The sequence below is a fragment of the Ambystoma mexicanum genome, chromosome 2q (assembly GCF_040938575.1).
Source record: "Ambystoma mexicanum isolate Mex_15411 chromosome 2q, UKY_AmexF1_1, whole genome shotgun sequence".
NCBI classification, from domain to species: Eukaryota; Metazoa; Chordata; class Amphibia; order Caudata; family Ambystomatidae; genus Ambystoma; species Ambystoma mexicanum.
Window position 1 is genome coordinate 907,386,656 of NC_090924.1, and position 72,089 is coordinate 907,458,744.

The following is a 72,089-nucleotide window of genomic DNA, read 5'->3' on the forward strand; positions in this document are numbered from 1 at the left end:
TTTATTATTGTCCTTATTTATCTTACTGCTATCCTATGAACTCCACTGCTCCCTGAACTTTTCCCCTTTCCCCCTCTCCTGCAATTGCGCAATCTCAATGTCACCTAGCCTAGTAAGATTGTTCTCTCTGTCTTCCCTCTGTTCCCTCTCCCTTGCCTCATCGCGCCTTGACACACTTGTGTATAGGCGCGTAATAAATGGCATATCATATATCATATCATATCGGACTTCAGGGGAATGGGGACTAACATTTTCCACTGCTTGACTTCCCGGACCGCCGGGACTTGTAATATCCCGGTGGCACTGGGAAGTCAGGCAGCTGGGGCGGTGTGACAGGGTTGGCAGCAACGCGCCAGTGGCACAGGCAGGTTACCGGCAACCTCGTAACGAGGCCCATAGTGTGCTTTCTCATAGCATTACCCAAAATGGCAAGTAGGGGACATTTTGGTTCCTTAATAACCTTAATATATGATGCCACGTTTCAGCAGTAGTGAACCCATTATGGATGTTCTCCCTAATTCCAGCCATATCACTTGGATGGGAACACATTGTGCCATCCCCAAAAGTCTTCTCCATATTTTATCCTCTAACCAGTTCAAACATTCGAACCTTAGATGACAGAACACCTCTAAACTGTAGGTGATTGTAGGTACAATACACTGACCATAAATGGAAATAATTCCTTTTAAGCTATACCCTCCTGTTTACTGCGAGAATTTCTTTGTTAGCGAAGTAAGAGCCAAGGGCTTGTTCCATTTCTCCTGTAAGGCGGCTTCCCCACTGAGTTTCTCACGTAAGCAGATGCCTATATATTCATATTCCGTCACCCTTTCTACCAGAGAGTTCCCAGTATGAATACTCCCTCTCATTTATGATTAGATCAGTAAACTCGGCATACAGAGTTAGTATTTCTGCTGCACAAGCTAAGCCTACTCTAGTGTGGTCCACAAGGACCACATCATCCGCATACATAATGCATGTAACCCGATGTCCCCCAACTGTAGATGTAAAGTTCCCCAATCCTGTCAAAAGGTGTGGCAAATCCACCACATACAAGTTAAAGAGCATGGGCGCCAGCACACAACCTTGCTTTAGGCCTACGTTTGTCTTAAATTCATTAGTGCAGGCACCCATGCATCCAACCTTACTTGGACTCACGTATCAGTATGCAGATCTCGTATGATGCAGAGTAGGTCCCGCGGCATCCCCCAGCTCTCAAATTTCCTCCACAGTTTTTCCCTGTTCACTGTATCGAAGGCTGACTTGCAATCAACAAACATAAGAATCAGAGGCGGATTGCCACTTTTAATGGTCCTAGTTATCAATATGTTCAGCAGTAACAGTCCATGAGAGGTACAGGACACGGGTCTAAATCCTATCTGGAATGGGCCAAGTATCTTATTTTCTTCTGCCCATTGGTTTATCCACTCCAGCACTATGGTCCCAAATAATTTCCCTGTTGAGTCCAAGTGTAATCTGTAATTAGATTGATCCTCTCGTTGATATTTCTTAAACACAGGGATAAGTATGGCTTTACACCAACTATCAGTGATAGTGATAGATTGACAAATCTTCAAGAATAGAATCATTAGGATCCCCTGCTGTTTTTCAGGGTCACTTTTAAGTACGAAGTTTAGTAGCCCGCCCGGGCTAGGTGCCTGTGATCCCTTTAATACCTCTATCTTCATAATCACTGATAATTTATCAAATCACTGTTAATTTATCAAAGGCCATATTATATGATGGTACACCTTTGGGGAGTACGTCCTTCTTACCAAAACCATCTGGTTGTACAATGTTTGGGGAGCTCATATATTGTCTTACAGCCTCTATATTTTTGGCTGACCAGACTATACAGTTTTTCCTTGCATTTAACGCCACATCACCGATTTTCCTATGCATGTCGATTGATTTCTTAACATTTATTTTGAACCAAATCATAGCATGATCGCTGTGTTCCATAAGATCAATGTCGAACTCTTCAATACAATCAAATTGATCGTTGCTAATGAAAAAATAATGTAATATAGCGCTCCACAGGGACCCTTCCAAGTACATTTTCCATTTGAGTTCCCCTTTAGGGTACAGTTTCCATTGGCCATTGTCAATCCCCACTCCTTCGCACAATTTAGTCATTGTCTACCTTGTTAACTGGGCAGCTTGGTAAGACCATTACCCACAAATAGATTTCCAGTATGGACTGGATGCTGTATTTCAATCCAGTGGGTATTAATGCCCCCTCCAATAAGGAAAATTGATTCACGAGCCTCTGAACACCATTCAGCCATAGCAACACAGATGGTAATACGAATTTCAGCACCAAGGGCACGCCCCTGCCAGCCCCTACGGAGTACATACACATTGAATATAAGTAATTTAATTCCCAAAAGCTGTACTTCAACTGCTGCAACATTGGAGTTGCTTTCTTTCACATCCATTCTTCTACCAGATAATTATTTGCTTAAATCAATGATCAGCCTACCCTTAGGCCTCTTTACAGCCAACTCATGGTACAGTGTATAGCCATCCTTCAGAATTTCTTGACATAGCCAAGTCTCTTGCAGGAGAAACATCTCACAGCCAAACAGAATGTTATGGGCATGCATTCCATTGACAAAATGGCTTGTTACAAGTCCAGCGGTAACCCACTGCTTAGGCTGGTGGTTGCTACCAGACTCCTAACACTTTCCGGCACCTGACACCCTGGTGCCACTGGGCCATTACAAGTCCTGCCGGAATGGGAAGTCAGGCGCAGGAAAATGTTGTTCCCCATTCCTGTGGAGTCCCATAGGACTCCATGGGAGTGGGGAGATGGAATCACCACCACTGTTGCTTCTGTGACAAGTCTGCCTACCGGGACCGTTACAGAGACTTGTAGTGTGATGGTCCGGAAAGGGTTCTGGTACATTCCTACCGGGATCCTTATTTCCGTAATTTTGTTAGTCGCCATTCCCATAGAATCCCATAATACTCTATGGAAATGGGGACACGGGAGCACCGGCATCGTTGCTAACGGTGCTGGTGCTCCCGTGAAAACTCTGCGGGAAATTGCCCGCAGAGTTGTAGTGTGCTGGTCTGGAAACAACGTTCCGGTATGCTTACCGGCACCGTTGTTTCTGGACCGGCACACTTAGAATGAGGCCCTTTGTTAGGGTTTTGTGGTTGCATTAGGGTGCTGCTCTTTTTTGAGAGACTTTTCCATTTTCGGCTTGCATATTTTCTTGCTTTTTTGTTACCTTAACATTGTTAACCTCTATCCCCACCTTCTGTTGGGACAGGCCATCTGCTGGACTATCCAAGACCGATTTTAGTTTCAGTGCTGCCTCTTTTTCTTCCGTCCTTTTCACTTTCTCATTAAGTTAATACTGGCATTATTGTCAGTTAGGGTTTCCACTTCCAGAATCACTAGCTCTTGTTGCTTGTCTGGTTTATCCAGCTCTTTTAATGCTTCCCTAGGCATCTCCTAACTGGCCCTTCTGCCACCCTCAATGGTGTTATTTAGGGTGGAGTGCCAGTTCTCAATGTGCGCTAGAACCACTCCCTGAATATTGGTATCCTCATGCATCTTGCCGCATAGTTTTAACAAGACGGTTTATGGCAAATTAAACCTCTAGTGCCAGATTTTGACTATAAGTAGTCTTGCTACTTTCCATTACGGAAACCTCTTCATTGTCCTCATAAAATATCACAGGTGATGCTGAGAGTCGAGCGGTTGAAATCGCAGGAGCCAGCTGAACTGTCTCCTCTATTGTACGTTCTGGCTCTACAGTACTCTCCTCCATCTCCAGAGTGTGGCCATTGATACTCTTTTGGAGTGAGTCACAGAGCTCAAGCAACAAGTTGTTATTGTTGATCTCTGTAAGTCCTGATTGATTCTGGCTGTTTCCTTCGCTGATGGTTAGTGGCACAGATTCAATATGTGGTGCATGACTCTATTTTAAAAAAAACTGGTGATCTTTCCTCTGTGGTCATTTCCCACCTGCGCATCTATTTTGTCAGCAGTTGGCTGTAACCCAACTTTGTCTGCTTTGGGCGGGAAGGGGGGTGTTTTTAGCCTTTCCTTTGGGCTTTGATCAAAGGTTCTAGTTTTCCCCTGTGTAACCTTGGGGTGTGCTGGCATGTTTAAATTGAACCTCACACGGTTGCTCAATAACACACAGTAATATATGGCACTCCGCAATATAAACAGAAGGAAAATGTTGTTCTGCCATTAGCGGGCAGTTATTTTTCTCACTGAGCAGTATCACAGCGGGACACTTGTAAAAGAGTGCATGCCTCCCAGAGTTTTTATAGTCCAGTCAGGTGTGGTAGGCATGCCTCAACCTTCGTGAGGCAAAATGAGTGTGGTGTTAAGCACCCGTTCCAGGTGCTGGAACGGGTGTTAACGGCCTGGCGGTCCAAGTTAAAAGTTAGAGCGAAGTGAGGGCTTTTGACGAGGGACCCGAGACGTTAACACTTGTTCCAGCATATGGAACGGGTGCTTTATGCCTTTAGCACCCCGGGTTACCAAAGCGGTAACACAGGGTGCTAAAAATAAAATAAAAAAGATTCAATTAATTGAACGGGACACAAAGGCGTCCCGTTCAATGAATGAAATCCTTTTCCAAGATGGCCACCATGGAAAGGGACGACGGGGCTCTTTGGAGCCCCTATTCCCTTTCCATGACGGCCACAGGAACGGGGAAGCAGCTGTGGCGGCGGCCTGTGCCGCTACAACATACAGGCAAGTGGGGGGTGGGAAAAGGGCAAAAAATGAAAAAATAAGTGAACCAAGAGTGGGGGAAGAACACACCAAGGGGGGCAGGTGTCGGTCAGGCAGCATGGAATGCAGGCTTGCATTGGCGGTTCAAGCCCACGTTCCTAGCCACCTGCTGGCTCCCCTGTCAAGGTTCTAATGGTCATTCAATAGCGTGGGGTGAAATATAACCCCTGGATGCCAGAAATACAGAGGCCAGAGTCAGTTATATGCGCTCACCGAAATACAAGGCCAGCACAGAAATGAGGTCCGACATAAGGCCTATTAAACCCAAATCATAAAGGACAGAAAGTGGGCCTGAATCCGAAAATGCCAAGATGTGCACAATGCATTTCAGGAAGGAAAAGGAAAACTTGTGGCTGACAATCTATGGAGAGCTGCACTGACATATCAGGACATCGCAGTGCACAGTATCTCCAATGGGATACCAGAATGGTGCTTCAGGCAGCTAAAGTGAAACGGAGCATTTAATAAAAGAATGTCATTTTCGTTTTTCCTCATCGAGATTCACAAACTGCTCAGCGAAATGCTCACCAGACTTTCAAAGTGTGAACATGGTTTCTGCCTATAATAAGCTTATCCATATGGACAATTTCAAAGCAAAACTCATGTATGTTGAAACTGTGAAAGCCTTCTAAGACGCTGTGTAAAGTTACAATTATGTGCCAGTTTAAAGGCTGTTTGCTGCAGGGTGCATTGACGGTCATTTCTCCAAATTTGAAACTAACCTCCAGGACCTCCCTTTGTTGCCCTGGAGATTCAGGCCTGGTTGTCTTCATCGATCATTGCCCGTCCTTAAAAATACAAAAAGAAATACTTTTTAGATCAGAAATGCAGGGAAGACCAGATAAAGCCAGGTCTGTTCTGCAGCAGGAGTGACCTCTAGGTCACAAGTCCCATAAAAAGTCCATTAGTGTGGCTATTAGGCAGCTCTGCTTAGGTCTCAAACTTGAAGAGAAACGTAACTGGGAGAGAAAGGTTGGGGGCCAGAGAGACAGAGGATATGAAACTGCAGTGTGATTAAATGGGAGGAATACATTTTATCATATAAATGCGGCAGCATACAAATCACAATGGTCATTCCAGGCTTTTTTTTAAAGGTGAAAGTCCCCCCTTCTAACCATGCTAAAATGATTTTGATGGGATAAACACAACTACAGTTATTAATGAAAATGTGATTTGGGCCTTCCCTTGATTCAAAGAGATGCGAAAGTTGGTAAAAGCATGCTGGTAATAATTAATATGAGTAAATGAAGCAAAACTGTATCTCTGCACATGGAAGGACTTGCAGACTCCAGACTCATCCGATTCGCTTTACAATGTAGTTGATATAAATATATTCATACATCTAAAGATTTGGAAATGAAAGGTACTTGCCATGTTGTGAGATTTCTATGTCCTAAACCATGTCGAGCCCACCTGTCAAAGTGAGATGATGAAGCTCTCTCCACCCACAGCTATCCCAAAGCACTCCCCCATCCCCTTGTCATATCAGCACACAGGTGGGAGGTAGCCAATCCCTTTCGTAAGAATCATGCCAAGTTAGTGATGTCGTTTGCCCTATAAATAAGCCAGTTTGCATCAGAACTGGAGATCTTTCACTAATTCCGAGATCCAACCTGCTGCTGAAATCTGGCGAGAAACATCCCAGCAGAGAGGCCTAACTGCTGAATTGGAGACTGGAGCCAGGAGACATATAAGCTGACTGGGATCCCTTGGAGAAAGAGAGGAGACCCTTGACTGACCCCCTTGCTGTTCCAGAGGTGCCCTGAAGCTCCCTGATGCCCAGTTCCAGGCATCTCCTGTAAGTAGAACTACCCCAAAGCCATAGATTGTGTAGGCCCTATATTCTTCCAGCATTGTTTTAGTTATTTCCCCATTGAAAATATCCTGTTTGTCTGTGTAGATCCCTAGCATATTTATCAAAGTAAATCAATTAATTCCCCTATTGAATTCAAGAGATCTGTATTGTTGGCATTCAAAACCAACAATCTTTCCCCAGTGTGTTTTGAACCGGTAAAGACATAAAGATCTGCCAAAAGAATTAATCCCTAACCCTGTTTACATGTGTGGGCACAGGGTGCAAAACGAAATTTCCCATTGATCCCATTCATTTTAAATCGGAAGTGTGAAGCCTGGTAGTGCCTTTGCATATGCAAGGTGCAAAACGAAATTGCCCCTTTGTATCCATTGTGCTCTGACCAAAACCCCATAATCCCCACCTGTTCTTTGTAGGAAAGGCAAAACAAAATTTCCCATTTGCATTTTCTTTCTTCTTTTGTATTTGCATTTTATTATACTTTATATAGCTCCTTTAACCAAAGCACTTTACAGAGAACAATTAACTGTACATTAAAATCAGCAATAGAAATCGGTGTTCAGAGCCAACCAGTATCAATCAAATAGAAGACTGAAGTAAATGAGTTTGTAAAGAAGAGCGGAACAGGGAGTAAGCAGTAATAGATCGGAGAGATAGAGGAAGAAGGTTCCAGTGGAGGGGAGCAAGAAGTTGGAAGGATCGAAAACGTGATTGTGCACAGGGGGCACGAGGAACATTAAGTCAAAAAAGATCAGCAGAACGGGGAGAAGGAGAATAGAATGAGAGGATAGATTCAAGATAGTTGGGGGCAAGACCGTAGAAAGATTTGAAGACTAAACAAAGGAAATTGTACTTGAGCTGGGAATAAAAACAAAGCCATCCAAGTGAGGCAAGAGATGAAGAAATTGAGTCCTGATAAGAGAGAAGACAAAGTGAACGATTAGAAGAATGGTAGATTGATTTAAGAGGAGCAAGGCGTGAGAAGGGAAGACCAAAGAATAGAACAGAGCAGTAGAAGAGTTGAGAAAAGATGAACTAATCTCACATTGCATCTGTGATTCGAACCCAAAAACCGATTTTCCCATTGTGCTCTGATAAAAACCCCAAAGCTCTATGTGTTATTGTTAGGTGTAGCAAAACGAATTTCCCATTTCTTTCTATTCTTTCACATTGGAGCTGTGGTAAATATCTCAAAATCGATGTTCCCATTGTGTTCTGATAAAAAAAAGCCTTGTGTGCTATTGTTAGGTATGGCAAAACTAATTTTCCCCATTGCTTGTACGTCTCCCATATTGTTTCTGTGATCAAATATCTCCAAAACCGATTTTCCCATTGTGTTCCACTCCCTGCCGCTGGACTTCCATTCAGAGGAGTCAATTCTAATTGATGTTTGGAGGGTGAGGGTTGTTGGGAGAAAAACATAACCCTGTTTAAAATTACTGTGGGTGTTGACTTGTTTTTTTCTTGTGTTGGTGGATAATTTTAAAGGAATTAGTTGTGACAGCATGTCTCTATGTTGGTGCCTTTACGGAAGTCATTTTGTTCTTGTGTTGCCACAACATTGGTGGCTGATGTTAATCTATTTGTGACATTTGACTAAATTAATTAATTAATTAATTAATTAATATATTCTGTATACACACCGGCCTGGTTCCTCTTCCATTGTGGCACCGGCTACTTGTTGGGGTTGGGTGCAAGACGGGTTGTAGGCATCACCAAATAGAACCTGAATCAAAATAGAAGTGCTTTATTGTGCGCCACATTCATTGTGGGGAAAGGAACTCCATGAGTTGGGTGGGGCCACGTAATAAACCGTGACAAAACTGGAGGCTCGTCCCGTGATTGGTACAGAGTTTTCACTTGTGACAGTGTAGTAGCAGCAGAATATTCATTGAAGGTGTATGGCACTTCAGTGAATGGAAAGTTGTGTTACATTGTGAAGGTGCCATTCAGACCTGTAACCTGGGTTTCAGGGTGATGTCTATAGATATGTATTGATTTGAATTAAGCAGGAACAGGTTTTGAGATGTTGCCCTTGCATAGAGATCATAGTAAGCACAGTACACATTTCATAATGAGCACCGTAGAAATCAATATGGCCAGGAAGCACCTTCTATCCAAATTGTTTACTAATGGTGAACGGGTAGAACAGGAGCATGAAATGTGGCAATCTAGAATGATGCAGGAGGTTCAATGTAGATATGTGGCAGAATAATGAGCTGTTACATCGGGCCCTGACAGACTTTTATATGACACAGACCACCAGAGATGAGCAAATTAAAATAGCTCAGCTCACAGCATACATTTACTTCCAAATGATGATCATGGAAGAAAGATACCAGGAGAGTGTAGACTCTGTGCAAAACCAATCTGAGCTTTTGGATCAAGCACAGAGAGAATTGGAACAATTAGAGGAAAAAGTGCAACAGAGCCAAAATTCAGAGTTGAAATTAGAAAACATTATTCAGCAGCTAAAAGAGGAGTAGTGACACAGCAGTGAACGAATTTAGAGCGAGAGTCTCAGTTTTCTGACTGAAAGAGGAATGTCAAGAAGGTGTTGAAAATCTGAGAACAAGTCAACAAAAATTAAGTGATCAAGTGGTGCACAACAGAACCTGTTTAGGGGACATTTATGCATTTCAAACGCAGATTAAGCAACTGAAAGATGAGAATGGCCAGTTGATCATTAGGGATGTCAATTCCCAGGCAGAATTTGATCAGATGTGTCAGAATCTAAGCACTCTGAAACAGCAGAGAGAGCATTTCAGCGAAGAGAATTTGTCAGGAGAAAAGTGCCCTGTGTCAGGAAGTGTGCCCATTAAGGTAGGACATGGAGAAAAGCGAGTTATGTTCTCAGGAACTGACTGACAAGAAGATAGAAAAGGAAAAATTCATGGGACATGTGAGGCAAGCAGAGTTTGACCTGGAGCAGGCAACACAGGCCACAAATACACAAAGTGAGGAGATTAGTCTCCTGCAAAAGAAGAGGTCTGAGTATGCCCAGATAATACAAGCCTCACAGAAGGAAAATGAGTCCCTTTGCGAGGAGAACAACAGACTCAGTGACCAAGTAGTGGCACAAAACAAAGTAATAGAAGCTACTCAAGCCCTGCTAGCAGAGCTGAAAACTCAGGCCTCTATGTATCACCAAGAGATAGGGGCTGAGAACAAATCTGAGAGATTGGAGAAGGAAATGGCTAGATACAAACAGGCTTTGAGGCCCCCCCCGAACAGTTAGAGTATGGAAAGGCTCTCTCTGATCACGGAGTGATGTCCTGTTTACCAGGGACCTCAAGCCAACTCACCACATTATATGCACAGGGCGCTGCTAACTTCATGCCTGCCAGTTTGCAAGAACAGGGAAACATGAGGCAGCTGGACACAACCAGGTCTAGACCAACTGAGCTGAAAGGCCAGTCCTTATCAGACATTTACAGGTATGCATCTCTACCCAGATTGAGAACTACCCTAGCATGTGCATCTGACCAGGAGGGCTCATATGATGAGAAGAGCAGGGAATTAGACTGGCAGAAACACAAGTTACAAAGGGACCAACTGGTCTGCTTTGTAGACAGAGAAGAATCAGAGTCCAGGCCTCAAACAAGTATTTTAAAAACCTTCACAAATTCAGGGAGGTGGGGGGATTTTCTCCACCATATCCAAAAGTAAGGGTGAGGAAGATGAGTAGTCACCCGTGCAAAATGGGGAGCCCAAGAGAAGCAATCCAGGGAGCCCAGAACACCACAGGGGAGAAAAGACCAGACCCTGTCATTCTGGGAGGGATTCCCAGTCTCATAGAGGTAGGGAGCGCCTAGAGGACAGGGAGTGGACCACCAATAGCAGCTCTCAGTCAGAGGGTGAGTGGACTCGGGTGCAGGAGAAAAAGAAGGCTGCCAAACAGGAGAGAGGTCTTGTAGAAGACTCAATTTCGGCAAATAAAAGCCATCAGAAGCTTTATGACACCATATCACAAAAATGCCAAATACTCTGTATGGGAGCATCTAGAACTGTATGACCAGATGATGACATCATTTGGCATCTAAAATGATCAAACTTCCATGGAGTTGGTCAAATGGACAATCTCCCCAGAATACTCCAGCTTCTTTGCAGGGCCGGAGGATCAAGATCACCAAAGATGGTCCACCTATAAAACAGCCATCTTACAGCATTTCTCTGTTCACAGGAACCCTCAGGAGGCCCACAAGGTGGCCTTCAACCTGCAGTGGGGAGAAGACCAAGCAACTGGAGAGTTTGTGCATGAGCTGAGCCCAAACCTCTAGATGGGTGCGCACAAATAGCTGGGAGTTCATTAATATTTATTTGCACGCACTCCCAAAATATATTATGACTCAACTGGTTAGGGACTTCCATGAACGTAGGACCTTGGATTGGGTGGTGGAACGGGCCAACCGGATTTATGAAGTCCACAAGCCATCTGAGAACAAAAATAACACCAAAACCCCCAAACAGTCAAACACCCCTGCTGCTGCAAAGGTGGCGGAAGTGAAAAATACCCCCATTTTGCACTTGGAAATGGGGAGGCCTAAAAATACTCCTCCTGCTAATCCAAATAAGCAGAATGAGAGGCAGAGAAGACCCTCTGATCCATCCCAATAGGGTGGCAACCAGGCAGGGTTCTCAACAAATGCTCCATCTGACCTTGCCACTTATATCAACCTGAGATACAAGGGTAACAGACCCATCTTGGGGTATGTATGGACTCTCCGGTACAAGGGGGGTGGGTTCAATCAGGTAAGTACTGCCCCAGGAAACTTCCCTCAGAACTTCCCTCAGGAGGGAAGAAATACTCCACCCTCTAACTTAAGCTTCTTTCCCAGATACCCTCCAAACCCCAACTTCCTGAACAGTCCGCCTCTCTCTCCCTGCTTTCAGGACAATAGATTCCCAAATCTGGGAGAAGGGAGACCAAGGATGGAGGGTTTTGAGGGAAGCTCTCAATACCCAAGCTACTCTGGGGGAAGGGACAGCTACCCTTTCCGAGAGCAGCAAAGTTATGAATCTAGACCCCCATGCCAACCAGAAAGGATGTCTCAACTGGAGTGCCAGGTCCAAAATTTGACACAATACCCGGGTCACATTTTGAGGGCTCAGCAGAGTCCTCAAATGGAAATTACTGCCCAGCACAGCTCAACTCCCAGGTCTGGTGCCCTGGAGAAATGATGGGAAGAAAACCCGACAGCCAACAGGTTCCAGAGGACGGGGGACCAGGGAAAGGGGGGTGCAAAGCCCTAGAGGAAACATCCTTTGTCACCAGAGAAAAACCCCTGGAGACCTCTGCACTTGAACACAAATCTCCCTAACCCCAAAAAGCTGGAACGTAGGGAACAGAGGGTAAGTAGGAGAATTTGTGGAGGAGGTCTGCATCATCCCGTTTGAAGGCGAAGAATTCCGGGTGAATCCAGGGAAGAAAATCTTCTCTTTTAGGGATGGAGGGATCCCTCCCAAGGAAAAATGGGTCCCAAAAGACCCTAACTTAGACTGGGTAAGTATGGAGATTGACCCAGAGCAACCAATTCTTAAAACCAAACAATGTCACCCTGCTGACTCTGAAAGCAATGAGGGATCCTCCCCCCAAACAGGTTTGGGTAACTGTCTCCAGGAAAAGAGGGGCAGCAAAGATTTTACAGATTCCCGGACTCCAACACAGAAAACTGTCCATGATCACACAGTGTCAGAGATCAATATATGCACATTTTCTCTGCCCCCTTGAAGAGAGCGATGGGAGATTTTATACTTCCGTCAAGGTATAGGGTCATTGCGCATTCTCAGTGCTGGTGGATACTGGATCCCAAGCCACCCTCCTGTCCAAAAAGGCCTTTCACCAAATGAATTCAAGAAGGGGGAGAGTCATCAAATTCCCCTCACATCTCTTCCTGGACAACTCCAAAACTTCAATGTAAATGATATTTTTGTCGAAGGGACTGCAGATCTGGAGATCAAAATTTGACGACATAGGGTGAAACACCCGGTGACAGTCATCACTCCAGAGGGCACACCTTGTCTACTGGGGAATGACCTCCTTCTGAGGTTATCACCCCTGATTGACTGCGTGAACAAGGTCCTCTAACTAACCGGCCAATCAAATTGAAACAAAGTACCAATTACATGAGTTTAAATGGCACATGCCACATGATTGAACAACGGTCTGACCAAATAGAGTTTCACTTTAGGAACAATCAAGTCCCAGACATCACCGTCATCTCTGTAGGAGAACACACTGGTGATGGGAACCCTTCTCAATTTCTGAAAATTAACCTTCCTCCCAGTTTTAAGTGGCATTCCACACTGGAAGTGAATACCCTGTAATGTTATACCGATCCACAATCTGAAGAAAACCCAAATCCCATGACAAAAGATGATGAAAAGCCAGCTTAAAGTTTGACCGACATCCAGAAAAAGGGTGAACAGCTGTTTCTCCCCACTCTGGTAAATGAGTGGGGGAGCCTGTTCTCACCAGAGTATGCCTGAATAATAGAAAAAGCTTCATCAGCGAAGCGTTATTCAGAAAACTATCAAAAGATCAGACCATTCCCACATTTAAGTTAATTGATAAGTGGGAAATGGGCCTGGAAACTCCAAATTCCAAACATCTCCTGCCTAGCAGGTGCATGCTAAAAATGTCCATTGACGACAAAAGCATAGAACATAATTGTTGGGTTGTGAGAGATGTCCCCTCTGCCTTTTACTTAGGCAGTGACATTCTCAATCGATTCACTATTAACTTGGACCTAATTAATTACAAAGCCTGGTCTCGACTGGATGGCAACCCCATGGACTTTGACAACACTGATACGCCATTTCGGTCAGCTCAATTGCTGCTGTATGTAGTTGAAGTTCAAACGGGAGAAGAGGCCACCATCCCAGGACAGGTACGACATCACAGTTCCCCTAAAAATTAAGCGAGGACAGAATCTCAAAAACAAGGACACTTCCATAGATTTGAATGATCACCTCCAACAGCAAGGTTTGTATTTACATCCGACACCACTAGTTGACCTAGAACATGACACCATTCGAATATTGGTGGATAACAGCGACCCTAGAAGTATCACTTTGGGCGTAGACACCTTTATTGGAATGGCGGTAGATATGATATGACATTTATAACGCACCTATACACATGTGTTTCAAGGCACGACAAGGCGATGGAGGGGGAACAAAGGGAAGACAGAGACAACAATCCTACTAGGCTGGGCGAGGGGAAACGGGAGGCGGAGGGGGCAGTGCAGTACATAGGAAAACAGTGATAAATAAAAACCAATAAATACAATAAATAAGAGGTGCAACCAAGTGGTGGCAAGTGCAGACATCAGATGTCAGGTGCTAGTAGGGGGCTGTAGGGATACAGAGAACAGCCCCCAAATGCAGGTGGGTTGCCACTGGGCAGTGCAGGTGTGCAACTGGGGGGGAGGGGACCTGGGCCCGAGAATCGAGGGTAGCCAGGTGACCAGTGCAATTTCAGTTCCAGCCAGGAGTTCAGCAGGTGAGAGGAAGAGAGAAAGCAGAAGCAGAAGAGGAAGGTCTTGAGGTGCTTCCGGAACCAGAGATGTTACTCCTCAAGTTTCAGTGAAGTAGCAAGGCTGTTCCATTATTGCCCTTCCTTAGAAATACAAAAAGAAATACTTTTTAGATCAGAAGCGCAGGGAAGACCAGATAAAGTCAGGTCTGTTCTGCAACAGGAGTGACCTCCAGGTCACAAGTCCATTAGTGTGGCTATTAGGCAGCTCTGCTTAGGTCACATGCCTGAAGAGAAACAAAACTGGGAGAGCAAGGTTGGGGGCCAGAGAGACAGAGGATATGAAACTGCAGTGTGATTAAATGGGAGAAATACCTTTTATCGCATAAACGCGACAGCATACAAGTCACAACGGTCATTCCAGGCTTTTACTAAAGGTGACAGGCAACCCCTTCTAACCATGCTAAAACGATTTTGGTGGGATAAACACAACTAAAGTTATTAATGAAAATGTGATTTGGGCCTTCCCTTGATTCCAAGAGATGTGAAAGTTGGTAAAAGCATACCGGTAATAATTAATATGGCGACTGTAAATTGGCATATTTTTCACTGATATGGCTCCTGCGTAAATGAAGAAAAACTGTATCTCTGCACAGGAAGGACGTGCAGACTCCGGACTAGCCTCATCTGATTCCCTTTAAAATCTAGTTCTTATAAATATATTCATACATGTAAAGATTTGGAAATAAAGGGTACTTGCCATGTTGTGAGATTTCTATGTCCTAAAGCATGCCGAGCCCACCTGTCAAAGTGAGATGTTGAAGCGCTCTACTCCCACAGCTATCCCAAAGTACTCCCCCATCCCCTTGTCCTATCAGCACACAGGTGGGAGGTACGTAGTGAAGACTAGCCAATCCTTTTCACGAGAATCATGACAAGTTAGTGATGTCATTTGCCCTATATATAAGCCTGTTTGCATCAGAACTGGAGATCTTCCATTAATTCCGAGATCCAACCTGCTGCGGAAATCTGGCGAGAAACATCCCAGCAGAGAGTCCTAACTCATACATTGGAGACAGGAGGCAGGAGACATAGAAGCTGACTGGAACCCCTTGAAGGAAAGAGAGGAGACCCTTGACTGACCCCCCTGCTGTCCCAGCGGTGCGCTGATGCTCCCTGATGCACCGTTCCTGGCCTCGTCTGTAATTAGAACTACCCCAAAGCCAGCCATAGATTGTGTAGGCCATACATTCTTCCAGCACTGTTTTAGTTATTTCCCCATTGAAAATATCCTCTTTGTCTGTGTAGATCCCTAGCATATTTATCAAAGTAAATCAATTAATTCCACTAGTGAATTCACGGGATCTGTATTGGTGTCATTCGAAACCAATAATCTTTTCCCAGTGTGTTTTGAGCCGGTATAGACATAAAGATCTGCCGAAAGAATTAATCCCAAACCCTGTTTCCACGTGTGGGCCCTGGGTGCAAAACGAAATTCCCCATTGATCCCATTCATTTTAAATCAGAAGTGTGAAGCCTGGTAGTGTCTTTGAATATGCAAGGTGCAAAACGAAATTGCCCCTTTGATTGTTTTATGATCAAAATCCTATAAGCTCCACCTGTTCTTTGTAGGTGTGACAAAACACATTTTTTCCATTTGCATTTTCTTTCTCACATTGCATCTGTGATTCCAACCCCAAAAAACATTTTCCCATTCTGTTCTGATCAAAACCCCAAAGCCCTGTATGTTATGGTTAGGTGTAGCAAAACAAATTTCCCATTTCTTTCTATTCTTTCACATTGCAGTTGTGCTAAATATCCCAAAAAATCGATTTTCCCATTGTGTTCTGATAAAAACCCCAAAGCCCTGTGTGTTATTTTTTGTTGTGGCAAACACATTTTCCCATTGCGTTTCTGTCTCCCATATTGTTTCTGTGATTAAATATCTAAAAAAACGATTTTCCAATTGTGTTCCCACTCACTGCCATTGGCCTTCCATTGAGAGGGGTCAAGTCTAATTGATGTTTGGAGGGTGAGGGTTGCTGGGAGAAAAGCATAACCCTGTTTGAAATCACTGTGGGTGTTGACTTGTTTTTTTCTTGTATTGGTGGGTGATTTAAAAGGAATTAATTGTGACAGCATATCTCTGTGTTGGGGCCTTTACAGAAGTCATTTTGGGCTTGTGTTGCCACAACATTGGTGGCTGATGTTAATCTATTTGTGATATTTGGCTAAATAAATTAATTAGTAAATATATTCTGTATACACACCGGCCTGGTTCCTCTTCCATTTTGGCACCGGATACTGGTTGGGGTTGGGTGCGAAACAGGTTGGAGGTATCACCAAATAGAACCTGAATCAAAACCAAAGGGCTTTATTGTGCGCCACATTCATTGTGTAGAAAGGAACTCCATGAGTTGGGTGTGACCGCGTAATAAACCGTGACAAAACCATAGCCTGTGGAGCAGACCGGCAGCGTGAACAGCCAAACAGAAGGACACTTGTAAAAGACACTTGCACAAAAGCACGCCCAAACTATTCACCTTTACTCTTTACTCAACCAAGACACTTCACCATTCACTCCACACATTACACACTTGTGACAGCTTTTATCTAGCTTCTCGCCTCAGGCACTCTAAAGTGTACATAAACTGTTAATATGGCAACACACAAAATCAGAGCAGCCCAACTTCACTACCTAGGAAACCTACAGCACTTTGGCCACCATTCTAGAAAAGGCCCACCACCTCTTTCAGCACAGCTCCTGTAATTTCCCTTTCTGAACACATGAGATCCAGTCGGATACAGACAAGAAATCCATGATTTCATCACAGACCCTGAAAGTTTGCTGCTGCTCAATGGCAATTGTATGTTTACAGAACTTGTCAAAAAAATCCCCATGCACAGAGGGCACAGAACTAGTTGGTGAGCAGAAAGCCAGGCAGTAATCTGCACTTCAGGTATCAACAAGAGAAAACCACCCCATCATACCTAATTGGTCTTCATGGAGGCCCATGCCATAGAATTCCACACCCTAGCAATAAAAACATACTGCTTTGCTCCAAAAGCCCGGTGCTCAAAGAACCCCTTCCTCGGGCAATTGCAATGGTGTATCTGCTCACACTATAAACAATCTAACAGACCCCTTTTGTTGAAGGTATCTGTTTGTATCATCTTCCACCCATGAGGCCATGTTCTCCTGTACCAGCAAACATGACGTTTTAGGACCACACCAATGGGGCAGAAACCCCACACACAACTCTAAACCCATCCCCCAACCTGCATTGTCTTACAACACAAGAACTTCCACGCATGATTTTAGGTAGAGTGGATAGAAACCACCTATGAAACAAAGAGCATAAGGAAACAAGGAGCTAAATAATGACAAGTAATACTACCCAAAAAATGGACTCCAGAGTAGAGTGGTAAGTATGGCTATGGCATTGATAGATGATACCTGGTGGCTGGAATGCCACTGTTGGAATCCCATGGGAGAAGTTTGGGAGAAAACAGTGGCAAGGATGTATCCGCCCTAATTGATCTGAAGGGAGACAGTGAACTAGGATTGTTGACACAAACTCCAAAAACCTTCTCCTTTCCCAGCAGCCTCACCTCTGACGATTGGTAGTAACAAATACTTCACATCAGTAGTTTTTTTTTAAAGTAAAGACACTACACCTAATAGTATTTATAAAAGAAAATGTAATGACAAATGTAATGACAGTGGCAACCTCTAGGGATGTACTTGTGGTGGTGCCAAACATATGGCATCGGGAGCAAGGGGTAACATAGGGACGTTTATGGATGCCAAGAAGATGGATGTAGAAGAAGTCTTAAAGATATTTTCAATTAAGGGCAAACATCACGAGTCAGCCTCTTTCTATAACTGATGAAAAAGGAATGGGGTTAGGAACACATCAAACTTTATGTGAAGTAGAAACCCAAAAATGCTCAAGTGCCACAATGGATGTCCTCTACATTCTCATGTAATATTCATCTGCTCAGACGACAAGCTCTAGAGTATCCATTATTCTCCTAATGAGATTAACATGGAATTTTAAAGTATCAAGACATTACTAAGGATCAAAGCACAACTAAAACACCCAAAAAGCAGAGGCATGAGGTTGGAACATATTTTAAGTGAATGGGAATGCCAAGGTGGCAGAAGAGGTGCAAGTTGAACAACACCATATAATGACGTCTGTCTGTGATCTTGAGTACAGAATTAGAAGATCTGATGTTAAAATCTTCTGCATAGCAGAATTAGAAAAGTCAAGATTAGAGTTCAATAACTGAACTATGACTAACATGACAAAGCGAGCCTGCTGATTACTGATCAACAAATTCCAAGACTGATCACCCCTTCATTGCCAATCTACTGCTTTTGGAAAGATTATGTCTCAGCGCTCAATAAACCCAGACAATTGGAGACATTTTAAGTCATAGTGAGATCAGATATGTGAAACCAAGTTTCATTTGTGTACATGATTCCATAAAATCCAGTAACTCGGGGCAAATGTCTGACAAAAAGATTCTGACAAACTGAAAGTTGTCTGGAAAAACAGCCTGTTTGTGTCACTTAATTAAGGTGGCAAAGGGATTTTGGGGAAACCTAAGAGTCAGCTACCACCAAAACAAGCATTGACAAAGCCAACAGTTTTGGCTTGTGTAGAAGTATTAGGCATAAGTCAGGCACAGCTATTAAATGCCCACTTACTTGCACCATTTTGCACCTGCTACTATCAATGGCCAGTTAGTTAATACCACTATGTCAGTGCCTGACAAGCGCCTTTCCCATGCCTGCATAAATGTCCAAACTGTTGGTATTGCCAATGCTTGTGCTTCTTTGCCTTTTTTTTTTAAGAAAGATCATATATATTTTTTTTCTTTATTTGTAAATGGTTTATTCAAATCTTTACAAAAACATCAAAAAACAATCATTTAAACAATCATTTAAAACGATCATTTAAAAAAAAGAATACAGTGAAAGAAAATGTATTCACATTATACATAGACAGCTCTACCGACAGAAAAAGACAAGATATAAAATGTAATATTCGTTGTGCTCAAACATTACATAAACAATTTCATAAACAATTTCATATTCCTGGCATAACAAATTTAGCTATATAGTGTTATGAATTTATAGATTTAAGCTTTTAATAAAACCAGATAGGGCTAAGCCCTCATGAGTGGTTTGGATATTTAAACATCTTTTCCATGCCCACTCATAATAAAGTTGAGTTTTAGGGGTTCCAGATATTTTACCCTAAGTGGGTGAAGAATCACACATTCCATAAACAAATGTTTTAAATACTCCTCCTTGGCCAGGCAGAACCTGCATCCAGCCATATCCACGAGGATCACCCTTCTTCTGACCAAGATGTCTCTAGTGGGAACGACATTACATCTACCTCTAAGGACAATCCCTTGATATAATCTATCTGGAAATTGTAGAATAACCTTCGAGGCAGATCCACGGGCTCTATATTCGTGGTTTAAGTGCACCAGTGAAGGATAAGAATGGAATGTATCTATAGTTTCACACCAATTAAAATTAAATAATGCACGTTTTACATGCATAGGATTGCAGATCAAAGACTCAGTTGTCATTCCAATCTTTTCTAAAAAGGCCTCTGATTGATCCCTTAAAGACGTCAATGTACTCGAGTGATCTAGGTTTCTATCTAGTAGGTGATACAATGTGTTTGGCACTCCAGTTTTAATTTTAGCGTACAGAGATATGCAAGCCCACTGTACTCGAGCCCACATTGATACAACACCCAATTCAAATCTAATTGCAGAGATTGGGATTGCATTTGGCATACATAGCCATCTTCTCCAAATAAGTCCCTCAATGTGATTAAGTGACTCGCTCACTCTCTCTGGTGCCAGTTCCAGGCAATAGATCAGTTTGGGTATCATTTTCCTCTCATAGAATATCAGGGCAGGCTTTAGAGAAAATTTACCAAACTTTTGGTCAATCCTGACTACCTGTGCTTCTACCAATTTTGCCTTATCTAATATAGAATCAATTTAAGGCTTAGAGCCCGGGTAGGCTGAGATGTTAAAACCCAAACATCGCACAGACTCAACCGATTTCAATGGAGTCTCCCCCAACTTACTAATAAAGCCTGATGTATTGCCCCTGCTTTTCTAAAGGACAGAATTCGAGTTTTGGAGGGATTAATTAATAAACCATATGCTTCAAAATGTATTAAAGACTGTTGCAACCCCACCTTGATGTTATCAAATATCAACAGATCATCAGCATATGCTAACCAGATAATTTTGTCCTTGCCGATTTTAGGGGCCAGCAGTCCTTCCGTGGCAAGTGAGATGGCTACATCGGAAAAGTATTGGTTGAACAGCCAGGATGCCAGAGTGCAACCCTGTCTGACCCCTGATATGATCTAATACTCCTTCATAAATCTCCTTCTTGATTCAAACGGACCCGGACCCCACAGTTCTCACAGACCCCACTAATTAATCTCAAGAGCCCTACAGGTAGGCCCCAACCAACCAGGTTTAACCACAACCTGCCCCGGTCAAACGCGGCAGTCAGGTCAATTGAAGCCATATACGCTATTGACCATGCCGCCTCTTGTACACTCTTCAGGGCCAGGCCGTTGACATTGGTCGAATGAGAGAGCCCACTCCTCCAAGTGTGACAACAGGAAAGATGAGAAGATCTTACAATTCGCATCAATTAAAGAAATCGGACGATAATTTGCTGGATCAGTCCTGCTGCCACACTTGAAGAGTGGTACAATATGTGCTGTGTTCCAGGATACAGGGGCCATCCCTGAGGACAATATGTCGCTGAACTCCAGGCGCAACAACTGGGCCCACAAATTAGGATCGTCCTTAAATGTATTATTTGTTAGGCCATTTGGGCTTGGAGCCCTAGAGCGCTTACATCTGGTGATTAGTTTTAAGATGGTTTCTAGCTCAACTTTTGGGTTCCACCGAACCTCTCTGGTCAAATCCAAAACCAATGGTGGGTCCATCGATGATTTCCCAAATCTGCTCTCCAAAAATTCAACCCAATCTTTTTCTGAAATTGAGTTTGACTGGCAAGTTGAGTAGTTTGGGTCCTGCCCATTGACCAAATACCAAAATGCACTTGCATTTGCAGTGATGAGAGTTCCAAGCATCTTTTCTGAGTCATTCTGATGCATTACAGATTTAATAAACTTACAATAATTCTTGTATGATTGCTTAACCTTCCCTATGAACTTTCTGCACACTGTCTCATCTTGATTAGTACTCTGAATCTGCGTTATTGTTCTTCTTAAACTCATTTTTGCAGATGCTACATCGGAATTATAACAATGGGCATGCCTAACTTGGCAAAAACCATTTGTTCTCATTCCCGAAGCCATTTTATCAGTCATTTGATCCACAAATGACTGGAACTCAACTGCATTCAAATTTAGGAGTTTCCAATCATAGGTTGAACGACTCAATGCATGATGTATTTCAGAGTTCAGGGCACGAATATTAGGGTCAGTCCACTTAACAGCATTCCGCCCTACCTTGGCTACTAAATTTAATTTTTGCCCACGTTTTCTCGCATTAAGAACCCAATTAAATTGTGCCGTCAGAACGCAGTGGTCACTCCAATCATTTTTGAGTATTTCAAATGACAGGCATAAGTTCATCAGGGAGGAATCTACAAAAATGTAGTCAGTCAGAGAAGAAGTGTCCCCTCTGTGCAAAGTATGCCATTTACTAGAATTCCCTGATTCAGTGCTATTCCCAACCAGTTGAAAGAGACCCCTCTCTCCCAAATTCATTAGCCATTTCTGACCAGCCACTTCCTTTGCTGAAATACCCCCACAGTCAATTCCAATTTCCCCAATCTGTCAGAATATGCACAATTTGCATTTAGATCTCCCATGACTATGACCCTGCCATCTGGGTGGTTTTCCATCCACTCGTCCAGCCGACACAGGCAATCTATGAATGGGCCAACCAGTTCAATACCTTTGTGCCAATAGATATTAAGTAATAGTAAATTAAGCCAAACGTCTATTGACCTACAGTCAACCCCCAATACACCAAAGGGCAAATTCCCAATTGCCTCCCCACTAAGAACGAGGGAAATGTCTACAGCAGTCAAAAGGCCCCCCGATGGTCTCCCTCCCATCCCATCTTTAGCCGATTATAAAAACGCTATAGCTGTCCAGAGTGGGTGCTGAGGTTAACCATGTCTCTTGCAGACAAATACAGTTCGCCTTTCTCAGGGTTTTCATACATATAGGATTTGTAAATAGGTGGATATTACCTCGAGTATTCCAAAATTTCAAACATAGCGTTATAATCTTCCAATTATCTCCCACAGGCGGAGTCTGTTCATGGGACCAATTTTTGCCATAGAGAGGAGATAATGGATGCCCAATCCATATCATTCGAAACCCCCCCGCCCCCTGTTTCAACCTATCGGTAATGGTGGCAGCCTTGGGAACACTAGCAGTAGATTGGCTCCTCCCATTCTTAACAATTCCCTTCTTTAATTCCTGAGTCAGAGAAATTTCAAAACCCATCTCTGCTAGTTCTTCTTTTTGAGTAAAAATTAGTTCTCTTACTAGCGGAGAGGACAGAAACATGATACTTGTACTCAAATCTTCTCTAACTGGGAAGGAAACTCTCCCAATATCTGCTGATGACACCAAAGCCAGGCTTGGGATAGATGCAAAAATGGTTAAAATATTTGGCCGATTCATGCAAATCTGATAGTCCGAACCTAGAGTGCAGTGGATCTTAACTTGATGAATTGCATGGCCCCACCCTTCACCCTCTGATTTGTGCCTATTTTCCCTTTGAGTACATCGGAGTAAGAATGTTTTATTGGAGGGACGCCCACTGGACCACAGCACAGCTCTGCATTCCCTACAGGAGCACCAGTGGGCCCTCGAACAGTAGTACTTGAGGGGTGGTGAAAGCGCTGCAACAAATTCTTCATTCTGGCTGACACTCTAGGGTAGTTAGATTCCGGGGGGAGGTCAGCCACCTCTTTGAGGAATATTGATTTCCCCATTCCAGTTCCTGCCACCACCCTATCTATAGGGAAAGTAGGATTAGGACATGGGAGGGGCAAATGTGTACTAGGAGTATCCCCTGTGTCCAACGTGGGTCTGGCAAGGTCATTTGTAACACTCCGACTCACCACCGGCACCTCCTTTGGGACTACAGGAGCTTTACTGTCGAGCTTGCATATACCATTTTCCCATCCACTTTATTCCCCAACATAAACGAGGTAGTTACCCCCTCTGATGGACCCCAGATAGACGGAAATTGACAAAATATTTAATTGAATCTACCAGGACCTCCTCCCTGCTCACCCCAAGACCCAGTTAAATATGGGAATGGGGTTATGGGAGAATCATTCAGTCTCATGCCCTGATTCATATTGTTATCCCCCCCCTACCCTTGTAATGTCTGTACACTTTACCAGTGACTCTATGATAGGATTCCGGAGGGCCGAGACCCCGACCACCCTATCTGGTATAGTTGAAATATTCTCAGATGTGTTCTGAGCTACCAACACTGGTTCCGGTAATGGAATTACCTGTTCCGGAACGGGGGATAGTCTAGCCTGAATCAGAGTCCGGTGCTCCTTTCTTAAAGGTAACAATCTGTTTTTTTTGGCCCCCGCCCTCCGCTTCAAAGCTTTACCTTTCACCACAGTAATAGTTTTTCTTTCAGAAACTTAGGGGTTCTCTTGCCCTTTGGATAGGGACCCTTCACCCTCCATGGGTATATTAGCCACTACCTCTACTGGGAATTTATCATTAGTAATATCAATTAAATCCACCATAGTCCCAGTAGTTCCCTGTCCTGGCACATTAGTTAAAGGGTCCATTCCACTAGATGATGACTTCGCTCCCATGTGGGTTGGCTGATCATTTGAACCCAGATCATCAGAGATTTCAATGACAGACCCCAAGGCATTATCAGAATTTGCCCTAGGCTGTGGTACAAATCTAATTTGATCCTCATCTCTCATGGGCACGTTAGCAAACTGAATCTCAAACTCTAATTCCTCAAGTTTTGAAGTAACATTAGTCAATATAGTGTTGGTGGATTTCAATTCGGCCCATATGTTGTCATATAGGGCAACAAAAGAACTTAACACCATATTCAAAGCCGATACAGTAGGATGAGATAGGCGAATACAATAAAATAAGGCAATTGGCACAATATTTCAACCTTTACCGATGGTAGAGGTGATACTGAAAACAATTCCAGAGCTTGGGAGCAAGAAGAGAAAAACGAACAGAAAGCTGGACATGCACCGGGAGAGCGAGAGACAACTAATAAAAGGAATGTAGACCAGCGAGGCCAAAGGGGAGTTTACCAAGTTAAGAAGAGGGAAGTGGTGGCTAAGCCATATGTACTTTAAAAAAACAATGCAGAGGTTATGAAACTGAATAGGGGCAGGAAATCGAAGCTATCCAAGCAAAGGGAGATGAAAAGCAAAAATAACAAATGAGTTTAAATGGATTCCTTCCACAGATTCTTCATTTTACATCAATGTTCAGCATCAACTGACTTTCAGAAACGTTTTCCCAGCCACCAGGAAGTACTTTGCTGTTCCACTCTGTGCAGATTAACAGTACTTCGCACATGGCACCATGGGCCATATATATGCAGCTTGTAAAACCCCATGAACTCTGTTCCACTTTTCTGCAGGCTCAGCACACTGTTTTTGGGATAGCATCTTGTTGTCATTTTCTAACTGCATCATGCCTGATACACCGAAGACCACAAGCTTTAAGCCCTCTGTGGGAACAAGATGTCCTTGTCTGATCACCATCCAGTGTTCCTTTGGTGCCTGGGGCTTCTCATAGAAGATGATTGTGGCGCTATTTATTTATTTTAATTTAATTGTAATTGTTTTTAGAATGTGCCTAATACCATACCTGAGTTTGGTTTCTAAGCGAGGGTCCGGGATTCAAAGCTCTGTTGCTCTGCGTGATCTTGCTGCGAAGACTAGCTTGTTGCCCCTGTGCTATCCTCCCTTCTGGTCATTGACACTGGAAACAGGATGCAAAATTATCACTGGGGCAGCCAACCCTCCAATTGAGTCCTCATCCCCTGCGACTCCTACTCAGTGGCCCCATGAATCAAAGAAGTCAGTGAAATTTGAGGAACATCACTGTCCCGAGCAGTCAATGTCAGAAGAGATCCCAATATCCTAGAGAATCCCGTTGCTGCTCTTCTTCTGCCTTCAGGAAAAAAAATTGGTTTTTCCCACCTGTTGTAATGTTCAGTGTCTATTGTCACACTGTGGTCTCTGTACTCCAGAAATGCATTTCGCTCTGGATAGCACATGTTTTTGTGTAAATGTATTGTCACAATGAAAGAAAACATGTTTTATATGAGCTAAATCCTTTGGATTTGATTGGATGGTACACATCAGTACTGCCATAGTTTGGAATTGAATATATGTTCGGTTTGGGCTGCACTGTATATTGTTGAAGAAATTGATGTGTTCAATAAATAACTTAGGGTCAAAGACCTTATTGAGACCCACCAGCAAAAGTTGTCTTTATGTTGTGAGTATGTAGTAATATATCGAAGGATTGTATGTGTGATCTCGCACCCTGATTATTTGTGATTGAATATTGCTCTTCTTCTGCCTCCAGGAAAAAAGAATTGTTCTTTCCATCAGAAAAATGTCATCACAGGGGAACCTCTCAAACCACAAGAACAAGTATCGTTCCATACTATTTCATGCACCCCTTAGCAGTGGGAAGGAGTTCAAACGGCAGATGCTAGAAATAGTTGCCCCAGCAATCCCTACCTCAGAGTTGGGGCCTACCATGCCTTTAATGGTGCATGCCAGCGGGCTTTGTGCCTGCTTAGTCAGTTGGTGGCTTTGTCAATTCCTGTTCAGTTTAACACTTGCATATGTCACATAGAACAAGAGCAGAGCTTCCCATGCCAGACACTAAGAACTGTATAAAACAGCAGGATGGACAGAATGCAACACCAAGCATTCTTGCATCACATACGTTCTCTCTGCGTCGGGGAGCCTTTTAGTCATCACGGCTACAGTAAAACACGATCTCATGGCGCAGAAGAGGGTCATTCAGCTGTCCTTGCATATCAAACTCATCAGCAACAGAAACACGCAGTTACACATTCCAGCCAGAGCTGCCCCTCTCTGAGCCCCATCTGCTTTGTTTAAACGGCACAGCGATTTCAAAGTCACCAATTTTGCTTTGTCGCTTTATGCCAGCAACATCCAGCCAAATTATCCCCTTGCTTGACGAGTGGAATTACATGACAAGGCTTAAAGTAATGCATATAATGTTTGTAGACCACAGGCAGGCTGGCATCTATCCTAAAGTAAACAAAAAGAAATAAAAGTGACCCACAGGGTACGCAAGGCATCTGCTTATCATCGCCACCCCAGTGTAGTCACCCTTGTATGGAGTTCAGCAGCAGGCAGTGTTCCTGTGTGATGAGGTGATTCCTGGACTTGGGGGAGACACAGAACTCTCTCAGATGAGGCAAACATATCGCTTCCACTGATTGGGTTTCAGCTCCACGATTACAAGACTGCGTGTTCTGGAGATCAGCCATAACCAGCAATAAAAGGGATGGTGTGTGTCAGTAAGGCCAGCCTGGGTACGATGCCAGCAACCCAGGCATAATGCTATGCTGCTCAACCTGCACCCATACTAGGCAGCCCATGCTTCCCCTGATGCCCAAAATCTGTGCAGTTCACTTGAACTGTGAGCTGGGCAGAAACCAAGTACTTAGCTCAGAAAATTCTAGTACGTTTCTGTCACCACTAAAATCAGAGGGATGTTGTATAAATTCCAGTAATTTACCATTGCTGCGCATAGACTTATTAAAACTGCCTGTAGAGCCCTGCTTGGCTGCAAACCAGGATTCGGTTAAAGAAAATGGCTACCTTTTGGAACAAGCACATACTCTTTATTTATTTGCATTTAAATCACATCATACTGACATACTGCATATGCAATCAGGTACTACTTACATCACAAAACAATCGACAAGTACATACATGGACATTTTCAGAGACCTTTTGCAACAACACGTATCTATAACAGTAGGCTGTTTATTTTTAATACAAAATACATTAAAATATATTGCATAACTTAAAGGCACTAGTATACATTTGTTTAAATAAAAAACATGTAAAATAACTTTTTTGAAACATTAACATATAGTGGCTGCCATTTTGGAAGTAAATGGCTGCCAAATTCAGCACACAAATCAAATGCAAGGAAAGAGTGCAAAAGGGGTGTGTTTTTGGGTGGGGATGGGTGGAAATGGGTAGAAAATCTTATAGATTTGACTTAGAAATGGGTGTTAAATGGGCGGACACATAACCAAACAACACCAAAAGCCTATGTACCCATCCTCGTATGTCATCTCCATTGAAAAGCATTACAGACCCTCATTCACAGCTCCTATTTGAAGCTTTTATTTTAAGGCACTTATTTTAAAGGCAATAGTTTTGACTTGAAGGTTAGCGCTTTCAGTGTCATCTAATAGTCAAAACTAAAAATGGATTTAGCCCAAAATGAGGTCATAGGTGCAGGCATGGCCAATATCACCATGTCACTAGACCAGGGACAAAATAGAAATATAGAGGCATTATGACTGAACTAGCAAGAGATAGGACATAAGATAAGTGGTACAGGCACAGAGCCATAAGATAAGTGGTGCAGTTCATGGGACCCATCAAGCACAGAGAGAATCAGAGGGGGAGTGGAGAAGAAGGCAAATGGGTATAATATGTGTGGGTAGTTTCCTCACAGTAAATAAGGTCTACTAAGAAAAGACAATGGTTTGTCAAAGTTAAAAAGAATTCTGAAATACTATTATTATCTGGCCATTACCAAGTGGTATTGGCCATCATCCCAAGTTAATTAGGACCAAGGGAAAGCAAGTGGCCCAAGTCGTAGGGATTTTTGTTTTTGCACCTTCCACCTAACCCGGGTAGATTATACTGTTTAAAACAAGGAAAGACAAAGGAGAACCATTGGAATTTTGGGACAGAAGATTTATATTATAGCAATAAGCATCCATTCTGGGGAACTTCACTGGGTGGGAGTGGCTGGGCGCGTAAGTAACAGACCACAATGAGGGCCTCAATGCTGGGCCCGGTGCCATTTCCACCCTGTGAAGCCTCTGGAACGGGTGCTTATTGCTATTTGCACCCCGAGCCTAACCCTCTGTGTGTGAACAGCAATACATTTGTGTGTATCAACAGGGTGAGGTGAGCGCAGGACCCATTGATTCACGCAAAGCCAGCCTCACCTAACATGGCAACCATGGAAATGTAGGGCGGGGCTTTGTGCAGAGCCCCTCTTCCATATCTACAGTGGCCATGGGTGGACTGTGAGGTGCAGTGCGCCACAGTATGGGGGGATACATCACAACATCAGGTGAGTGGGAATGGGATGGGTGCTGGCCGATAGGGAGAGCAGGAGGGAAGATGGCCTGCGGATGTCTCCACATTTCGATTGCTACGAACCCAGGCCTGGGTCAAACTGCTGCTTGGTAAACTTAATTATGGCCCTCTGTCCCTGCATTGTCTGAAATGGAACTGCTAGCATGTCAGTGTTCTAACATGTAAAAGCTAACACTCTTAAGGAACACCAAGCATGAATGTTGGTGAGGAAGTAACACTTGTAAACAAAGAGGGCAAGTTGGAATGTATTTCATGCATAGGTAACAGTCTAACAAGTCAATTTAAAGAGAGGGTTATCATGCTGAAACAGTCAGAGGTTGTTTCTGCTACAAGAAACTCACCTCATGTAAACAGAAGCTAAAACCATGTATTACAAGAGAACTTCAATAGAGGATGGCATCTTCTTCACACAACAAAATACCTTTAGAGGCACTGATATTTTAATTGCAAAAAACTAAACACAAGACAATTATGTTTTTCTGAAATCACTTTACAAAATTAATTAACTGCTCCAATAAATCCATAATAGTCATGGATTTCATCATATGCCCTTCATGCCCATGTTCCTCAACTGATAAAACAGATAGGACTGGTTCACTCATTTCAAGCTTCCTTCCATTTCTCTTTTCCTCTCTTTGTCCTATCCTTTCTTTCTTATCGTCCTTTCCCTATTTTCATTTTCCTCTAGCAGACTAAGGTTTGGTTATCCTGGGGCAGGGATGCCATAAGTTCTAAACTCAGACAAGGCTGGTGCTTTGAGACAACTACGGTGGAGATTTGGTGCGTTATTAAAGCCTAATAATTGTGAATGTACTTTTGCAGGACCCAATGCAACATTGATGTGCTAATATGGGGTAGCAAATAGCACATGCATCACTGGCTGACTCACACATACATTCTGAAATTGTAAATTAAGTACCAGAAATGTGGGTAATAATGATGTTAATAGGTAACACCTGTTGCCAAGCCTCAGAAACTGGAATTTATTTCATGAGGCTCCATATAAAAACCAATGGCACTATGGCAAAATCATATTCTTTCAATGCATGTTTGCCCCCAGGAAATGTTTCCGCTGTGCTAGTCCTTTGCCCTGGAAAAAAAGTATGGGTTTTGAACTAGGGCAATTTTTGCCTTAGTTGTTAATTGCATTTCCACCGATGGAAAATGTCTGTGATATTGCCCCAAATATCATTATTATTAGCAATAATTATGTAATGAGTATCTCTCAATTACAGCGGAACACAAATCTCCCTAAATTATCAAACGAGGCAAAGCAGGGATTGGATATTTGTATTAAATTAGAAAAGCCTGAAACTATCAACATCAAAGCAAAGAAGGGCACACACCTGGCAATGGTGGTATCTGGGAAGAGGTTTGTAAGGAGCATATGAATTAGTTCTCCCATTCGTCCTAACACTTTTTAGTGAAATGGCTGGTCTCAAAAGGAATGTTGATTCTTGGCAAACTATGTATATAACCCTTAGATTAGGTGTAGAGGACAAGCAGATCTGTAAATCCTGTATACCAATATCCCCACACAACATTGGTGTGAAAATAGTTACTTAAATAGTTTCCCTAGCAAATATATTGGCCTGACAATATGTGTGGTCCAGTAGGGGAGCTATCCCAGATCAACATCTGAATATCCTCCCTCTGCGGCAAAGCCCATGCAGGCCAAGGGCGCAGTGTTGTGCCCCCCCAGGTACGCAGGTTATGCTGCCTGATCAACGTGCGTCCTACGCCTCGATGCTTGACGCCTTCCTGCCTTTGTAACCGGCCTACTGAACCCTCCTGGGCAAAGCCTGTGCACACCAAGGGCGCAGTGTTGTGCGCTGCAGGTGTTTGGCACTAAAGGTGCACGGCGCACTCCTAATCCTCCCACCTACAACAGCATCCCTCCAGCCTGCCACATTGCCTGCCCTATCCACCCTTACCACTGCAGGCATGTGGCCAGCCCCGGCGCTCTCACCTGCCTACTAACCACCCAAAACCCAAGGAAAGCCCCTACGCGCTGGCTGGCTACTCTTCATCTGCCTATACTGCACCTCCCTCATCCACCCCTCTCGCCAGCCACCTGCAACGCCCGCCTATGCGCACAACTCCCCACTGGCCCCCAGCCACCTATGACAGCATCGTGCACCACCCGCCTATGCAAACGACTCCCCACTCAGCCACCTACACCAGCATTGCGTAACACCTGCCTATACGCATGACTCCCCACTGGCCCCAGCCACCTATGCTAGCATCCCACAATGTCTGCCTATGGGCACGACCCCCCCACTGGCCCCCAACACCTCTCCTCATCACCCACCCACTCCTCCACTCATCCCCCCAATGACCAGCCATCTCCTGTGCTCTCATCAACTTGCGCTCTGCCATTGCACATGCCTTTGACATCCACAACCTTATTATCTCCCACAGCCTCAACCTCCTGACCATCACCAAAACCTGGCTCCATGACGCTGCAGGCCCCTCCCTTTCCATCACCATCCCCCCTGGCTTTGCCATCCTTCGCAATGACCGTGTCTCCAGAAAAGGTGGTGGAGTCGCACTTATCTTCAAAGACACTAACCACATCCACGACAATGCCACACCACTCCTCACGAACTGCCAATCCCTATCCGTCAAACTCCCCTTGTCTGCCATCAGCACCATCAACATCCATCTGATCTACCGCCCACCAGGCCCCACCTCCTCCTTTGAGGATGTCCTCTCCTACCTCCTACTGCACAACCTAAAACCCCATATCAAGTCCCTCACACTAGGCGACTTTAACCTGGGTTACATGGACCCATCCGACAAAGAGGCCACATTTCTCTCCTCCACTATGGACTCCCTCAACTTCTCTCAAACAAGCCTCAACCCCACACACCACCTCTGTCACAGCCTTGACTGGTTGCTCGACCATAACTGCCTTCCCCTCATCATCTCCAACACCACATGTGCCTGGTCAGACCACCATCTCATCCTCTTTTCCATCCCCACCAGCCAACCTGCCCCCCGCACACCCCTCTACAGCCCCCACCCACTTACTCCTGCTGCACCCGCCATTTCACCAGTGACCACATCCAACCCCTTCCCAACCTCCACCCCGCCACCACTGCTGGCAACGACATGAACTAACTTGTCACCTTGTACAACACCACCCTCACCACGGCTGTAGACACCCTGGCAACCTTAAAGAAATGCTTCCCCAAGCCCTCCTCCCCTACCAACACCTGGTACACCCCTGAGCTCCACACCCTCTGCTCTAAAAAGTGGGCCAGCAAACGTGCCTGGCTCACATGCCCGTCCATTGAGAACAAGACCAGATTTGCCTCTAATGCTAAAGCCTATAAGAATGCCATCCACCTTGCCAAAGCATTTGCCTACTCCTCCAGAATTGCTATGTGAAATCCAAATATCGTGAACTCTTCCGAATCCTCCGAGAGCTGGAGTCCCCTGCCCCAGACAAAATCTCCCTCCTTCAAACCAAAATCCAGCACAAACGTGCCTCCCTCAACACCCCGGCCTCAGCCCCTTCTTCCACTGCAGAGCACCCCCTCTTCAAATTCAGCCACGTCATCACCCAAGAGGTTGCATCGCTCCTCAACAGCCTCAAGCCCTCCATATGCAAAGCAGACATCTGCCCAGCTCCCCTCATCAAAAGACTGCTCTGAGCCCCTGATCCCTCTCATCACTGCCATTATCAATGCATCATTGAACTCCTGTTCCATCACATCCTCCATAAAAGAAGCCTGGATCACCCCCCTCCTGAAGAAACCCTGCCATCCCTGCCAACTGCAGGCCCATCACTTCTGTCCCATTCCTCTTGAAAATAATAGACTGCACCGCCTATATGCAGGTCCAAGATCACCTAGAAAAACACCACCTCCTCAGCCCCTGCCAATCTGGCTTCCGCCCTGGTCACAGCACTGAGTCTGCCATCCTGGACCTGGGAAATCAACTAGATGATGCCTGTGACTCTAGCGACCACTCTCTACTCATGCTACTAGACCTACCTGCGGCCTTTAACTTGGTTGACTATACCATACTCTGCAACCACCTCTCCACAGCCGCCCTATTCTCCACCAAAGCCTGCCAATGGATCTCATCTTTTTTGTCCGATCACATCTCATGTTTATTCGCTGGCAACCAGTCCTCCACCCTCGCTGCCATCACCTGTGGGGTAACCCAAGGCTCATTCATCTCCCACACCCTCTACAACGTCTTTACCAAGCCCCTCTTTGACCTCCTCGACTCCCGCCAAATCAAATATACCAACTACGCCGATGACACCCAGATCCTCATCCCCTCTCCAGCATCCATCACCAAGATACAGCCAAAATTAACTGCATCTATGGATCTGTCCAATCCTGGATGGTGACCCATGGGCTTTGTCTGAATGATGATAAAACAAAGCTCCTTCTTGTCGGCAACCGAGCCCATCTAGCCAATCTAGACCCCGAATACTCCCACTTCACCTTTGACAACAACACCATGCCAGTCTCCCCAGTAGTCAAAACCTTGGGCGTCCACTTGGACTCCACTCTCTCACTCACCAAGCATGTGAACTCCATTGCCTCCTCATCAGCATATACTGCCAAACTCATCAACGACTGCCACCCATACCTCTCCACCGACAATCGCATCAACATCGCCCGAGCTGCCATCTGCTCCAAGGTGGATTACTGCAACGCTCTCCTCGCTTGCACCTCCAAAAGGTAACCTGCATAAACTACAAACTGCTCAAAACAACACCCTCCATGCTGCCCTGAGCCTACAACAATCAGACCACACCTCTTAAGCCAGGAGAGACGCCCACTGGCTGCCAGTGAAGGACTGTATCTCCTTCAAAATACTTACCTTGACCCACTGCTGCATCAATAACACTGCTGCCCAATACCTCTCAGAGTGTATAAACAAAGCAACTTCTTCCAAACGCACCAAAACTGCCTATGCCAACCTCCTGCACACACTTAAGTTCAGAAGAACCAAAGCAGGAGGATCCAGGTTCCCCACCCGAGCCACCACACACAGAATGGAAAACTCTCTGACTAGTTTCAGAAAAGAACTCAAAACATTTCTGTTTAACTGAACTGATCTGATTTGGAACCCCCATGTGCATATCTGACTTGTACGGATTTGTAACCATGCCTCTATGCTCACAGCGCCTTGAGGGCTTCAGGTTTTTGTGTGCTCTTCAAATTAAATAAATAAATGTTGATCACCCAAATGAACATATAGCGTTCATGAACAAACGCGGTGTAGTGGTGCCAACGTGCAATTCTGAAAAGATGTGCTGAACGATCATACAGCAGTTTTTAACAGTAGCCGTGTTTGTACAAATTGTATGTAATGTACAGAGCTGTTTGCACAAAATCAATTTCAGCAGTGGTTATAGAAGGGAAAGTGAGGCACCATAATACGATCGAGAGAGGAATTGGGCAAGGGTGCCCTCTGTCACAAATGTTTACGATCATAAAGATGCCACTCGTTGGGGGGCGTAGCTGACAGCCATGTAAGGTGGACGCATTCTCTCAGAGCTCCTGCTGATGCGAAAATGCCTGAACCAGCTGAAAATAAAGGTGAGACGCATGAAACAACTGAGAAGCCGTGGACTAGAAGAGAAGCCTTGAAACAACACCCGCAGCGGGTTTCACTGTGTAACAGGAGTGCAGAGGTAAAAGAGGAGGAAAATAAAATGGTGACTGAGGATTGAGGAGAGCGGAGAGAGAAGGAGGTCGAAGACCGCTGCTGATGCGAGAAGCTGCCATATCGACTAAGGGGGAGCGGTGACCGTATGGGTCCGTAGCGGATAAGGATCCCTGTGAGCAGTCACAATGCAGAAATGAGCAGAGGGACACACGCAGCACAGTGACGGGGACGAAGGAACCAGCGGGCCAAAGCAAGAGGCAGCCAGACTACGGCAACAACAGCAAAGGGTATGCAGTGCTGAAAGGGGACGTGCAAGGAAGCACGCTCGAAGCAGTCCGACAGATGGGCACAAGCAGTTTGGCAAGCGGGACAGAGACCACCAGTATACCGCATCCAGCAGGAGGGATGAGTCAGGCTGCGGAGTGAGAGAGAAGGTGCATTTCCCCTCTGGAAGTGATTGCGCACGAAAGCCAAGTGAGAGAGGACTGTGCGGAATCCAGAAGAGAGACCAGGACACACTGGAGAGGACGGTAAGGAGTGGAGGGGGGCGGGCCCAGAGCAAAAGCCGCTAGTACAACTTCACGGGAACAGGGCACCCCCGCAACCCTTAAGACATTAAAGCAAACTTATCAAATTGGTCAACGCCGCTAGAAGTGTGGAAGGAATCCCCCCTGAATAACGGCGGGCAGTCAAGGTTGCAGGCTCCGGGCACGGAGCGAAAGGCACAGCAAATGCATTGAGCAAACTGGAGACCAAGGCATGCTGGGAGCACAGTCAATCCTGGTGAGGGGATCACTCTGCGGCCCACTAGCAGACATCTTACGGAAAAATCATATGCAACAGCACGGCGGGGCGTACGCACTGGCACATGCTCCAGAAGGGACAACACCCTCCGAGGTGGGAGACCTTGCACCATCTAACTGGAGTCACAGACCAAGAGGGTGGAAGATAAACCCGCAGCCTAAGGCTCAGTCATAATAGGGGATGAGCCACCACAAGAACAGCGGAGAGGCAAGATAAATGAAAAGGCTCACAGAAAACAGTTTCCCACATGACGGCATAAAGGAAGGGAAAGCGGAGAGCAGGACCACACTTGTATTTGTATTTGTATGTATTGTTTTATATAGTGCCTTAATCCAAGGTGCTTTACAATGAACAACATATACATTAAACATCTAACAGTAGAAGCAATAACGGTAAACATGAGTCAAACCAGAAAATCAGCATGAAGAACAATTTACATATGAGAAAGAAGAGGAGAGGGGGGGTTGAGAAAGAAGGGGGGAGAGAGAGTAGTGAGTCAAGTGAATAGTAGGACGAAGGGATATTTAGAAGAGAAGGGGAAGATAAAGAACAAAGAGAACTTGTAATCACAGATATTAAGTGGAGGACAGCAACCATCACAATTACACGGAGGAGGAGGAGCACTGGAAGTCTGCGCATGGTCAGCGAGGAGGAGCAGATTAAATGCGATGAAAGGACCAAACTACTATGCCAGGCGGGCTCCACGCAGGCCCCAGGCTTCCCCCCTATCTAGACGTGAGACGCTGGCAAGCAAAATTAAAGAACAATAAGGTGATACACTAGAGAACGCCATCACTGGCAAGTGTGGAGGCCACGCAAAATAGCCGAAAGTCCCTATAACTTTCACCAAAAGGAATTACAAAACAGGAAGGGGGCCAAATACAGGGTCAGTCCCAGTACACAAAGGTACTCTAGATATAAAGGCCAGCGCATGCCAAAAGGTAGACCCGGGGAGGATCCTATGCAGATGTGGCCCTGACTGATAAGACACAGCAAGCGTGGGGCCAGGCAATAAACAAAAATTCAGATCCTGGGGCACCATAATAGATGGTGCACTGGCAGCTGTAGGAGTAGAACGACATCCCGGGAGCAGGTGTACGCAAGTGACGCCACAAGACGAGCCAAGAGCAAAAAGTCCAAGCAGAAACAGTCCACATTGGAAACATTTACAAAATGCCCATCCAGTAACCAAGAAGGAGGTAGTGGGGTGAAGGAGCAGAAAACCTCCCCAGTGGAAGTGGCAGATATGGGGAATCAACAAATCCTGGAGGCTATCGTGGCGCTACAAGCAACGCTAGAAGGCAAGATAGATACAGTAATCTTAGACGTGGGACTGCTGCGGCAAGATGTTCATGCCATAGCAGAGCGCACAGGAAAGCTGAAGGAACAGGTCAAAGAAAATACAGAAGGATGAAAACGACCAAGGATATTTACATCCTCCTGCAGAAGGTCAAACTACTAGAAGACAAAGCGGAGGAGGCGGAAGGCAGGGCGCGTAGAAATAACATTAGAATTGTGGGACTGCCAGAAGGAGCTGAAGGGTCAGATCCTACCACCAATATTGAAAACATGTTGCTTCAGGAAATAGGGGCAGGAGAACTCATGCAAGGGTTTACAATCAAAAGAGCACATCGCTCCCTTGTCAGACGGCCACCGCCAGGTGCTCCACCAAGACCCATGATAGCTAAGGTGCTAAACTACAGGGACCGGGAGAAGATCCAGGCCTTCTCCAGGTCGGGTGGGACGATGCAAAGGGCTTTAGCAAAGTTTTCAGTATACCCCCGATTATACCTTTCAAGTTCAGAGGAGGAGAGCCCATTACATTGCGACGAAACCCAGGCTCAAGAAGGCTGGCCTAAAATACATGCTACTATATCCGGCGAAACTAAAGGTGATATATAATGGCAAAGACCTCTTCTTCGAGACCCCAACAGAAGCACAGGACTGGATGGACAATGTTCAAATACCAGAGGCTGAAAACCAGAGCCAACATACCTCCATACCATAAGCTAGGAGGAGAGCTCCAGGAGTGGACTGCTACTGAAATACAGATAATGAACAAATGTATACAACAGAGCTAAGTGGGGAGCAGGATATAAAATACAAGGAGTAGTAAGACAAACAGAAGTTATAAAATATGTTCCTAAGTTGCAAGAGCAAAATGGAGAGTAGCATAAACCCGGTAGAGGGAACGCTGATAGCAGACCCACTACCCCCGCACCACGAGAAGCAGTTTTAGGGCTTCAGTTCAGGGCCCACCCATATGGTACCAAGAGACTAGTCTAGTAACCAGGTTGAATGGAGCGGAAACAGGAAAGTCCTAGCATTCCTAGCATAGTTGAATGAGTTAGGTTTGTGGTTTGTTTGGAGTGGGGTTGGGCTAGTAGAGAAGAGCCTAGCATGTATGATCACATGTTGCATCAAACTCTTATTGAGGCTGGCGACAGGCTGGTGGCCTCATTGATACCCCAGAAATAGCAGGACTATGGCCGGTACAGTAGGAATCATGACATGGAATGTCAGAGGGCTCATTGATTACGTGAAACGGAGAAGAGTGAACAAGTATATCAAAAGGAAGAAAGTAGGGATAGCACTGTTACAGGAAATGCACTTAGATGCATAAAAACAGAAGAATCTGGCAGGTGTGTGGGGAGGAGTGATGGTGGGCTCCACATACTCGATCTGGGTGGACCCCACTATATCATTCAAAGTGCTGACAACAAGGTCAGACAATGTCGGTAGGATGGCAATGTTACATTGGGTAATCAAAAACCAGGAGGTTTGTATTGTGAATACTTATGCCCCAAACTATGATGCAACTGTGTTTTTCAGATCATTGTACGTGAGGTTGTGACCCTACAGGGATGGAAAACTGATTTGGGGTGGGGATTTCAACCGTACACTAGACCCAACCTTAGACAGATCAGATGCAAAACACAAGCGGCCGTCTTCCAAAGTGTTAAACTCACAATTGAAGAATTTCCAACTTAGAGATCTATGGAGGGTAAAAAACGGAGAAGAAAGAGAATACTCTAATTATTCGGCCCCACATAAGGCACTCTATGCAGAACCCCTAGAAAGCGAGGTGGAAGACATACAAGACGTCCTGGAACCGTGACCTTACCCCAGCTAGATGCACTCCAGGCAGAGACGCTGGAGGCTCCCATAACTCCAGAGGAGGTTGTGGCAACCATTCGGTCACTACCAATGGGGAAACCACCAGGAACGGACGGTCTTCCTAGCGAATCCTACAAAGCCTACGTAGAAACGCTGGCGCCGTTAATGGCCAAGGGGTACAACGAAGCGTACACAGAATATATACTACCAGGGAGCATGAGGGAGGCCCTGATTGTCCCGCTGCTCAAACCAGATAAAACAAGCACAGACTGTGGATCCTATAAGACCACTGTCGCTGCTAAATCAAGACAGCAAAATCCTTGCAGCCATCTTGGCACATCGGTTTCACAAGGTAATACACGTGTTGATCCACGCAGATCAGACGGGGTATGTACCAGGGAGGAACATCTCGGAGAACCTTAGAAGACTGCACCAAATGATCTATAGCACAAAAGACAGCGCTACAGGATGTGCAGTAGCCTCCCTAGATGTGACTAAGGCATTTTACTCAGTGTGCTGGGATTGGTTATACGCCATTATGATAAAGATGGGGATCGGACCACAATACATGAAATGGGTTCGGCTGATATATACTATGCCAATGGCTAGAGTCCAGACGGGGAACACATACTCAAATGCAAGGCAACTGTATAGAGGCACAAGGCAGGGATGCTCACTGTCCCCAATGTTATACATTATAGCGGCCGAGGCTACGACAGCGTATTTGCGGCAGGAGTATGGCGATGTGGGTATAGACATAGGCGGGGTGAAGCATGTGGTTTCTATGTATGCGGATGATGTGCTGTTGTATCTGAACAATCCGACTACGAGTCTGCCATACATACTGGAGGTACTGGATAACTCGAGTAGTCTAACAGGAATCAAAATAAACAAGAGTAAGTCATGTCTGTTCCCACTGGCTGCGTTGGCTCAGGTGGCCGAGGAGGACTTACCAGTCCTTCCTTTACCTTGGAGTAAGAACTCCTTTAGATATCTGGGAGTCAAAATTTTCATGACCCTACAAAAGAACATGAATATAACACAGTACGAGCCAGGCATGTGTTGGTGAAATCTATGGAGTTCTGGAGTAAGCGGCCCCTATCAATGATTTGTAGAGCAGCGCTGCTAAAGATGGTGGTACTGCTGAGACTTATGCATTGCTTCTGGAATGTCCTGTATAATATACCAGGGAAGTTCTTTCGGGAATTAGAAAGACTATGCAGGGGGTCCTATGGCAGGAGGGGAGGAATAGGGTGGCCCTGAGCACGCTGCAAAGACCATACGAGCAGGGAGGTCTAAAGGTACCAAATTTCGAGTTGTACTTTATGGCGTGCCAGCTGCAATATGTAGTACAATGGATGGCAGACGATCCCACGGCAGAAAAAAATGGCTGCAGCGGTTATAAAGAATAAATACCCAAGAGACCTCCTCTGGATCTCTACCCGGGAAAATGTGAGGCATCCATATTTAATTGAACATGCAATTTGAGCGTGGAAGAAGTTATGGGACTAGAGCACCCGCTTTCTCCACAAACCCTGATAGCGGCATTTCTAGATGGGAAACCAGACAGTGGGGCGATAGTGAGGGCAAGATGGGAAGAGTGCGGGGTAGCCACGGTGGAAGATCTGCGGAATGAAAGGGGGCTGATGTTGTTTGCTGAATTGCAAGAATCCAGGGGTATACACACAGGACAGTTTTTGTTGTATAATACGGCGATGAAGGTGTTGCGGGATAGATGGCCACAAACAGCGGTGAGAAGAGTATAGGTAGTGATGAAATGGAAACACTACTTAATGTGGCAGAAGGAGGGTATGCCATCTCTAGGATCTACGAGATATTGATAGATCAAACCTCATGAACAGAATTGAAATGTAGGGAGAAATGGGAGAGGGAATTGGGAAAGACATTTGAGGACAGAGAATGGAAAGTAGCAGCATTGTACCATAAGAAGGTCTCTAAAAATGCTACACTACAGCTCATACAATTGTATATTACACAAAGAGCATACCTTACACCTGCCATCATAGCGACATTTAAAGGAGCAAATAGACAGGAATGTCCCAAATGCAGAGAGGAGGAGGCTGAACTGATACATATGTTTTGGGGATGCCCGAAAGTGCAGGGTTTCTGGAGGGAGGTGGCGCACAAAGCTGCCCAGGGAGGATAGAACTGGATGTCCATACACCAGAGCCTTGCATGCTGGGCCGATATAAGAGAAATGTGAAAGACAAACCGTTGACTAAAATCAAAGATTTCATGTACATAATGGCTAAACGTAGTATAGTCATGAGGTGGAAAGATATTAAGGAGCCGTGCATAGCTAGATGTGGAGTGAGTTGGGGAAATGGGTTACGGCAGAGACAGGGGCATGGGAGAAGGCACTAAGGTAACAAAAAGCCAAGGTGGAAATGGACATCCAACGTTGGATAGCGCTAACTGTGACATTGTTTACAGACAATAACGAATAGGAAGCTGTGGAGGCCACACCAAGAGAGTCGGGTGCAATGTGACTGTGACTGTATATAGGCTGGGCTGGGGAGTTAGTAGTGTTAGAGAGAGTTGAAACATTGATTCGATAATAATGTGATGTGTAATATTGCTCCGTTTTGTGTGGTTTGTTGTCGTTATAAAAATGCAATAAAAACACTTAAAAACAAAAAGATGCCACTCGTTCACTCAGAATTATTAAATAATGAAATAACTGCTTGTTAATTTCCACAACTAGCAGACTAAGATTAACCTAGATACAGATGACCTAATTATATACTCTGCATTGGGGAGGAGTTTTCAAGTCGGTATCAGACATTATTGTCAACTATTGGAATAAATTCAGGGTATAAAATCACTTCAGATTGCTAGAATGGAATACGGTTTTCCATCCAACAGATAAAGGAGTGTGTTTTGTAGGCATTAGCACCAAAAAAGAGATGACATAAAACTAACAAATTTGGATCACTTATTAAAAAAACACGATATGGGGTGGGGTAGGTGGCACAAGACAGCCACCCTCCAATATGGCTGTGTTTGCCCTATGAAGGCTCTGCCAACTGGAGGATGACTGCAGGCCCCCAGCTCCGCTGCAGGAGCTATATTAAAAAGGGTGGAGGTCTCACCAGCCCCTGATGCTCAGCATGATAAAATGAGTGTTCTTTGGGATGACTCTACTGATATAAGTCTGTGACCCCACCCTGTCGCATAAGAGGCCCAGCTGCTATTAGAGGTGGCTGGTGAGCCTGAGCTCCACAGTTTGTGAAAAGAGTGCCGCATTTCCGGTTGATTTTCTCCAAGGGACCCAAGGGCCTACTGCGGATGTGACTCGTGGCAATGGTGCACATGTATTTTCATGAGCATATGCTGGTTCCCGAGGAGAGGATCGCAGTGCCTCTCCCCAGGAGGAATGAGTGTGCCGGGGGAGGGTTTGGAAGCCCCAAGGGCTACACTCCTTGGAGACCCTGCCTGCCTTTCCTCTCTTGAAGGGAAGCTACATGCACCAATGAGTGGGGTGTGGGTACTCTATTGACTGTGGTGTGCCACCCCATAACACTGACTGCATTGTAAGCGGCTTTACGCTGGATTGCTGTGGGCTGGGGCCATTCGACTGTGACTCAAGCATCCAGTCTTGGGTCCCTGACCTGTGACTACAGACAGCATTCTCTATCCTTCAATGCTGGGACCTGGTTTGGTTGTACACATCTGCCTGCTGCCTCAGTGGCTCTTTGAGGACATTATTTGCCCTGGTTTCCTATATTTAATGGCACTGCCATGGGTCTCACACCCCAGCCGACGGAACTAGATAACTCGGCTGACTGACTAGAACGACATAAACAGGCTCCATTTCAGTGTCTGGGGTAATCACTTATTGCTCACTAGATCATATTACCAGCATGGCCAAGCTGTGTGGGGGAAGGGAGGGGAGTTTGGTGGGTGGAGAGTGACAGCCCACCTTGATTTCCCAAAGAAATCTCCTGCTGTGACTATTGCTGCTGCTTGGAGAGACCTGGATACAGATTCCTTTTGCAGCAGGGAACAAATTAATCAGAACTTTTTTTGTACTGTGTTTGCTACATGGCATAAAAAGAAATGTATTTACTACATTTATGTTCATGTTATGCCACAAACATAGCAAATTAAACAGTCTGCTTCGTTTTTGCCCTAGTGGCACCTCTTTTTAGATAATATACTTTTGGTTGAACCAGTTTGCTCCATTCTGTATTATCTAAGCAGCAAAATTGGTGCAAAATTAATTTCCTCCATTTTTATTTGCTCAAGAGAAATGTTTTGTTGATCTGGCCCCTATCTTCCACTTCTACTGGCATGTCTCCTTAGGTGTGGTGTAGTGGTGCAAGCTCTTCCTCCCCCTTGGGTTGCAGATTCTGGGCCCCTGCCTTCCTCCGTTCACATGGCACTTCTACATTCTCTGGTGGAGGCTGGATTCGACTCGGTAAGCCTTAATCTGGCCAGCCTGGTTTTTAAGATGGATAATTTTCAATCATAATCGATAGAGTGGGAGAATTTCTAAGACAGAGGACAGACTCAAGTTTGGGAATCAATGGCGCAATCTACATTTGCGAACCAGATACACAGAGTGAAGGGGGTGGAAGCTAAGAATGAACACTTAGAGGCCAGGTCATGCCAGAACAACGTGAGGGTTCTGGGCATTCCTGAATCGTATCAGATCATGAGTGTGAAGACCTTCCTGGAATCATGTGAGACTCTCCTTTTTCCCAGCAGTTCCTGGTAGAGAGGGCCCACAGATCACTACGTCTCCTGCAAAGCCTTCCCAATCCCCTTGCCTGATCATTGTTAGATCATTGAATTACAGACATCAGGACTCGTTGTTGTGGCACAGTTAAGTGACCACCTCCATTCAAAATTCAGACGAGGATTCCAAGATGGCCGCCCGGGTGACGAGCCGCGTCTAAGCCGCGCTCTCCCCGGGCCACCGAAATAAGCACATTATTGCAGCAGAACACGCGCGGTCGCTGAGTGGATTGCCCCCCCACGCCTCCCGAGGTCTCCGGTCCGGCAGTACGACCAGTGGGACGCTGTGAACGCTGAGGAAGCGAGAGCAGCAGCGACCGCCCCTCCCCCATCGGGAGATCCCTGCCGCCGTGCCGGCAACTGCACCGGAGCGGATCAGGCGGGCAAGCCGCGTACAGAAAGCGAGGAAAAAGGAGTCGCAGTGAAAGGGGCGAATTTCCCCCGTCCCCCCCGGTGCTCCGCCAAGGCATCTCTGCCCAAAGGAATCGGATCGTAAGCGGCTGCGACCGAGGGTGGTGGAGTGGGAGTACCGGCCCCTCCCCCACTCCCCATCGAGGACGCCCGGTGCCTGGATACTCGGGGCGCTGGGCCCCCTGCACAGCGAATGGTGGCGTAACACACGAGAAGCCCAAGGAACGTGGAGCCGCGAACGCCGACGCTCTCACCGAGGGAAGTGCGCACTTGGCGCCGAAGGTTGGCGGGCGGCTCCGCATTGTGAGGGCACCAATGATTGCAGTGAGATGTCGGAGAGACGAACTCCCAGCCTGAAAGCCCCTTGAGGTGAGCGGAGTGGAGCAGTTGAGGGGAAACAGGGCCTGAGCCAAGTGATCTCCCCTGGCATCCCCATATTCCACAACCAGAGCAATATATATCCCATAGGGAAGGGGCACAGAGACGGTAATCTGTAGCGGGGCAAAGAGGAGGAGCCCACCGGCTGCAGTAATGGCACCCAAGGGGACACAACCAGAGGGCAGAGTGGACACCGCAATCGGGAGAAGGGAGAGCCCACCTGAAAGACGTGATCAGCGCGGGGTGCCCCCGTTGCCTAGATAGGAAACCCTGACCTGGAAGGGAAACTCATTCAAATAGGAAAGGGCCCACCCAAGTAGGCCCTAACCATCACAGACTCTACGAACGGGTGCGACTCTGGGCGATTCAAGACGACGGCTCCAAGAGAATCTCAGGGGGCACATCCCTCAGCTCACACGGGTAAAACAGAGCCCACGCACACCCCAGGAAATCAAACGGAACATGTCAAGGGCAAAAAGCAAAAATAACGCTTCCCAACAGACCCCGCAGTCCTCAAGGCAAGACGCAAACATCCTACAATTGTGGTCAACGGACACTTTGTCGCAAGCTAAAGGGACACCCCAGGACAACCAACAAAGCGAAGGCATGTCACAGACGAACCCCCATCATCCACTCTCTAGGGATGACATGCAATCATGGTTCCAGGATCTGCAAGAAAAATTCATGGCTTCAGTACAGGAGCAGTTCACGACGATGAAAAACGACATGAAACAGGCGGTTCAGGACCTCAGGGTCAACGTGGCTAAACTGGAGGAGAGAACAGACATATTGGAAAGAACGGTCCAGGGGGTCGAGGAGGAAACGCAACAGGCTAGCGAGACTCAGGAACACTTGGTGAGACTCACCCATAACCTGGAGATACAATGTGAGGATTTGGAGAACCGCTCCAGACGATCTAACATTCGCATCAAAAACATGGCGGAAACAGTACTGGACAAAGACCTTATGACAGCTGTGAAGGAGGTGTTCAGAGATATTCTAGATGCATCTGAGACAGATACAATCGGAGTGGACAGGGTCCACCGAGTCGGACCAAAAAGATCTGGAGCACCGGGGGAAAGACCACGGGACGTTCTGGTGGCGCTCTCCTCATACCCACAAAAAGAGCAGATACTGAGGAAGGCCAGAGTAATGGATCACATCAGAATGAACGGACAAGAAATTCAACTCTACCAAGACCTGGCCCTGGTCACATTGCAAAAAAGAAGAGCGATGGCCCCACTGGTCAAGGCACTGGTGGCAAAAGAAATCCGATATAAGTGGACCTTCCCTTTTGGGCTGACCTTCACATGGGAGGGGAAACAGAGAAGAGCGACCACATGGGAAGAGGGCATCAACATAATGGGGCTCCAGGACGACGGGGAGGAAGCGGATCAAGCAACATCTAGTAGGGAGCAAAGGAGAAAACCAAAAGGCTGGGAAACGATCAAACAAAAAAGGCCAAACACAGGAAGAGAAGGCCGTAGGAAGCTGCCATGATCGGAGAAAGAGAAAAGGAACGCCGTGGGCACCCTGACGGCAGCCACACAAGGCATCAGTGAAGGGAGACGGTGAGAACAAGAACCGCTGCATGAGAGGCAGAGACGGCGGCCCGGGAGGGACCCATCGGCTAGGAATCCGGTAAGGACAGACAGTAATGTGGGGTTTAGGATCCCCCACAAAAATTCCCCCCGAGAGGATGGAGGGCAGGGAGCTGTGGGCGCAACTCCTTGGCATCAGTAGGAACCCTCGCCCTGCTCGGGGGCAACTTGTTTGGTTTTTGGTTATTGGTTGGGGGGGGTGAGTTCAGGGGGAAGGGAAATGGGGACGGGGACACAAAAACTAGAACAGCGGCAAAGAAGGGGACTCCAAGTACAATGAACATGTGCCTTACTAAATGGGGAAGGTCCGCATTGTAACATATAATATTAGGGGGATGAATCATCCCACGAAAAGGGTGAAGCTGGAGAAACTACTCAAAAGGGAAGGTGCGGACCTCCTGCTCCTCCATGAAACTCATATCAGAGCAAAGGACAAACAGAGAACCTGTGTAAGGGGATTTAAAATTTGGGCCCAGGTGAATACAACAGAAAAAGGATCGGGGGTTCTGATAGCAGTGAGGGATGGAAGGGACGCCATACTGGAGGACGCCATCATAGATAAGGAGGGAAGGTATGTGTTCGCTAACGTGGTGTTGGAAGGGCACCGGATCACTCTAGCGTCAGTATACGCACCCAATGTGGGACAGGATGGCTTTCTGAGAGAAAACTAGAAACCTTCGCAAGGGGGGAGGTGATTTTGGGGGGAGACCTGAATATGGCATGGCACCCACAACTGGACAGAAGCACGGGGAGTGTACATGGCCACGGGGCACCGTCAAAACGCCTCAAGCAACAAATGGACCAATTAGCCCTAAATGATGTGTGGGGGGAACTGAAGGGGGAGCAAAGAGGGTTTACATACTTTTCACATGTGCATAACTCCATGTCAAGAATTGACTACTTTTGGGCTTCAGTGGGGCTCATGGGCAAGGTCCAGAGGTTGGAAATGGGGGCAATCGCACTATCAGACCATGCACCCTTGTGGCTCGATCTGAAACTTCCGGGGAAATCTAATGGTCTATGGAGGTGGAGGTTACCGGAGGACATAATTCAAGACCCGGTTACGGGGGAATCCATAAGGGAAATGATAGAAGAATACTTCACGCAAAATGACACAGGGGAAGTATCTATGAGCACAGTCTGGGAGGCGTTTAAAGCGGTGATCCGTGGGAAGATAATGGCACTGAAAATCACGAAGGAGAAACAGAGGTATATGTGGGAAAAGGAACTGGAAAGGTCCATAACAGAACTACAAGGGAAAATCGTGACACAACCCACTAGAGAACTAAAGAAGACGCTTAGACACACTCAGGGCCAACTAGAGGTCCTACGCACAAAAGGAGCGGAAAGAAGCCTGCTGTACCTAAGACAAAGATACTACATAAAAGCAAACAAAGCAGATAGGCTACTAGCGAGACAACTCCGCGCAAAACAGAAAGACATCACGATAAAAAGCATCATAGACATGAAAGGGGAACATCTCACGCGTACACAAGACATAGGGGAAGTGTTCAGAGAATACTACCAAAACTTTACTCCACTGACCACCCGGAGGTAGACGCACAGGACACATATCTGAAAACTCTCACCTTCCTGCAAATCTCAGAAGTAGACAGACAGGCCTTAGAGGACCCTATTAAGGAAGAGGAAGTTAAAAAAGCAATAAATGATCTCCCACTAAATAAAGCTCCAGGTCTGGATGGCTACACGGCCCCATTTTATAAAGAAATATGCGGATCTGCTAATCCCGGTCCTAACCAGGCTTCTAAACTCATTTAAAGATTGTGGCAACGTGACCCCCACAATGAACGAAGCGAAGCTCCTAGTATTTCACAAACCAGGGAAGGACCCTTCATACCCAGCTTCATATAGACCAATCTCCCTAATAAATATTGACGCCAAAATATACACTAAGATATTAGCAGCAAGACTTTCCCCTCTTCTCCCAAAGCTAATACATTTAGATCAATCGGGCTTTATCCCAGGAAGAAAAACCCACGACAACCTTAGAAGGATCATCCACTTGGTGGAAAAAATAGGCATAAAGCAAACCCCGGCTATTCTGCTTGCAGTAGATGCAGAAAAAGCCTTCGACCGGGTTGAATGGTCCATGCTATTTAAGACCCTGCAATTCATGGGATTTGGGGAGCACTTTATTTCAAGAATAAGGGCGAACTATAATGCCCCAATTTGCAGAGTGGCCATCAATGGGGAGGTTACTGAAAAGGTATTTATATCCCGTGGAACAAAACAGGGATGTCCGCTCTCCCCGTTATTATACGCTATCTTTCTAGAACCCCTACTAATGAAATTAATAGAAGCCACACATATTAAAGGGATAGACACGGCAGGCATACAACACAAGGTAACCGCATACGCGAATGATATGTTGTTAGCACTAGAGGAGCCGAGCCGAACATTGGCGGCAGCGGTTGGGGAGCTGGAAGACTTCGGGGTCCTCTCAGGTCTAAAAATTAATAGGAACAAATCGGAAGTCCTAATTTTGGCGGTAGACAGGGGGGAGATAGAAAGAGAAGCAAAAGCACTCAACCTCAAGATAGCAGCGGAAGGCATTAAATACCTGGGAATAACACTAACACACAGGGTGGAGCAGCTTTATGGTAAAAACTCCCCGCATATTCTTACGAGGGTCCGTAGAGATTTGGAAGGATGGAATCCCCTGTTGATCTCTTGGTGGGGCAGGATTCAAGCAGTAAAGATGACCATCCTCCCAAAGCTACTATACTATTTCCAGGCCCACCCGGTGGGGGTACCCAGATCTTTTTTTAAAACACTGTCGAAGGTAATCACAACCTTTGTGTGGAAGGGGAAAATGCTGAGACTGGCCAGGGCTATCTTGACCACACCTACCAGGAAGGGTGGGCTGGCGCTCCCTCACTTTCAGAAATACTACGAAGCTGCCCAGTTAAAAGTGCTACAGGAGTGGCTGGGTGACGATCCACAACCGATCTGGGCAGCACAAGACAGAGCATTAGCAAGAACCCCGCTAGTGGAACTACTCTGGAAACAGAAACAACACAGACACCCCAACATAGGGATTAGCGAAATAATGAAAACAACGATGGAGGCGTGGGACATCCAAACACGAAAGGGTGTAATGACCACCACGCTAGGCCCATTTACCCCCATATGTAGGAATCCACAGTTTCCACTGGGGATGGAGCAGGGGGCATATGAAAGCTGGGAGGAGGCGGGAATAACGAAAATTGGGGAAATGTTCATCAACAATGAAATTAGATCATACGAATCCTGCCTCCCATTCTCATCACTCTCCACACGGGATAAATATAGACACAAACAACTCAAACACTGGTTAAAATCCCCGGACATTGCGAAGGCAGCAACGAGAACCCTCACTCCGTTTGAGAAATACGTTACAACCAACTCAGGGGCAAAGAAATGGGTATCGATTCTATATTCCTTCATAAATACACAGGATGAGGAAATTAAGTGGTCATACATGATCAAATGGAGCAGAACTCTGGGGGAGGAACCGACAAGAAAAGAGTGGGAGGACCTTTGGACTTTGATCCCCAAAACGACCAGATCAGCACAAATAAGAGAAATGTGGATTAAAATTGTGACACAGTGGCACTACACCCCAGAGAGGCTTCACACAATGTTCCGAAAAGCGTCAAACCTATGCTGGAGGGAATGTGGAGAGGTGGGGATGTGGAAACACACCTGGTGGGCCTGCAAAGGAATAGTGCCGTTTTGGGAAGAAGTTAAGGGAGAAATGGGTAAAATATTTCCAGATGTGGGACAACTGGGAGAGGGCGTTTGGTTGTTTGGAATAAGAGATGACACAGCCTGAAGATACAAAAAAGCCCAATGGAGAGGATTTATGGGACTTCTCATTGCGGCATGGACAACAATAGCCCAGAATTGGAAAAAGAAAGACACCCCTCTGATTTTTATGTGGCTTCAAAAAGTCTGGGCGCAGTTGGCAATGGAAAAAGTCACTCACACAATCCAAGGAACGAGGGACAGGTTTGCTAAGGAATGGGGAGGAGTCCTAGAGTATCTCCAGTCAGACTTTATGGAACAATGGTGCCCACACAACATCAAGGTCACAGACATTTTTAATGCATAATGTAATCCCCGAATCAAAACACATGTGTCCCCGGGGCCGGGGGTGGCGGCTCTTGGCGGGGGGGAGTTGTTACAATGTTTGATGAATGTTGATATCTGGAAAATAATAAAGACAATTTAAAAAAAAAATGAACAAAACCATGATGATTCTGGCCCAGAGGTAATAAGGCTTGAATTACAGATGAGTATGTGGGACGCAACAGATTTAGGCATTGCAAATAGGCCTCAGTGCTTACTCTCGCTAGAAAATAAATTCACATTTTACTAATTTGCCTAGCAGTGGTAGAAGCTGAGCACGTTGTAAACTACAGGTTGCCAGGCTATTGCTGAAAGATGTAAACAGCTCTCAATACATTCGAAGTCAGGAAGCAAAGCTCATGGGAGTCGGGGGGAGGCAGCAAATGCACAACCATTTTTATAATTCAGCATATTAGTTCTGGAAACTGGCCTACTGACAGTTTCAACATACCCCATGGCGGTTTCAAATCGCCTCTCAGCACATCTCAGCCTGGGATGTGGCTCAAAGAGTTTCTAGGTTGCAACATCAAGTCCATAACTTGTTAACAGTTCAAGGCTCTTGTGGTGTCATGATCAATTGCGCTCTCATGGGAAACTTGTGGAGATGACCGGCTGCAGATGAATAAAGTTCAGCCGGTCATCTGAAATGTCTCAATGTTTTGGCACTATGATTTAGGAACCGTGGGTTGGACTGTGATCTCAAAGCGGGAGTTGAGGGTGGTGTAGTAAAACTTGAGGGACCCAATCATTTCTGGGTAATGCATGTCCCGCTTTATTAACATAGCTTTGCCAATAAGCTTCATTTGGGAGATTGACCCAATGTTGCAATGCGTTTTGATTTCAATATTTCAATTAGTTTGTACAATTATAAAAGTTTTCATCTTGGGGCATAGCTTTGACAGCGCTTTTCATGCATCTATTCCGCATTCTGATTGAATTTCCCTTTCCCAGCTGTAACTGAGCCCAGAATAAATTCTGTTACTTCTTAAAAAAATTTTTTTTTTAAAAATCAGACGAGCATTCACTGTGGGTAAACAGAAGCTGTGGGAGAGAAGTCTTAAGTATACTATGCTTTTCCCAGATAACCTACGGATCACACGCAAAGGCAAGACACACTTTTTTCTAAGTCCTGACGAAGCCCATAAATTCCTTGAGCATCTTCAGCCAGCCTTTCCTCATCCTGTGAGGAGATCTTCTGCGCCATGGGGTGGAACTTCAGAAACAGGCAACATTCTACGTGTTTCATGATTGACTGTACTTGATTATTGTAGTTACATCTGTGATGTGCTTTAAATGAGTGTGAAATGGGAGGTTTACCTGGTGGGACTGGGCTTGATAGTTACATTTGCATTTGCTTCATTTTACGATTCGATTGCTGTGCCACTGCGCCTGAAGTGATAGCTTGAACTCTTGTCAACTTCGTGGGTTGGTCCCCGGCTGCTGGCATTTCTTTGCATGCTTAATTTGCTCAGGTGGGAATCTGGTACCTCTTAGGGAGACCTCTGATGATACAGCCTGAAAATGCAATGGCGTAGTTAGTCCATGGTTTGTTTTGTTATATGATGTTTCCTCAACAAGTGTTTGCAGCCAGCTTTATGACAGCGGAACCTTTGTCAGCTAGTGGCCCCCAGCATGGCCATATTAGATAGTGAAGTATGCATTGGGAAGTGGCTACCACATTGGAGTGGTTGGTAGTCTTTGCACTATAAGTTTGGTATTGGCAGTTTTGATGTGGATGGGACATATGGGATAGGGTACTACCGTTTGCATTCATCTTAACACGTTTTCCATTGCACTAGTGCATATATGCTGCAGGGGAGGGTTATCCTCAGTCTTAGCTTTAAATATGTATAGATATTTACTGCAGTGTGTATTGGAGGGATGACCTTAGATGGCTGCCTCACACTTTTTATTCATACGCTTAACGTGATTAAAGTCAAGGAGGATTTTGGTATATTTTGAAAGGCAAGGATCCATGCTTCAGGAATTCTGTTTTGTGTGTCATGGAAGCCAGGCTTCTGGAATCATGTTTTAGAGGCAAGGGGAACAATGTATTTGACATATCCTATCTTCCCTCACGATACTACACCTCAGACATCTCTTAATCTAACAGCATCATTACGCTGATGTTTATGCCCCTAATTTTGTCGATCATTCGTTTTTCTTAAATATGTCTTAAACCACAAGGGCTGGTATTTTATATCTGCTTGTATAACAGTGTGACACACACACGGGCCCAACTTACCAATGATGAGACGAGTCGTAAGTCCAACTTACACGAGTAAAGTATGTGGAGGTAAATTACACCTATTCACAAAAAGAATTTAGGACAATAACACAGAAAGGCAGAAGTCAAGAAAAAGAGTTTACATCAATGCGTAAGTTACGCAAATATGAAAAGGTGTAATGAACCACCAGAACACATAAATATCAATGCAAAACAACCACCAAAAATTACACTACACCCACAATCACCACCAAGCCACCATAGAGGAGACAGGGCACACAAAACCCAACAGACCCCCGCAACACACCACAGAACACATCAAACACACATACTGCCACATCATACATTGTGCAGCCAATGCAACCAGCTCGAAAACCAACTAAAGCCCAAGCAGAACACTCACATAATGCTAGCAAACAAGACACACCTGACACCCCCACACACACAGCTGCAGAACATCCCACGCATGCAATAACAAACCAACCACCACAGCGATGATGTGCATGCATGCTGCCAAAAAAGGAACACTGACCTTACATGAGACGGTGTCCAAGATGAAAGGGTGACAAGTGGCAGGCATGGCCTGCACACACTCACCTGCCTGAGACACCCAAAGATCAGACATCCGGCCATGCCAACACATGGGAAAAATGCATTCCTCCATACACACAGCCCACACTGCGCAAATAAGCAATGTACAGATACATACAATTAATCCGACACACCACTACCCCACATCCCCAAAATCCCATGAGGAAGGAACATGGTGGAAGCAGGGATCAACAACTACCCTAGTGAACACAGCTGCACTCAAAGCACCATGTTCATCAGGATCCACACATACACCCACACCACCACTCATCTGCCCAACATGACACACATGTCACACTTAGAAAAGAGAACATTAGCTGGCCTCATATCTAGATAATTACTGTGAAGGTTAATGAGTGCCACACTTAGATGGAATTAGGTAGATCAGCAAGTACTACACTTAGACAGAATGGTGAATGTTAGCATGTCAAAGGTCATATAACCCAGTAACAAATATAAACTCAAACTCTCTGCATACTTATCTCACTCAAAAAACCTCACACAACCACCTCTCGTACAACAAGCCACACGCACTTCACCACCCTGCAACAACACATAAGTCGCACCAACAGCACACGCGGACTGACACCGATCCAATACTCGCACCAAAGCTCAGCACCTGGTGTCTACCGAGTTGAAGCTGCTAACAGTACACCACCCCTCTCGCTATCCTACTCCCTCTTCTCGTTTACAGATTCGGCAGAGCACCAGGGCACCAATTCTGTTGGTGACGGAGCGCTATATAAGTACCCTTAACATAACATAACATAACATAACATGTCATACCAACAACAAATACAAATTGCGCACGACACAATGTTACACAACTACAGTACAGTCCCACAGACGTCAAACACTCTCAAGTGCCAAAACAAATACGTCACACTGGAGGACCAACATGAACACATTGACTGTCCTGAGATGCCATGCAGAAAACGTAGTAGACACCATCCCCGGCAGAACATCCGCCATCCAAACGTGCACAACAGATGCCTTGAACACTGTGTGCCTCTACCTTGGGATGCAGAAATGATGCAACATGGCTGGGCAGGTGACACCGAGCACACAACATGATGCACTATCCCCAGCAAGTACGGAGTCGGAGGCAGGCACATCACCCCTCGAAGGGTGCTGGGGAGGGAGCACAAGGGTGAGATGAGTGTGGAACGTAGAAGCGCATCACCAAGGAGCAGCCAAGGGGAGGCACAAATGACATGAGGCCCGCTTACTGCATGCCACAACAAGCTGAACGACAGTGAGTATCAACTCATGCCACCACAGAGTACACACAACTCATGATGACACCACAACGCTATCCTCGAGGGCACAGACAGTGAGGGCTAGCGGAAAACTGCAAATGCTGATGCACACAACATACCTGTACCACCTGGCATGAGAGACCATAGGGAGAGGGGACCACCTGGAACAGGCATGACAAAGGTCCAGCCACCCCATGGCAATGACTCCACCTCACACACATGAGATTATACCGCACATCACCCATCCACAGCGGCCAACACCTCTCTGTAAGAGTGCACCCCCCACTTTCCCCACCCAACATGACAGCCCATGACCAAGACATCAAAAAAGTGAACATCAGTGCACCCACCACAACAGGCTAATGGCCTGTTGTAAAGCACCATTAGATTGCTACAGGAGTCCTGAATGGACACCATGGAATGACACTTCTCACACACATTTAGGCACCCACCACCCCTGCATTGCCACCCGGCATGCACGTGAATGAAGAAGCAAGTAGCCACGTGTATGCAACAGCAGCAGCATGAGCAACAAACACCATGTACCACATGCAGACAACTCCATTGCGCCAGGGGCCACCGTACACTTTACTGCACATCTCGCACATCACATCACAGAGATAGCATGAGTGTGTCTGTCACCATGCATAGCACAGCATGCAAGCTAATCAGCCAGTTGATGTCACAGGACATGGTCAACAGGGAGCCACCAAACATCAGGTGAATGGCCACCACTTCTCTGAAAAATCCATCTTTGGGGACAAATATTCCGCAACGGTGACAGGCTGGAACAATATATCTGGGGACAAGGGGAGGGGAGGCACAGTCAGAACCCTACATGGGATGACAGGCTCCATCCCCACCCACAGCCACACCCACATGCATGGAGCCATGCCAGTAAAGAAGTGTGCTTAAATCATATGTAGAGGTCCCGATGGATAGACTGGTGACAACATCCATGCCTCCTGCACAGGTCTGCCGCTGGCCCTGTAACACATACTAGCATATGTTCATGCAAGGGCTCACAATGCACACAGTTTCTCAATGTGGAACACACAGGGATATGCATACTCGCAACATACCCACCTGTAGTCCGAATGTATCCTGATGCGGAACAGGTCGATGTACACGCCTTCCAAACCCCCTCTGGGCAAGAAACCTTGCGCATGAACTATCGACTTAGGAACCCTCTGTCACTGCACGTTGTGATGAATCTGATGGAGTCATCACTGATTTCCAAGCAGTGACATCCTCCCATGTGGCCAGGGGATGGCAGCCGCTACCCAATTGTGACCCTGGGGGCTGCTATATGAGGGGATCACATGGGGGGTCTCCATCTTATGTGGCTGGGTGTTCTGCTGTTCCTCCAAGCGCCCCATGACTTGGATAACACTTGGGGTGGCATCTTGTTTTCTATTGGAATACATTGCCTCCAGGCAAGTGCAGCAGAGACCAACACAATCTACTTCTGCAGCATTCCATTCATTGTGCCTGGATTTACTGGCAATTTTCTACATTCCTCAATCTATAAAGACACTATCCTAGTGCAACAGCGCGTTGGGTGTGCGCTGAGTGTCTTGCGTCTGGTGTTCTGGTGGGCGAGGAGAGCTCTTTTTCACTGCCCATTTGCCAATATATCAGCTAGCACCTGCTGTGGCTTTTAAAGGTAAGAATACTGAAAAGTTACCTTTTTTGTTTAAAATAATTACGTGAAAAGCGACCCTGCGCAGTGCGGCTACACATAACAAGCGTCATATTATGAGATCTCAAACTAAACACAACCTACTTAAAAACTCTACACACACTCTATCTTCACAACGGAAATTCAGATTTTTTTGGGTCAAACTCCTCTGTAGCCCCTCGCCACTCATCAATATCACTGGACAAGGAAAATGAACAATTACTTTCCCAAGTCATTGACAACAATAATTCTTTGTTGAAGCTCGTAGTAAACTTGAAACAGGCTTCCATGGATGGGGAACCGACCATGCCTGAAGTAAATAACCTGGAGGACGCTATTGATATCAATTGATCCAATACACAGGCTATGGCGGTTTTTGCATCACACTCTGAATCCGCTAGTAATGATGATTCCATCAGCGAAAGCGAGGCTTGTGATCTTAGTAATACCTCTAGGAGAAATCAGGGTGGTATTAAAGCCTATTTCGCCTCAATGGAGAGTAAGATTGATCTTCAAGCTTTAACTTTGGCCTTAGTAATTGCGGAATAGCATGCTTAAATTGACTGACCTCATCTCAACATCCATAAAAAACACTGAGTAGCAAACATCTATCCTCAGGGGTTATCATTAGCCCAGTACGCTGTGCAGCAAAGAGGGTGATTGAAAAGAAAGGGCAAAAGGAAATTAAAACATTGTTATTTGCTGAGAGGAAAAAGAAACCACCTTCAGTGGGTTGGGATTTTGAGGAAGTGCATATGCCCCCACTTACAGAACAAAAAAAAGTCCTCAAGAATAAGCGCCAAGTACAGTTTCCATACTTACCACCCGTAGCACAAAAGCCCTTGAACGTAACAACTAAGACAAAGCAAAATACAGCTCATGGAGTCAAGAGTGACTGCTGTTGTAAGGGTACATTGATTCAAAAATTAGCTCCAGATGGTGCCATCCATCATGCTCATCTGCAGGGTCCTTTGAAAATAGGGGGAAAAGGACTGTTTGAGAAATTGCAATCAACGAAGATCGAACCTACAAAAGAGCAGATTATTAGGGTTGTGGATGGTTTTTCATCGGATTTGTTGACCACCGTTGGTAGCATCTTAATGATTGAGCAGGCGAAGGTGCCAATAAATCATACGCCTTTACAGTCTATGGGCCTCATTACGACCCAGGCGGTAAGTTACCGCCTGGGTCGTACCTTTACCACCATGGTGTAAACTATGTTTACGCCATGGTGGTTGGCGGACTTACCGCTCCATTCCGAGGTTGGCGGGGCGGTAAGTCCCCAATCCCCATTTACCCTTCCCCATTCCCATTTTTGCCCCATAGGGCATAATGGGAGTGGGGAAGGCATTAATTACGCCACCGTAAATTACGGTGGCGTAATTAACAACAAGGTCCCTTAGCGCCATGGATTTTAACACCTGCTAAAAGCAGGTGTTAAATCCTCCATGGTGCTAAGGGACCTCGGAATCAGGCGGTAAGGGTCGGCGCTGTTTACGCCGCCGTAAAACCCTTACCGCCTGGGTCGTAATGAGGCCCTATGGAATTTAAAACCATTTTCCCTATAATACATCCTAATGCCCTTAAAGACAAGCGAACGTGGATTACCCTGCAAGAGAATGTTCCGACAATGTATAGTCCCTTCTTAAACAGGTCGACTCTTCTGTTCATTTTTAAACAAATCCCATATCTGGAAGTAATACAATCAATGGACATATTGAAAATCAAGCTACGGTTATGGAACAGCGCCACAATTTGGATATAGGTTGAGTTTGCGTCCTATTTTATGGTGGCCCTTTTAAAAAACCATGCAGAGCTTTTGCTACAAGCAGGATACACCTTGATTACGTGCAAAAAGATTCAAGGTGCCACCCAACGTGAGGAAAATCAAATCTCAGCATGGGTTAGACCAACCACCATGCAAACCTCTGAGCGTGACATGCTGAGAGCTATGCAAGATCAAAGAACTCAAGCATGTGAAGAAGTAAGGCCTACTGAATTCAGATGCCTGTCTACTCTTATAATGGGGCAAACTGACCAACTGAATCAACAGCATCATTACGTTGGCTAACTTGGAAGCCACAGGGTGCTCGACCATTTCTGTTGCACACAGAGGGTCCATTATTGTTGGAGGATTCAGACATATTTGTCTTACAAGAGACATGGTTTACTAAATCCATTTTTATTGATGGCTATCAAATATTGTCTAATACCGCTAATCCCTCTAAGAAGGGTAGGGCTAGTGGTGGCCCAACTATTGGAGCAAAAGCTCATATAAAATTGGCCCCTTTTAATGGGAATATTGCAATTTCCCTCGTTTAAATCAGAAGACATTTTGATCATAAACATCTATGATCCACCGGGTGGTGCTCAAACCAGTCCTATACAACATATCTTGATAAATGCTATCTCTTACTGGCTTGAGAGGTCACCAAATGGTCACATTATATTAGCAGGTAATTTTAATAAAAGGGCGCTACATTTGTATGACAACATCTCCACTACGAGATACAATTCCTGGTTTAAAATGATTGAGTTCTTAGAATTAAGGTTTATTGGTATATCATCCACGTGTGATTCTGAATCTCAGGATACCTGGTCAAATGGAATTGTAAAATCATTTATTGACTATGTGATAGTCAATTCGGACTTAAGTGCCCTGTGTACTCCTATTACTATTATTCATAATAAATTAAGTGATCATGGGGCTTTATGCTGGAAAATGAAGTTAGAAATCATTCCCTCGTTTGTGGGAAAATGTTCTTTGGCGTTGACAAATCATGCAGGAAATAGACTTCGATGGAATAATAGGAAAATCATAATTGTAAATGGGATTATGAACCATAGTATATCTGCCCTTGTGGCTGCTTTCACTGAAGCACAGTGGGACCTGGGAAGAATGGTTATCGCCAAGATGCAATTACCTGCCAATGTGACAATTAAAACCAGAACGAATAATATCATAAATAATTCTAAACCCTACGATTATGCGATTTTGGAAAGAAATAAACTATATTGTAGCGAACGTATGGTTGTTAGAACACACGCCAGTATAGATCTACAGCAAAAACAGAAAATGCTAATATATTTGTCTACCAAATACAGAAATTGGCATAAACTTCATAAGGCATCAATAAGAGGATCAAACTGGCTGAAATTATTTCAGTGTCTAAAAACGCACAACACAGGCACATTTTGGCAATATTATAACAATTTTTGCACGTCCCTCTCACCGACAGAAATGAACCCTATATTCCAAGTTGTATGGTTGATATGATATGATATGGTATTTATAACATGCCTATTCACAAGTGTTTCAAAGCGCAACGAGGCAAGGGAAGGGGAACAGACGGAATACAGAGACAACGATCTTACTAGGCCAGGTGACATTGAGATTGCGCAAGTGCAGGGGAGGTTATCATATATTTAACTGTTATATTTTATTCCAATGAATTCATCTGTGCAACCTAGGTTGGTTTATACTTCTGACTGTTAATTTCGAGGTAGCGATTCAGGGCCCACTCAGGGCTGAAATTAACGAAGAAAATCTGGTATGTTTAATTAGAAAATCTAAAGCTTCGCATGTTCCAGGTCCTGATGAAATCCTTAACATGGTGTTCAAGGACGATCCGATTTTGTGGGCGCTTTAATCACATTATTCGGACTGGTCACATACCAGATTGTTGGCGGAGGTCCATATTACTTCCGTTCTTTAAGAAAGGAAATAGACTGGAGCCATAAAACTATCGCCTTTTGGCAATGATGGACTCCAGCCAGAAATTGTTTGCAAACATACTTTTGGAGCAGCTAGCTAATTGGTTGGAGGAAAAGAACATCTTGAGCATTTTTCAAACAGGTTTTAGAAAGAGGTATAATACGATTACCAACATCACCACTTTACAATTTCTTACATACCTAACTACCAAGGTGAAGGGTAAACTGTACAGTAGCTATGCAGACTTTTATAAGGCCTTTGATTTGTTCTCAAGACCTAAACTTTGGGCCAAATTGGTAAAGTTGGGGCATAGATCCACAATTGTTATACTATATACAGTCACTTTACACAAACACATCTATTGCAATTCGCCTTCATTCTGATGGTAATTACTCTGAATATACATCTACAAATCAGTGATTGAAGCAAGGCTGTGTACTGGGCCCCATCTTGTACAACACATACATTGTAGACTTTGAACTGGCCCTTAAGAGCACACATATTTTTCCACCTAGGATAAACGGCATTAAAGTAGTCAGTATGTCATGTGCCGATAATATCATATTTGACCAGACCCAAATTGGCTTGCAGCATACATTGAACGCATTATCCACCTACGCCAGGGAAAATGAAATGGTCATAAATAAAATAAAGACTAAAATTATGTGCTTAGGAGGGTCTCATGGAGCTCTGGAGAAGTTTAAATGGCGGATGGAAAATACTGTTTCGGCGCAGTAAAAAAGTAGAGTAACATAACACGCTGAACAAGTGCTGCACTCTTGGATTGGGATAATCAATCATCAAAGCAAGGTAACATTAGTTACCTTGCTTTGATGAATTATACCAATGCAGGCGTTTTTTTTCACAATTTATTTTTTCTTCAAAACTTTTTTTTTCCCAAACCAGCCCAGGGGTGGGCAGAAACCGGCTCCCACTCCCCAGGGACGATTTCGGCCAGGCCACGGGCCGAGAGGCCGAGGGGCCAATCCGACCCTGCTTAGAATATAGTTTATAGTGTGAGGGTCACAATAGAACTTTGGACATCGGACAGATTTTGTTTCGGACATTCTGACACAGACAGATCCTTCATTTTTGTTTTAGGTAGGGAAATTCCTCTTAGAGCAGGGTCAGAAAGGCCTTTTCCTAACCCTTTTATTTTCAATAAAAGTCTTTAACCAAATCCATGGCTAACTTGTGACCAGGTTTCATTCCTGAGTCCTCACAATGTACTGACTCGCCCAAGCATCAACGCCACACAAGAAGACGTAGATGTATGACCCCTCCATGGCTGCACATACCACTTCCAGCGGCTGCATGGCCTGATGGGCACATCATCAATGTAGTGGACACACTGCCTCCGACACAGGATGCCACCCCTGACACATATGTGGATTCCCATGTGCATGATGACACAGATGCAAAGACAAATGTGCACATGTCGAGAAATGAGCATACATTGTACCCATGTAAATGCCTTGCAATGCCATGGCAAAGAACACACCACCATCATCATGTGCAGGGTCAGGCCCGATATCGTCCTCGACACCACAACCTACATAGTCACAAAGTACACATACATTACAAAATGGACATGAGTTGTGGATGGCACAAGAGGAAGTGTATTCAATAGCACAGCAGGGTTGTCCACAATGGTTAAAAAGGTACACACAAATGTGTCCTGGGGATATATGCATGTAAGGGCATGGGCAGGTGAATGCTGACATTCCTTGCATCCTAGAACACAACAGGCTGAATGCACTGTACACTCTGCATCTGGATATGTACCCTATACCTGAAAAAAGAAAACCTTTAAAAAGGCAACTAGTAAAAACAGAAGCCATAGCAGATCTCCCTGCAATCCCACCCAAAAAAGAAAGACCTGCAGGTCCATCAAAGGATACAGAGACATAGATGTCTGGTCCATTTACATTCTGCAATACAACTTACAACTAGAGTAAATTGCTATGCACATGTGGCAATCAATCTTCCCTTCCAATTACCACCATTTGTTGAGAACATATACTTAAACGGATCAGACCAGTTGTGTTTACAAATGCTCGTCTTTCACAGAAATGCCGCAAATACTCCTGACAGTACCTACAGTGTCTCAGGAAGGCAGGAATTAGACTTCTGTGCAGGAATGGTTATATTCACCACAAACACACAGGAGGATCCACAAGAATTCCTTATGTACCTACTACAAGTACTAGAAACAAAGAACATCCCTATCAATTAAATGTTCCAGATTTCATGCACATGGAAACATGCAACCATGTTTCATAAAAACACACCCCAAACAAACGATGTATGTATGTATCCATATCAAATTGTGAACCGATTCAATTTCAATAGCTTTTGGAAAGTGCAAATCATGGCATATTATGCTCTTTTTGCAATTCAGACAATCGATCCACTATAAAAATGCATTCACATGGCCAATATGTGATGCTAATGCTTTTAAGGTACAATGCAGATGGTACCAAAAATAACTGTAAGCTCACTAGCTGTACACATGGCCAAGCATCTCTTAGCAAGAAAATCTTCACAACAGTAGGCATAATATAGCACACTGCTGCCACAACCACTTCAGGCCACTATACTGCATGTGTCAAAAAAAAAGTGGTTGGTTTGAATGTAACGACACTTGTATTATTCAAAAACATAGGTTAACAGCAAATCTAACACATGTTTACTTAATATTCCTTAAACCCAAATTCACTCATTAACTTACACTGAAAAATCTTAATGACCACAATACACACTTAGAATATGCTAATGGTTATCTAACTACTTTAATCATACCCTTATTTACAATACTCTTAAAACATGGCATCACACTTATAATTGCATAATATGTCCATAGTAGCACAATAGTACTTTTTAAATCCAATACAGGTACAATACGTCAATGGGTATGTAACTACTTCAAACACACAAATAGATTGTGTAACAGGCAAAGGTTTAAACCATATAAATGCCACAAACTGTAACTGTATAAAATCCAGTACAGTTAGAATATGTGTAAGGAAGGCATGGTATCAACAGTAAGACAGACACAAGTGACCACAGTTCAAGGGTGTTTATTGAACTTGCACAAGGGTGTGATAAACACCTATCTCAACCTAAATCTACTGATGGGAGCAGGCTACGCCCATCAAATAATAATAATGCAGTCCTAGTGGAGTCTTTTCAAAATAAAAGGGCTCATACTAAAAAAAAACTATTGCCAATCCTTACCGCTAATTTACAAATAGTGTGGGGAAATGTTCATGAAATTGAAAGAAGTGTTCACAAAATGATTTCAGGATGTTCGGGCCTTTGGCCTCTCATCCCCACGTTTTCAATCCGGTTAAGGCGGTTCACTCGAGCAAAGCACACACTCTGGCTTCTTTGACACGAGGATACAGTAATCTTTCCAGCAACAGGGCCTTCTGTGCCAAAGTCTCTTTTCTCATCAAAGTCTCTTGATTTAGAGGGGCTGATGTAAAAAATTAAGATATACAGTTATTTTCTTTTGACAAGTATTCAAATTGGGTGCTTCACCCTGGATCACCCTCAGCAAGGCTCAGATCCCTGTTAATTTCCTATTGTTACTGTGGATCCCTCTCTTTCGGGTTCAGATCCCTGTTATTACAAAGTTCAAAGATCCAAAGTTAGAAGAGTGGAAGGCAAACCCGTCTGCTACAATACTGTCCTGTTTGGTACCAGAAGAGATAGACAATTTTGAATTAATTCATCAAGAGCTATCTAATCAACAACAAGAACATTTAAAACATTTAATTACATCATTTCCGATGTATTTGCAAAGAAACAAGGAAGAGTGAAAGAGTGAAATGCACCTATCACTACATTAGAACACCTAAGGGAAAAGTGGTTCATCTGAAACCATGTAGACTCCCGGAAGACCTTAAACAGATAGTGGTTGAGGAAGTGAATAAAATGTTAAGAGCACATATTATCAAACCCTCTTCAAGCCCATGGTCTTCCCCGATCGTATTGGTGACCAAACCCGACCATTCCTGGATGTTTCGCATAGATTTCTGCCAAGTTATTGCCATTTCCGACTTCAATGCCTATCCCATGCCACGCATCCATGACTTATTGATAACACGGAAACGCCACTTTTCTATCAACCCTAGACTTAACAAAAGGGTAGTCGCAGGTCCCAGTGTATGGGCCAGATAAGGAAAAGACCGCTCTCTCGATGCCCCTAGGCCTGTTTGAGTTCAAAGTCCTCCCTTTTGGCATACACAGGGCTCCAGCCACTTTCCAACAACTTATGGACAAAATATTACAGCCCTACTCTGATTTCTGTGGAGCTTATTTTGATGAAATCGTCATTTAAAGTCAAACTTGGGAAGACCACCTTTTCCATCGCTTTACTATTATGAGAGCCCTCAGAGAAGCTGAAACAAGGAAGAGTGAAAGAGTGAAATGCACCTATCACTACATTAGAACACCTAAGGGAAAAGTGGTTCATCTGAAACCATGTAGACTCCTGGAAGACCTTAAACAGATAGTGGTTGAGGGAGTGAATAAAATGTTAAGAGCACATATTATCAAACCCTCTTCAAGCCCATGGTCTTCCCCGATCGTATTGGTGACCAAACCCGACCATTCCTGGATGTTTCGCATAGATTTCTGCCAAGTTATTGCCATTTCCGAATTCAATGCCTATCCCATGCCACGCATCCATGACTTATTGATAACACGGAAACGCCACTTTTCTATCAACCCTAGACTTAACAAAAGGGTAGTTGCAGGTCCCAGTGTATGGGCCAGATAAGGAAAAGACCGCTTTCTCGATGCCCCTAGGACTGTTTGAGTTCAAAGTCCTCCCTTTTGGCATACACAGGGCTCCAGCCACTTTCCAACAACTTATGGACAAAATATTACAGCCCTACTCTGATTTCTGTGGAGCTTATTTTGATGAAATCGTCATTTAAAGTCAAACTTGGGAAGACCACCTTTTCCATCGCTTTACTATTATGAGAGCCCTCAGAGAAGCTGAAACAAGGAAGAGTGAAAGAGTGAAATGCACCTATCACTACATTAGAACACCTAAGGGAAAAGTGGTTCATCTGAAACCATGTAGACTCCTGGAAGACCTTAAACAGATAGTGGTTGAGGGAGTGAATAAAATGTTAAGAGCACATATTATCAAACCCTCTTCAAGCCCATGGTCTTCCCCTATCGTATTGGTGACCAAATTCGACCATTCCTGGATGTTTCGCATAGATTTCTGCCAAGTTATTGCCATTTCCGACTTCAATGCCTATCCCATGCCACGCATCCATGACTTATTGATAACACGTAAACGCCACTTTTCTATCAACCCTAGGCTTAACAAAAGGGTAGTCGCAGGTCCCAGTGTATGGGCCATATAAGGAAAAGACAGCTTTCTCGATGCCCCTAGGACTGTTTGAGTTCAAAGTCCTCCCTTTTGGCATACACAGGGCTCCAGCCACTTTCCAACGACTTATGGACAAAATATTACAGCCCTACTCTGATTTCTATGGAGCTTATTTTGATGAAATCGTCATTTAAAGTCAAACTTGGGAAGACCACCTTTTCCATCGCTTTACTATTATGAGAGCCCTCAGAGAAGCTGGCCTAACTGCCAATCCATCCAAATGCAGACTGGACCAATCAGCCATGAAATACCTCGGCTTCTTTGTAGGGAATGGTAGTGTGCAACCTCAATATGAGAAAGTGGAGGCTATCCTACATACCCCTACACCTAAAACTAAAAGAGATTCCAAAGCATTGCTAGAGTTAATCAGTTTTTACTGTAGGTTTATCCCAAACCTTTTGGACAGGACAGCTAGGCTGACAGACAAACTAAAGAACGTTGCACCCCAGAAAATTCAATGGACTGACTAAGATGATATATGTTACAACAACCTAAAACAAACCCTGTGCTAGAGCCCGATCATTAAGCTAGTAGATTTCTCAAAGGCATTTGTACTGCAAACAGATGCCTCCCTTACAGGGCTAGGAGCAGTCTTATCACCAATTTATGGTGTATTGGAACATCCCATCTTGTTCACGAGTTGTAAACTTTTCCCACGTTCAAAGAATTTCTGTGCTGGAATTGGAGGACCTTGCCATCAAGTGGGCCATTATTCACCTTAGATAATACCTCCTAGGAAGAAAGTTCACACTCATCATGGACCATTCTCCACTAGTTTGGATTAGCCAACGGAAAGACTCCAACCCATGAGTCATGCAATGGTTCTTAGACCTGCAACCTACTGTTTCACTGTGAAGCACTGAAAAGTTAAAGACCAAGGGAACATGGATTTTCTCTCTCGGTTCCCCTGTGAAACAGATGCGACTACATTGCATAGGGGAAGAATATTTGAGAAACATGAAGGTGTCTCACCCGCTAGTCCTTGGGATTTGTCATCCAGGTGGCAATGACATGGCCATCACTTTTGGATCCAGTGTTACGCTCACCTGGCTCCCACAGGGGCGTCGGTCGGACCCGGACTGCTGTGGCCTCCACCCACGTGATGCGTAGTGCAGCGATGACTGACTGGATCTGCCCTCCTAATCTTGTCTGCTTAGCCCGTAGAAATATTCTCCTACAAGTGGAGAGATGGATTAGGCCAATTGTGGATTCAAGTGATAGCACCCCCACTGTCCTCCCCACTAATCACCTCTGAAGCGCCCTCTCAGCAATCTCACCTTATATTCTTGAAGGATGAGCTCTCCATCCTGTTAAGCACGCAGGGGCGCGTTGATGACCAGTTACTTCACTGGCCTGAAGATATTGGAACAGTTGTAGATGAATCCTGACTCCAAAAGGTCCTGGCGAAGAGCCTTAAGTATATAGTTCGTAAGAGTTCAAAATGTCTGGAATTCACTCCTGTCCAATTCCTCTTTTATCTTGCAGCTTTGACCCAATAAGAAGATTGACAGCTGAAAGCGCTCCGGTAAAAGCCTGTGTTACCCAACACTGTCCGGTAAATAATTCCAAGGGTTAAACTTGCTGCTTTCTCCTTATCTTACAGGTGCGGCATAAGAAGATGTGGCGTGCTGATGAATTATACCTCCGGCGGTAAAATCAGGTAAGCATATGGCGGCTAAAGAGATTGTCTCTGTCTGTTCTCTCTGCTCACCTTGTTGTTTCTTGTCCCCCTTAGGTGCCGGGATACGGCGATGTAAAGATGGAGACAGCGCCGGATCGAAGAGATGCTGCGTGGAACGGTGAGTATGGCGCGGCACGGCTGCTGGTGATGCGACGCGTTTAAAACAAAGTCTTTCCTCTGGTTTGAAGATGCGATGAATCCGGAATCAGGTAAGAAATCAGGTAATACTCTTGTTCTAACTTTTGCTTCTTTCCTTCTTTCTAGGTGCTCCAGGTTCGAGGCGGGCGTGGCAGAAGGCTGGATGCTGCTGCTGGCACGGTGAGCATTACGCTGCTGGATGCAGAATAATGCGAAGCGTGTACTGCTCTTCGGGCGTGGTTTAAATAGCCTCCAAAGTAGTTCCAGGTAGGTATTCCTCCTCGACCACCTCCGAGTAACAAAATAGTCCCTAAGGTAAAGTAGTCCCTTCCAGGCCTCACATGGGCTTGGATCTTCTTGCAGCATGGTCTCCATCAGGTAAGTGTGCACCTATGAGCCTGGCGCCTATGGGGCCAGGACTGATGTCCTACATGAGCCTGGCGCCATAGGTGCCAAGACTGAACCCAGACAGCCTCTAGCAGGGGTTGCTGGGTTTTCTCAAGGCGACATGATGCCTGCTCCTGGGGCTGATGGATGTGGTCTGGATGCCCGGGGGTATGCATCATGACAGCACTCCCCCTCAAGGCCCCTCCTAAAGTCGTTCCTCCTGGTTTGTCTGGGAAGTCCCGATGGAATCTCTTCACTAATCGTGGTGCATGAACGGTTTACTAGTCTCCCATGACCTTTCCTGTGGCCCGTAACCTTTCCAATCGATTAAGTAAAAAAGTTTTGATTTAACCACCTTGGAGTCCAGGATGTTTTTCACCTCGAATTCAGGTTCTCCATCTATCAAGATAGGATCTGGTGGTTTGGTTAATCTTGTTCCTGGTTGAACTGGTTTTAAAAGTGAAACATGAAAGACAGGATGAATTTGCATATTGGAGGGTAATTCCAGTTTGACGGCCAACGGGTTGATAATGGCCTTAATGGTGTAAGGTCCCAAACATCTAGGATTAAAAGTCTGAGTTCCTTTCAGAGATATGTGTTTAGAGCTAGCCAAACCTAATCTCCAATTTGGTACTGTGGAGTTTCACTTCTATGTAGATCAGCATTTTTCTTGTATTTCTCTTTTGCTTGCTTCAAATGTTCTGTTGCTTCCTTGAAGGCTTGTGTAATAGTAGAATGTAAATGACTAATTGCAGGCATTTCTAAGTGCTGAGGCAAATCGAATTCTGAGGTTCGAGGGCGGTGTAAATATATGGTATAAAAGGGGCTTTGTCCGGTTCCTGAATGTACAGAGTTATTGTATGCATATTCGGAAATCCATAAAATATCTTTCCAATTACTTTCGGTCTGGTGAAGCATGGGTTCAAGGGTCTGGTTGGTCCTCTCTGTCTGACCATCGGTCTGGGGATGGTGACTGGTTGATAATCTTACGCCGATTTGTGCCATTTGGCAACATTTCTTCCAAAAATGTGAAATGAATTGACTACCTCGGTCAGAGACCAATACAGAAGGAAACCCGTGTATTCGAACAATGTTTTCAAGGAACTCCTTGGCCAGGACTGGAGCAGAAGGTAATCCCTTCAAAGGAATAAAGTAGGCCATCTTGGAAAAAAGATCCACGATAACTAGAATGGTGTTAAATCCATTACATGGCGGTAGATCAGTAATAAAGTCTAAAGATAAGGTGTGCCATAGTGTATGTGGAATATCCAAAGGTTGTAAAAGGCCAGCTGGTTTTTTCTTCTGACTCTTGTTTTGGGCGCAAATGCCACAAGACATCACACATGACTTTATATCTTTTCACCAGGTGGGCCACCAGAATTGTCTCTTAATTTTGGCTTCGGTTTTTGCGATACCTGGGTGACCTTCCATTACGGTATCATGATAATTGGAGATGACAAGTTCCTGTAATTCCTTGTGTGGTAGAAATAGTCGTCCTTGATAGTAGGGTAGGTCATTGATGACTGAGTAATCCGGGCCTTTCTTTACCCAGTCCTGCAGGGCTGCTGGATTGAAGAGTTGTTGGATTTTTAAATGAATTTCTTCTAGTGTCTGTAAAGTAGTTATGCCAAGAATTCTTTGTTCAGAAATTATAGGCACCGGCTCCGGGTTCGCATATGCTTCTTCCATTCCTATTCGGGATAAGGCATCTCCCTTGACATTTTTACAGCCTGGTCGATAAGTGATCACAAAATCAAATTCGGCAAAGAACAATGCCCATCGAAGTTGGTGCGATGATTGGGCCTTGGCTGTTTTTAGATACTGCAAGTTCCGGTGATCGGTGATTACAGTAATGATATGCCTGGCACCGAGAAGATAGTGTCGCCAAGCCTTAAAGGCAGATTTGATGACTAATAACTCTTTATCGGTAACCGCATAGTTTAACTCGGGTGCCGAGAACTTTCTGGACCAAAATGCCACTGGGTGAAGTTGACCAGTTTCAGGATCCTTCTGGGACAGGACAGCTCTCATGGCTAAACTGGATGCATCAGTTTCCACTATGTATGGAAGCTCTGGGCATGGATGCTTGTAGACAGGCACAGACGTGAATTTCGCTTTCAGCTCTTGGAAGGCCTTTTCAGCCTCTTCGGTCCACAAGAAACGTTTGTTCTTTCGCAAAAGTGCTGTGATGGGATGTACAACATGTGAGAAGTCCGGAATGAATCTGCGGTAGAAATGGGCAAATCCGAGCATGCTTTGCACCCCTTTAACTGAACTAGGTGATGGCCACTTGAGAATTGCGTCCACCTTTCTAGAGTCCATTCAGATTCCTTATGGAGTCAAGATAATCCAAGGAATTCAACTTCCGTAACATGGAAAACACATTTTTCCAATTTTGCATATAACTTGTGCTGGCGTAGTTTCTCAAGGACTGCACGTACGTGCTTAACATGGTCTGATTCTCAGGAGGAGTACACAAGGATATCGTCTATGTATACGACAACATAGACGTCAATGAGTTCACGAAAGACATTGTTCATAAAATACTGGAAGGCTGCTGGTGCATTGCACAACCCGAAGGGCATCACCTGATACTCGAATAAACCGTACTTGGTGCAAAAGGCCGTCTTCCATTCGTCACCTTTCTTTACACGTACCAGATGATATGCCCCTCGGAGATCTAACTTAGTGTAGATACAAGCATCCTTTACATGGTCTAGTAATTCGGGGATCAGAGGCAATGGGTACCGGTTTTTTACCGTAATCTGATTTAGTGCGTGGTAGTCTATGCACGTTCTAAGGTCACCTTCCTTTTTTGGCACGAAGAACAAAGCTGAGGATACAGGAGACTTGAAAGAGCGAATAAAGCCATTGGCAAGGTACTGGTCTAAGTATTGTCGTAGGTGAAGGTTCTCAGGTTCCGTAAGGGCATAGATTCTGCTACAAGCAGGTTGTGCACCGGGTATGAGATCAATTTGACAATCGTACGATCTGTGAGGAGGTAAGGTGTTTGCCTGTTCCTTTTGGAAGACATCCTGGAATTCTTGGTATTCTGGAGGTAGTTGCATGACTGCTGTGGTTACTGTGGCCAGGCCTGCGTTCTGATTTTTCTTTGGGTAACAGGTTTGTGCACAATCCGGGAAGGTTATTCTCTTCTCTCGCCAATCAATCCAAGGATTATGTGTTTCCAACCAAGGTATCCCCAGTATTATCTGGAACTGTGGGGCTTTGATTAGATCAAACACAACAGTCTCTCGATGCCCATCCTGACCCAATAGTGTCATCTCTGCGGTGGAATGAGTTACAGGGCCAGAGGCTATTTCAGTTCCATCGACTGTGGTGATGACATCTGAGGTGGTTTTTCGGCAGAGAGGGAGATTCATCCTGGAAGCCAATTTGTGGTCCATATAGTTCCCTACGGCCCCGCTATCAATGTATGCCCTTACTGCGTGCATACGTGAGGGTTGTCTAGGATCAATTAGGACGATTGGTATGATCAGATGCAAGGTCTGAGTGTCCTTCTTTACGCTCGGCAAGCGGATCTCTACACTTGTCGGGTGTGGTCGTTTTCCGAATCAGGCTCTTTTGGACTTTTATCAGCAACTCCTACCACCTTCTTGGGTGGTTTTATAGGGCAATCCCGTAGAAAATGTCCTGAGGTTCCACAGTACAGACACAATTGCATCTGTCTTCTTCTTTCCCTTTCCTTTTGAGTTAAGGGTCCTTTGACCCTCCCGATTTGCATAGGTTCTGATGCATCTGTTCCTTTGGGGGCAACGTTGGATTTAACCAATACCCAATTTTCGAACTTAGCTCGATCAGCCTTTCTATTCTGGAGTCGATGATCCAGCTGGACCACTAAGTATATAAACTCTGCACAATCCGGAGGTGGGTTCACAACTTGAGCCAAGACGTCTTTAAGTTCTCCCCAAAGTCCACGATGAAACAATGTAATTCGTTTTTCCTCAGGCCATCCGGTTTCCACTATCAATCTATTGAAGGTTGCGATATAGGTTAGCAGATCCTGGTTACCCTGTCGTAGGGACAAAATTTTGTTATCCAGGGCCTGTCCTTGGGAGTGCCGGGCAAATAGTCTTTCCATGCTCGTTTGAAAGCCCTGAAAATCCCGAAGAATTGGGTCATCCTGAGTAATTAGTGGAATTGACCAATCAACTGCACTGCCGCTGAGATATGATAATACAAAGGCTACCTTGGCTTGATCGTTTGGGAAGGCTCCTGATCTGCATAAAAAGTGCAAGCAGCATTGGTTCATAAACACGGCGAACCTTTTGGGATCTCCGGCAAAGCGTTCGGGTGGAGCTAATGGAATATTTCCTGGTAGGTTTATTTGCATAGGGTTACTCGATAACACAGGAGCTGGGTTTCCCCCGGAACCAGGTAGGGGTGCTTGTCCACTTTGAGTTTGCAGCAGTTGTCTAGCGAGATCATCTGTGCGCTCCTTCGATACAATTAGTTCTCTTCTGAGGGCATTAATCTCTTGGCGAGCGGAGTGCACTTCCGCCCTAAATTCCCCCAATAGTTGGGCCAATTGGTCGGTTTCTGAGGTTTCCATAACGCCCGGGTGGGGATTTGTAGATAGGCTTTGCGTTCTGTTATGCTCACCTGGGGCGTCGGTCGGACCCGGACTGCTGCGGCCTCCACCCACGTGATGCATAGTGCAGCGATGACTGACTGGATCTGCCCTCCTAATCTTGTCTGCTTGGCCTGTAGAAATATTCTCCTACAAGTGGAGAGATGGATTTAGCCACTTGTGGATTCAAGTGATAGCACCCCCACTGTCCTCCCCACTAATCACCTCTGAAGCGCCCTCTCAGCAATCTCACCTTATATTCTTGAAGGATGAGCCCTCCATCCTGCGAAGCACGCAGGGGCGCGTTGATGACCAGTTACTTCACTGGCCTGAAGATATTGGAAGAGTTGTAGACGAATCCTGACTCCAAAAGGTCCTGGCGAAGAGCCGTAAGTATATAGTTTGTAAGAGTTCAAAATGTCTGGAATTCACTCCTGTCCAATTCCTCTTTTATCTTGCAGCTTTGACCCAATAAGAAGATTGACAGCTGAAAGCGCTCCGGTAAAAGTCTGTGTTACCCAACACTGTCCGGTAAATAATGCCAAGGGTTAAACTTGCTGCTTTCTCCTTATCTTACAGGTGCGGCATAAGAAGATGTGGCGTGCTGATGAATTATACCTCCGGCAGTAAAATCAGGTAAGCATATGGCGGCTAAAGAGATTGTCTCTGTCTGTTCTCTCTGCTCACCTTGTTTCTTGTCCCCCTTAGGTGCCGGGGTTTGGCGATGCAAAGATGGAGACAGCGCCGGATCGAAGAGATGCTGCGTGGAACGGTGAGTATGGCGCGGCACGGCTGCTGGCGATGCGACGCGTTTAAAACAAAGTCTTTCCTCTGGTTTGAAGATGCGATGAATCCGGAATCAGGTAAGAAATCAGGTAGTACTCTTGTTCTAACCTTTGCTTCTTTCCTTCTTTCTAGGTGCTCCAGGTTTGAGGCGGGCGTGGTAGAAGGTTGGATGCTGCTGCTGGCACGGTGAGCGTTACGCTGCTGGATGCAGAATAACGCAAAGCGTGTGCTGCTCTTTGGGCGTGGTTTAAATAGCCTTCAAAGTAG